The sequence below is a fragment of the Medicago truncatula genome, chromosome 3, assembly GCF_003473485.1.
Source record: "Medicago truncatula cultivar Jemalong A17 chromosome 3, MtrunA17r5.0-ANR, whole genome shotgun sequence".
Lineage (NCBI taxonomy): Eukaryota > Viridiplantae > Streptophyta > Magnoliopsida > Fabales > Fabaceae > Medicago > Medicago truncatula.
Genome location: NC_053044.1, coordinates 3,196,635 through 3,257,582, shown reverse-complemented (window position 1 = coordinate 3,257,582; position 60,948 = coordinate 3,196,635). Strand labels below are relative to the sequence as shown.

General features: G+C 34.0%; 8 protein-coding genes, 1 long non-coding RNA gene and 1 other non-coding gene across 12 annotated transcripts; 6 read left to right on the top strand and 4 right to left on the bottom strand.

Annotated features, from left to right (window-relative positions):
- The first annotated feature begins 6,398 nt into the window (after positions 1-6,398).
- LOC120579796 (small nucleolar RNA R71) lies at positions 6,399-6,505 on the top strand. Its single transcript, XR_005645541.1, has one exon. It is a non-coding gene; the product is annotated as a small nucleolar RNA R71 (small nucleolar RNA).
- A 2,822-nt stretch (positions 6,506-9,327) lies between these two features.
- Positions 9,328-11,218, bottom strand: LOC112419769 (uncharacterized). Its single transcript, XR_005645432.1, has 3 exons — positions 11,027-11,218; positions 10,312-10,371; positions 9,328-9,558 (listed from the first exon to the last, which is right to left on the bottom strand). It is a non-coding gene; the product is annotated as an uncharacterized lncRNA (long non-coding RNA).
- A 1,475-nt stretch (positions 11,219-12,693) lies between these two features.
- Positions 12,694-15,908, top strand: LOC25488579 (disease resistance protein RPM1). Its single transcript, XM_013603469.3, has 2 exons — positions 12,694-15,704; positions 15,882-15,908. The coding sequence occupies exon 1, from the start codon at positions 12,861-12,863 to the stop codon at positions 15,693-15,695; it is 2,835 nt and encodes a 944-aa protein (XP_013458923.1). The 5' UTR covers positions 12,694-12,860; the 3' UTR covers positions 15,696-15,704; positions 15,882-15,908.
- Positions 15,909-18,222: 2,314 nt separating this feature from the next.
- On the bottom strand, positions 18,223-21,512 carry LOC25488578 (probable disease resistance RPP8-like protein 4). Of its 2 annotated transcripts, none has more exons than XM_039832249.1 (3): positions 20,523-21,512; positions 19,100-19,798; positions 18,223-18,509 (listed from the first exon to the last, which is right to left on the bottom strand). In XM_039832249.1, exons 1-2 carry the CDS (start codon positions 20,523-20,525, stop codon positions 19,109-19,111), a joined length of 693 nt encoding a protein of 230 aa, XP_039688183.1. In that variant the 5' UTR covers positions 20,526-21,512; the 3' UTR covers positions 18,223-18,509; positions 19,100-19,108. The 2 variants fall into 2 exon arrangements, with proteins under 2 accessions (XP_039688183.1, XP_039688182.1); XM_039832248.1 differs by having other exon boundaries at positions 19,100-20,135; positions 20,523-21,509.
- A 2,484-nt stretch (positions 21,513-23,996) lies between these two features.
- On the top strand, positions 23,997-26,160 carry LOC25488577 (PRA1 family protein D-like). Its single transcript, XM_039831287.1, has 2 exons — positions 23,997-24,095; positions 25,584-26,160. The coding sequence occupies exons 1-2, from the start codon at positions 23,997-23,999 to the stop codon at positions 26,037-26,039; spliced, it is 555 nt and encodes a 184-aa protein (XP_039687221.1). The 3' UTR covers positions 26,040-26,160.
- Positions 26,161-30,822: 4,662 nt separating this feature from the next.
- LOC25488576 (disease resistance protein RPM1) lies at positions 30,823-34,609 on the bottom strand. The gene is made up of 2 exons (XM_013603465.3): positions 31,588-34,609; positions 30,823-31,164 (listed from the first exon to the last, which is right to left on the bottom strand). Exon 1 carries the CDS (start codon positions 34,420-34,422, stop codon positions 31,597-31,599), a length of 2,826 nt encoding a protein of 941 aa, XP_013458919.1. The 5' UTR covers positions 34,423-34,609; the 3' UTR covers positions 30,823-31,164; positions 31,588-31,596.
- Positions 34,610-35,797: 1,188 nt separating this feature from the next.
- LOC25488575 (disease resistance protein RPM1) lies at positions 35,798-39,234 on the top strand. Its single transcript, XM_013603464.3, has 2 exons — positions 35,798-38,680; positions 39,057-39,234. The coding sequence occupies exon 1, from the start codon at positions 35,882-35,884 to the stop codon at positions 38,669-38,671; it is 2,790 nt and encodes a 929-aa protein (XP_013458918.1). The 5' UTR covers positions 35,798-35,881; the 3' UTR covers positions 38,672-38,680; positions 39,057-39,234.
- A 6,044-nt stretch (positions 39,235-45,278) lies between these two features.
- LOC25488574 (40S ribosomal protein S3a) lies at positions 45,279-46,282 on the bottom strand. The gene has a single exon (XM_013603463.3). The coding sequence runs from the start codon at positions 46,206-46,208 to the stop codon at positions 45,423-45,425; it is 786 nt and encodes a 261-aa protein (XP_013458917.2). The 5' UTR covers positions 46,209-46,282; the 3' UTR covers positions 45,279-45,422.
- A 2,264-nt stretch (positions 46,283-48,546) lies between these two features.
- On the top strand, positions 48,547-53,462 carry LOC25488573 (dr1-associated corepressor homolog). Of its 2 annotated transcripts, XM_013603460.3 has the most exons (7): positions 48,547-48,759; positions 50,325-50,435; positions 51,271-51,343; positions 51,437-51,530; positions 52,026-52,154; positions 52,245-52,302; positions 52,693-53,462. In XM_013603460.3, the coding sequence occupies exons 3-7, from the start codon at positions 51,289-51,291 to the stop codon at positions 53,182-53,184; spliced, it is 828 nt and encodes a 275-aa protein (XP_013458914.1). In that variant the 5' UTR covers positions 48,547-48,759; positions 50,325-50,435; positions 51,271-51,288; the 3' UTR covers positions 53,185-53,462. The 2 variants fall into 2 exon arrangements, with proteins under 2 accessions (XP_013458914.1, XP_013458915.1); XM_013603461.3 differs by lacking the exon at positions 50,325-50,435.
- A 5,451-nt stretch (positions 53,463-58,913) lies between these two features.
- Positions 58,914-60,307, top strand: LOC25488572 (non-classical arabinogalactan protein 30). The gene is made up of 2 exons (XM_013603459.1): positions 58,914-59,799; positions 60,012-60,307. The coding sequence occupies exons 1-2, from the start codon at positions 58,914-58,916 to the stop codon at positions 60,305-60,307; spliced, it is 1,182 nt and encodes a 393-aa protein (XP_013458913.1).
- Positions 60,308-60,948: the final 641 nt, after the last annotated feature.

The window sequence follows — 60,948 nt, the reverse complement described above, 5'->3', positions numbered from 1 at the left end:
TTATCCGGTTGCATTGCAAACATTGCATCCTTGAATTCTTCAATCTGAAAAGGAGCAGTAAGCTGCGCATTATCTTCATCACTTATAACATGTTGCAGCACGTCAATAATAGGGGATCTCATACTAGCCTTCTCTTCGAACAGTTCATCAAAATAACGACGTGCTATGTTCCTCATTCCTGCATCATCAGTCATACAAATTCCCTCATCATTATTAAGAAAGGGAATACCATTTACCTTCTTTCTAGATGAAGCTGCATCATGAAAGAATTTAGTGTTAAGATCGCCTTTGCAGTACCAATGAGTTTTGGCTCTCTGTCGCCAATACAAATCATCTTGTACCAGAAGTTGTGTCATTCGCTTTCTTAGAGATTCAAAATGCAGCTCATTTTCTGTTCCTGCATTACCACGACACCGTAACATCTCTTTCCTGCATTTTTCTATATCGACTCGTAACCGATTGCAATGCGTTTTGCTCCAATGTGTGAGCTCTTCGGCACACGCATTCAGTTTTGAGATAACATTATTATCACTATGATTCAGCCATCTATTCCGCACCACTTCGTTCAAACCTTCCTCTAGACGCCAAGCATTTTCAAATTTGAAAGACCTTCAACCTCTATGTGGATGCTGCACCGGGGCTCTCTCTACCAAGATTGGATAATGATCGGAAGATGGTGCTATTAGATTCTCCAAACGAGCATGAGGGAATATCTGCATCCAAGCTTCATTGGCCAAATCTCTGTCGAGTTTCTCTTCAATAGCACGTGGAGTGCCTAAACTTTTGAACCACGTGAATGGGTACCCCACGATATGCATATCAATAAGACCAGCATCTTCGACGGCTTTCCAAAAACCACGGATAAGCCAATTTGGTCTCTTTGCACGACCTTTCTTTTCTTGTGCATGCAATATGTCATTAAAGTCTCCAAATATGCACTAAGGAAGATTAGTGTTGCCTGCAAAGTGACGAAGAAAGTTCCAAGAATCTCTTCTTCTGCCATTCTCAGGATAGCCATAGAAACCTGTTAATAACCAAGAAACATTGTTTTTTCCCTCTATTTTAGCATTAATATGATTTGATGAATAATTCACAATAGTACAATTAAGTGATTTGCACCAGAATAACGCAATACCACCACCTCTTCCAACTCTATCAGGAGCAAAGCAATAATCATAACCCAAAAGACATCAAAACTCTTATATTTTATTTATTTGGACTAATGTCTCAATAAGAAAAAGAGCATCCGGATTATAATACCGGACTAGGAATTTTAACTTCGGAACTACGCTCAGGTTTCCCAGGCCTCGGTAGTTCCAACTGACAAGACTCATGACTCCCGGAAGGCCTGAGTTTCAGGACCTGCCGATACATTTTCATCCTCATAAACAAGATTATTATTAATAAATACAGTAGTAGACCCTACACTTGCCTTGTCTTTAGCACTTCTTTTCCTTTTCTTCATCTTTCCCCCATCACTGTCAATGTCTTCATGTTCTTTTTGTTCTGACTCAACAACATTAGTCAGCATCAAAACATCTTCAGAAAGCAAGGTGTGAGCTACATCAGAGTTTGAAGAGTTTCCTTGAATAGTCATGTTGACCGCATTAACATTAGGAGACACTGTCATAACACCAGCATTATTGTTCTGCACAGAATTAGCAACCACATTAATGTCCACATTAGTGATGGGATAAAACCGCAAGTGCACGGTCTTACCGAAGTAGTATGAAAAGAGTATCGTTCCGACAGGGAGTTATGAATTCAATTAACTTTAGATAATGATTAGACTAAAGGTTTATAAGGTAGAAAGTTGTATTTTTATATATTTAAAAGAAAATAATAATAAAAGATAAAAGCCTTGGGGTTATTGGTTCATCCTAACGACAAGTCCTTCTCAAACCAAACTATTAAACTTATAACTTTATGTTAGACCTAATTTCTCAAGACAGTTTCTCTTTTGTTCCTCTAGCAACCAAGCCTATTTCGCTGACTTGATTACTATTAGATTTTGGTTCCTCTAACAACCAAGCCTATTTCGCTGACTTGATTGTTATTAGTTCCCTTGAAGATCGAAACTATATCTCTCAAAGATTGCAAAGCCTATTTCGCTGACTTTGCAATCCTTGTCTAAATTCACTTGTTCGAATATCAAAGCTCCACTTTCGTTTTATGAATTGATATTTGAGATGATGGATAAACAATTATCAAACCCTCCACTTTCGTTTCCACAGTTTGATAATGGTTGATCCATGTTAAAGCGGTGAATTTAGATAAGGAATTAGGGTTACATAAGATTAAGGTTTAAAGCTTGGTTTGGTTAGGATTATGTCATTAGACTTATCCAACAATCCCAAGACAAGAGAAGTCTACTCACTAATGTTCATCGTAGACAAGGGGAAGAAGAGAGAAAGCATAAAAGTAAATAACAATAAAGTAAAATGAACTTTTATTAGAAAGACAATTGTCACATATTGTATTCCAAGAAAAGATGAATATTTGTGATGGCTAGCTACTCTATTTATAGTACACATTCGACTTAAAATCTAAGCAAGTATATTCCAAGAATATTCCACGATAGATTGTGCACCAAAATAGAATAGCTCAGAATCCAAGCAAAAGCAGCAAAAGGTGTTCTGGAGGGTGGCACGGCCGTGCCAATCCTAGCACGGGCCGTGCCCAGCTTCTGACTTTGGGGGAGATATATTTTGTCTCCAAATCTTCGTATTTTCGTACCGAATCAACTCCAAATCCCTTTCTTTTGCTCCAAGACTCAATCAATCAAATATTCGTTCCTAAAATATAACAATATGCAATTGTAGTAAAATAGTTCAAGAAAGGAAATAATATTAATATAAAATAAACCTAAATCTAAATAAAACTAAACTAAATAACATATTAAAATAGATAATAAATGACTCATCAAACTCCCCCACACTTAAATCTTTGCTTGTCCTCAAGCGAAAGGCATAAACATGGTAGCACAAACAATTATATCAAATGACAGTTCAATTAAAGCACATGTCTCCTCAAGGGTTTAAATCCCAAATGTACACTAATCACAAACTCAAGCATTTCTTGTAATTTTTATTCAACCCAACGATCAAGTTTCAAGTGAGTGTGTGTGTGAAGTCCAACCCTTTTCTTGCTTCTGTATAAGATAGGCATTATGAGGAAACATGGTCTAATCCTAGCACTAAACCAACCAAGAAAGATTCCTTCTATAATTCATATAAGAGAGATGGGAGTATTTGAGAATCTTTGTTCTTTGCCATTTGCACATTTTAAGTTCTTTATTTAAGGAACAACATCTTCACGTAGGAGGTCGGAGGGCCTACCCCCTTCCCCAATCTAGATTCAATGGTATCCCTTAAAACATCATCTTCACGTAGGAAGTCGGAGGGCCTACCCCCTTCCCCAATCTAGATTCAATGATGCGTTTTAAAGTTTTTCCTCAAGATAACAATCATCTTCACGTAGGAAGTCGGAGGGCCTACCTCCTTCCCCAATCTAGATTCAATGATGAGATCTTGGAATTTATTGGCTTTTTGGCTTTTTATCAACTCCCTTATACTAACTTATACTACTGGCACTTTGAGAATCTTTAAAGGTTAATGCACCACTAAGATTAAAACGCGTTTCCTTAAAATACCTATTCATACATTTACTCAAGGGAAGCAACTTTGTGTTTTTCTCATTGGAGAATTTTATTCACTTTAAAACAAGATGTGGGTATATCAAGAAGACTTAAAACACAAGAGTTTGCTTTCATGTACAAGAATCAACCAAATAAGAGGAGACAATGAAAATTTTGTGTCATGATATTTTCAATAAAAATTAGCTACTTAACCATGCCTTTTACAATAAAACAAAACAAAAGAATAAAGTTCAAGGGAGTTTGGAAACACTACGACTACTGACACTTTATTAGGCTCCCCCCACACTTAGGAGAAGCATTGTCCTCAATGATTTAAAAGAAGAAGAAGAAAAAGAAGAAGAGGATGAAGAAAGAAGAGAAGTAGAGTAAGAGTAGAGGAAGAGGAAAGCTCACAATTTTATTGAAGTCTAGAAGGTGGACCTTGGAGGTGAAGGTGTTGCATCATGTATCGGAACATTGGATTGTGTTATTCATTTATTTGATTGCCCCTTAGGACATCGTTTCTTAGCCCGATCATTTCAACACCTTGTCATTGTTGCTGGGTGAATATTCTTTGAACTTTGGTTTGCATCCATGCCCACCGTTCATCATTATAGTTTCCACCGGCTTTTTGTTCATGGTGCAAGTTTGCACCTACCTCCTCTTCATCACCACCATCATCACCATCATTGTGTACCTGTGGGTTAGTGCCAACATAAACAAAGTTTTCTACCACCTCCGGATTAGTAATGTCCGAATTAGGTAGAATAATCAAGCAATTAGCATTATTGACTCTCCACTCATATAGGTAATTGTGAGAAGGGCCATGGATTCTAAAAAAAAAAACATGGTAGTGAGGGTTTCTAAGTCTAGATAGTAGTTTCCCTCAATCCTATTTATCCCTTTGTTCACATTTACCGCCATTTTTTAACAATGAAAGTGATGATTACACTTACCACTATGTCGTCTTTATATCCGGTTTCTTTTTAGCAATTGAAAAAGGATAATAAATCAAATAATAGCAAATGTTAACATGGTGGTTATAAAGCATAGCCCACAACAAAAATAGCTCAACATTCCTCATCATTCCTACCTCTTTTCTACCCCATATGGTGCAAGCAATAACCGTGTGAAGGTACCTAAGCACAGGGTTGTGAATTTATTCAATAGCCTAATCAAATGCTCATCTATTTCTAGTCTATCCAAAGCATTAACATCTGGGTACCTGCAAGGAGAGATAGTTCTAGAGATTAGAGAATTATACCTATTTCTTTGCTCGGAATCCTTGAATTGGATCCCATAATTGCGGGCTGTTGATTGCTTCTTGCTTGCACCTCTTCCGGAGGCTTCAATATCCTCACCTTTCGTTTTTGATGCCATTGACCTTAGCTTAGTTTGGGTGTGGGTGGATGATTGTTGGTGAAGTTTGAAGAGAATTATAGATGTTATTTGATATGGATATGGGAAAAATAAATAAATAAATTAAAAAAAAAAAAATTATATTTTTTTTTTTTTTTGCTGATGGGTTGGCACGGCCGTGCCAACATTCTGGAAAAAGAGGGAAGATTTTTTTTTTTTTTTTTTTTTGGTCAATGGCTTCAAATTTCTTTCTCTTTTTCACATCATAGTTGGACAAATACCTACAAAACAAAATAAAAGCAATAAAACTCATGGGTTGCCTCCCACGAAGCGCTCTTTTAGAGTCATCAGCTTGACGATTAGAAGGTTTCTCTACCCAATACCCAATCTTTCCCAAAGGGATAGTGGCATCAACCTGAGATTCTCTCCCAAATCACACATAGTTTTTTCAATGGTTTCACTCTCAATCACACAAGGGGTGGAAAAACTCTCAATCACTATGAGGTTAGGCTTAACAAGCCTTTGTGGGACATGGATTTTGAGTTTATAAGGTGGTGAAACGATTGGCTTATCACTCTCTCCTATGACTTTCTCACCTTGTTGCTTTTCACTCTCTATCTCACCCTCAATTGTCTTAGTTTTCATAATGGGGTCCTCTAACTGCTTACCGTCCCTAAGTTGAATAGCATTTATAAGGCCTTTGGGGTTGGCTTCAGTTTGACTTTGAAAGACATCAGGGGTTTGAGAGGAAGTAGCTACTTTTTGGGCTACTTGAGAGATTTGAGTTTCTAGCATTCTAATGTGAGTAGCAATGGAGTCCACTTTAGATGTAAGCTTAACAAAAGAGTCATTCAAAGATCCAGTTTGATTTTTAAGTTCTTGAAATTGCTTGGATTGCTCCATAGCATGTTTTTCTAGTAAAATTTCCAAGCTGGATTTCTGAGGGACTCTTTCGTTACTTGCATAAACGGGTGGTGTTGTTTGTTGTCCAAAGGTATAAAAATTTTGCTCGGGACTTTTAGCAACACTACCTAGTTGGCATTCAACACCAGTATGGTCAAGTATTCCACAAAATTCACAAGGTGGTGAAACAAGAGCAGGTGTGACGACACTTACAGTTAATTTATCAAATTTTTGAAGAAGTGTGTCCACCTTAGCAGATAGATGATCAAGGGTAGAAACCTGGCACATACCTTCCTCTTTTTTAGAGGGTGGAGGAGTACCTTCAGTGATAACTCTCTCACTTGTCCACTGATAGTGGTTGTATGCCATGTCCTCGATCAAATCATATGCTCCTGTGAAAGTTTTATTCATTAAAGCTCCACCTGCAGCTGCATCAACATTCATTTTTGTGGAAAACAAAAGACCATTATAAAAAGTGTGGATAATAAGCCAATTCTCAAAACCATGATGGGGGCAAAGCCTAAGCATTTTTTTGAAACGCTCCCACGCATCGTAAAGAGATTCACCATCTTTTTGAGTGAATTGTGTGATTTGACTTCTCAATTGAGCAGTTTTACTATGGGGAAAGAATTGGAAAAGAAATGCCTTCCTCATTTGGTTCCATGAAGTGATAGAACCAATTTGCAATGAATGAAACCAAGCACTAGCTCTATCCCTCAAAGAGAAAGGAAAGAGGTGCAGCCTTACGGCCTCTTGGTTTGCCTTCAAAGTTCCACTGAGTCTTAAAAAAATTGAAACATGAAAATTCGGATCCTCAGTGGGTGATCCGAAAAATTGATTTTGCTGCACCAGGTAAATAAGTGCAGACTTTATTTCAAATTTAATATCCTCAACCGTTGGGTACACAATAGCATCGTACGGCTCATCTGAAGATGTGATTGCATACTCTTTGAGAGCACGTTTTTCAGCCATATCGTTATTACTGTGTGTTTCTTTGAGCCATCCCTGAAATCAAAACGGTTAAAGATAGAAAATAAAAAAAAATATAAAAAATAAAAATAAAATAAAATAAAATAAGGAGAAATGGAGGGAGAGAGATTTTATATATAAATATATATATATATTTTTATTTTATATATTTTTTTTTTTTTTTTTTATAGAGAGAGAGAGAGAGAGAGATAAATATATAAAATATTTTATAAATATATAAAAATAAAATAAAAAAATAAAAAGATAAGAAAAGGAAATAAAATATATTTTAAATATATATATATATATATATAAATAAAAAAATAAAAAGGTAAGAAAAGGAAATATATATATATTATTATTATATATATATATATATTTTTTAGACTAACCACTATTAAAAAGTTAATCAAATTACAATAACTCCCCGGCAGCGGCGCCAAAAGCTTGATGGGATAAAACCGCAAGTGCACGGTCTTACCGAAGTAGTATGAAAAGAGTATCGTTCCGACAGGGAGTTATGAATTCAATTAACTTTAGATAATGATTAGACTAAAGGTTTATAAGGTAGAAAGTTGTATTTTTATATATTTAAAAGAAAATAATAATAAAAGATAAAAGCCTTGGGGTTATTGGTTCATCCTAACGACAAGTCCTTCTCAAACCAAACTATTAAACTTATAACTTTATGTTAGACCTAATTTCTCAAGACAGTTTCTCTTTTGTTCAACTAGCAACCAAGCCTATTTCGCTGACTTGATTACTATTAGATTTTGGTTCCTCTAACAACCAAGCCTATTTCGCTGACTTGATTGTTATTAGTTCCCTTGAAGATCGAAACTATATGTCTCAAAGATTGCAAAGTCTATTTCGCTGACTTTGCAATCCTTGTCTAAATTCACTTGTTCGAATATCAAAGCTCCACTTTCGTTTTATGAATTGATATTTGAGATGATGGATAAACAATTATCAAACCCTTCACTTTCGTTTCCACAGTTTGATAATGGTTGATCCATGTTAAAGCGGTGAATTTAGATAAGGAATTAGGGTTACATAAGATTAAGGTTTAAAGCTTGGTTTGGTTAGGATTATGTCATTAGACTTATCCAACAATCCCAAGACAAGAGAAGTCTACTCACTAATGTTCATCGTAGACAAGGGGAAGAAGAGAGAAAGCATAAAAGTAAATAACAATAAAGTAAAATGAACTTTTATTAGAAAGACAATTGTCACATATTGTATTCCAAGAAAAGATGAATATTTGTGATGGCTAGCTACTCTATTTATAGTACACATTCGACTTAAAATCTAAACAAGTATATTCCAAGAATATTCCACGATAGATTGTGCACCAAAATAGAATAGCTCAGAATCCAAGCAAAAGCAGCAAAAGGTGTTCTGGAGGGTGGCACGGCCGTGCCAATCCTAGCACGGGCCGTGCCCAGCTTCTGACTTTGGGGGAGATATATTTTGTCTCCAAATCTTCGTATTTTCGTACCGAATCAACTCCAAATCCCTTTCTTTTGCTCCAAGACTCAATCAATCAAATATTCGTTCCTAAAATATAACAATATGCAATTGTAGTAAAATAGTTCAAGAAAGGAAATAATATTAATATAAAATAAACCTAAATCTAAATAAAACTAAACTAAATAACATATTAAAATAGATAATAAATGACTCATCAATTAGCCGTTTTCACATTTGTTGCAGACACATTAATGCCTCCTTGATTGCTGGCCGAATTCTGCCCACCACCGGCACCTGCACCACCACTTTCGGATCAAGGGTCCACTTGTTTTTCGTCACTGAATTGCCTCTTCTCTGATCATCCTTTATGTCATTACTCCAGCCTCGGATACCATCATCTGTTTGCCTCAAATCTTTTCAGACATGTCTTATCTGTATGGCCAATTATACCACACAGATAGCAGAAAACACCGAGTTTTTCGTACTTGAATTGAACGGTAACCCAAGCACCTTCATCAAGCCTGACATTAAGCTCCTTCTTCAATGGCACATCAACATCAAGACCAACCTTAAGTTGCATATACTTGTTGTGAATAGAGTTGCGCTTACAGTACTCCTTGAATTCCCCCAGATATGCACCAAATCCCATACCAGCCTTCAACTGCATGAAAGCTGAAACATCCCAAATTGTGGAATAATTACTACAAAAAAAAAATCTTAGGAGGAAGAAAAATAGTTGTTTTTTTTTTTCTTTTCTTTCGTATGACAAAATAGGTCGTCGAAGTGAATAGAACGGATCACTGGAGTGATTAAACAACCCTATAGTTTATTTCCTTCAAAGTTCCAAACTCCGTTAGTGATCCTCCCAAGTGATACACGTTGGAATACAAAAGCATAAGATCACATTCAATTCAAAAACCACTCTTGATTCAAAAGTAGTTTTGGGATTACTACCACATAAATATTTTAAGTACGACAGTACTTCAACATAAAGGAATAAACAGAAGCATAAAATTTGGCCAACATAACCATCCATGTTTAGGTTCTCAACAAAAGGAAATAAAAAGTCTAAAGCTGATCAACTAATCCCAACACTAGAATCTAACTCCTGGATGCTCCTTAGACCGGTCACTCTCCACTAACATCATCTCCTCATCAGGTAGGTTATATCGTATCCCCGGAAGGAAAACCATCTCGGCGAGGTAGATCGGGGTTGTCATCTGGTTCAAAAGTAAGGGTCATCTCCAACTAACAAACATCGTACAAATATTCATGCAGACATATATTTAAAAACAAATAACCAAAAATGATTAAATAGGCCGTACAAACATTACTCAATTTCTTAGTCACCACTCTTAGCCTTAAGTTACAACTTGACTAAAATGCGTTAGTCCCTAATGGTCAGTCTATATGCAATGCTCATGATCCGGATTTCACCTCTAAACGGAGCCAAATGTCCCACCATTGGACAATATACCCCACCATTGGGTAATAACTCCTAAAAATTTGATGTTTAGTACCCCCACCGATGGGTATTATTCTGAATCATCTAATGCATATGAATCGTCACTACCCCACCGTTGGGTAATAACTCCTAAAACTCGATGGTCAGTGCCCCGCCATTGGGCATTTGTCTGAGTCATCTAATGCATGAGTGTCTCCGTAAATACCCCACCGTTGAGTAATCTCCTAAAATCAAAAGTCTAGTATCCCACCTTTGGATATAGTTTTGAATCACCATTTTAGTTACTTAAGGTTATTCACCCATAAACAAATAATATTTATGTTAAAACAACACCACATAAATAATAACACATAATATTCATGTCAAAACAACAACACCAAGATAATTATCACAACACCAATATATATAGCACATAACATTCATTTCAAACAACAGCAATATGCTAATTATCACAACACAAATATATAATCATATACATGTACGGAAACGCGTGGAGTGATGCCCTTACCTTCGTAATAATCGTCGTTAAACTCCTCAAGCGGTGGTCTTTGCTCTCCTACCTCTATACCTTCACAATTAAATATTTACTAGCTTAGTTTCAATTCCAATTACTACTGTCAAGGCTTGGGTTGCATTACAATATGACTTACTACCTCTTCATTCTTTCTGGTATCTATATACGACCTCTTTTTATTTTACCCCTTTTTTTGTTAGCACGGTACAGTTCAACTTAAGCTACTACTTGCCTAATTCATTTTACTTGAATTCAAATAGAACCTTCTATTTTTATTTAATAACTCAGTACACTTTAGGCTTGGCCCTTCAAAATTGGAATAAGGTTCATGGTTAAGATAACTAAAGCATAGAGTATTAGGATTACCCATCAGAGAACAATTAAGGTAAAACTATGCTACACTAATTATTAATAGGCCATATAATTGAGACTTCAAGTTAATGGTTGATTCAAATTTACCATACTACCTTTGTCATCAGATCTCCTCCTATTTACAACATCTCAATTTACATTTATTCTACATTTCTTCTCCACTAACAGTCCTTTCATCTCTACAAAATAATTCTTTCTCTTAATTACGGTTTCTATCCTAAACAATTACCCAATTCTCTTAATACTGAACCAGAACAGAAGAAGAGAGACATGACATAATTTAATTCTCTATAACCACAATAATAACAAAGGATAGTGAGAGGGAAGATGTTCTTACTTGTCTATGCAAAGTGAATTTATGTTCTCTTTTCTTTCTCCTTCAGACTCTACGTACCCTTTCTCTCTATTTCTCTATGTAACCCTTTTTTTAATTATGTTTCTAAGGAGTGGAATGAGTGGGTGAGTGGAAAGAGTTAACCAGATAATTAGGAAGGGAGGTTGAAATTTAATTCTCAATTGTGGGCACGTGTACAGGAAGTGAAAACGTGTTGTAACGTATCTCACTACTTGCATCTATATAATCAAATAATTATCTATTTTTATTATTGACTTAATTAGATTTTAAAATATTATAAAATATTTTAATTGAACACACTAAAATAAATAGGATAAAATACGGGATCTTACAAAAGCAACAGGAAGACCATGGACTTGCATCCATATATCCAGTTTCTTCACAACCACTGTCTTAGGTATTGCCCCTGGTGATATTTTTTCAATAGCCATGTTTGCATTGTCATACATCCACGGTCCCTTGGTTAGTACGTGCTCAACATCAAGACGATGAGCCAACTGAAAAAGAAATTTCTTTTGATCCACTGGAATAACGTCCAAACCTTTGTCTGGACTCCACATTTCACCCAAACGTGAATGCAGATACTTCATACGAATTTGTTTGTCGGTCAGAATACTTATGATGTATAAATATTATTTTATTTTTTAATTACTTATTTCTTTTTCTTATAGTTACATCATTTATTTGCTAAAAAAAAGTCACATTATTAATTATAAAAATGTATTTTTATACTCATTGTCAAATAATTGATTTTTTGGATGTTGATGAGGTGTCACGGAAGCTATGGACATCTCAATGCTAGAGATCACAGCCATAGTCAGATCGTGCAAATGGTCCAATGTGACATATGCTATTTTTCTCCTACATGATCTCTACTTTTTCACATCACCACTTTTTATCCTTTGTACTCTCTCCATTTTTTAATATAATTTTATATTTCAAGACAATTATATTGTTAGTATTTTTTTATTTTTTGGTATAAAAAAGGGATAATTATTAGTATTAATAAAATATATTTTATATATGATCTTATATTTGAAGGAATTATTTTTTTAAAATAATCTTATAATTAGAGAAAAAGAGGTAATAAATTACTTTATATTTTCCCGGAAAAAGTAGTGCATACTGCACACCCTTACTTACTACTCAAAAGTATTTTTAAAGAATTTGTTTTTTAGGAAGTATCTTTAAAGATGAGAAGTAAGAGTTGGACACGTATTCATGTAAAAGAGAATTTTGAGAACTTTGATGTATAAAAAAATGCTTCCAAAGAAGATGAAGCAAGTATGTGTAATTGTAATTTTGTTTATTTGTGAAAACGTTTTCTATTTTCTACTTTCATAAGGTTTGGGTTAGTTTTTTATTTAAAAAAGAAGAAGAAAATAGACTCTTGAAATTTATAATTATCATGCACTTTTGAAAAAAAAATTGTTAAAAAGACATCGAAAATATAATTAATTATAAACTATAAAGCACAGACACGGACATTAGATACAACATGGACACTGACACGCCGACATCGTTAACGTATATGTTCGAAATCAAAACACACATAATCTGAAAAGTGTCCATTTTTCATAAGACATATATTATAAAGTATATAATTGTCTTAGGCACCAACTTGTTCTGAAAGTAATATGTAACTGCGTGTTGCACACCAAGTTGAAAATAATTGTTTTTGTCTCAACAGTCAACACAAGAATAAAAAATAGTTTCTTGTACACTCAACCCTATGATACAGAAAAAGCAAAGCACAAAAACAAAACTTGATTTGCTTGCAAAAGCTAAATCTGTTTACATGTAACAAATAATTGAAATGGCAGAAACAACAGTGTCATTTGTTTTAGAGAAACTCTGTAATCTTGCAGAAAAAGAAGCAACTTTGCTTATAGGTGTACATGGAGACTTTCAAGAGATCAAACATGAACTTGAGAGCATCAAAGCTTTTCTCAAGGATGCAGATACAAGAGCTGCTGATGAAGGAGAAGGAGGATCTTCTGAAGGAGTTAAAACTTGGGTGAAGCAGCTAAGAGAAGCATCTTTTCACATAGAAGATGTGATTGATTGTTATAGCATGTATTTGGTACAAAGGGAGAACTATTCTGGATGCATAGCTCCAATCAAAAAGGTAGCTCAAGTTATCAAAACCATGAAACAAAGGCATAAGATTGCTTCCGATATGAAAAACATCAAGACTTCGGTTGGTGAAATCAAAGAAAGAAGTGTGAGATATAAGTTTGTGGTTGACAATGGACCAGGAAGCTCTAGAGGGACTACTGGAAATGAAAGTTTTGGTGATCTTCGAATGGCTTCGCATTTCATTGAAGAGAACCAAGTTGTGGGATTTGAGTCGCCAAGAGATGAATTGGTTAGTTGTTTGGTGGAGGGAACAAATGAGCTCATGTTGATTTCTGTGGTTGGTATGGGAGGACTTGGAAAAACAACTCTTTCTAAGCATGTTTTTGATAACAAGCTTGTGAAAAAGCACTTTGATTGTCGATGTTTCATCACAGTTTCTCAATCGTATGATATGAAGGAGTTGTTGATTGATATGGTAAAGAAGTTTTGCAAGGACAGCAATGAGCCTACACCAAAGGGTCTGCAGGAGATGGATGACATTACATTGATTGCTCAAGTGAGAGAATACCTTGAATCAAAAAGGTACTTAGTGTTTTTTGATGATGTTTGGAAAGAAATTTTTTGTGATGAGATTGTAAATGCTATGTCTAATAATAAGAAAGGTAGTAGAATCATTGTGACCACTAGAACAATGCAAGTAGCTGAATATTTTAGGAAATCTTTTCATGTTTATATTCACAAGCTACAACATTTGTCTTCAATGAAAGCTTGGGAACTGTTCTGCAAAAAGGCATTTAGATCTGAGGCTGGAAATCTGTGTCCAAAAGATCTTGAGAAAATGTCCGAGGAAATTGTTCAAAAATGTGGAGGATTACCACTGGCAATTGTGGCCATTGGTGGTCTTTTATCAACAAAATCTAAAACCATTTTTGAGTGGGAAAAGGTGAGAAAATATCTGAGAATAGAGTTAGAGAACAATACACATCTGACTGGTCTAATGAGGATATTATCCCTTAGTTATGATGATTTGCCTTACCATTTGAAATCATGTATGTTATATTTTGGTATATATCCTGAGGACTACGTCATCAAACGGAAAAGAATTACTCGGCAATGGATGGCTGAAGGGTTTGTTAAGAATGAGCACACAAGACCATTGGAGGAAGTTGCGGAAGAGTACATGACAAAGTTGATAAATAGAAGTTTGGTTCAAGTTTCCAAAGATGGTTTTGATGGGAAAGTGAAAAGTTGTCATGTTCATGATTTGATGCGCGAAGTGATCATCAGAAAAGTGAAAGATTCAAGCTTTTGCCATTTGATGCATGAAGGTCATGAACAAACCATGGACGGAACAGTTAGGCGCTTCTCTATAGCAGCTAACCCAAACAATGTGTTGACCAGTACTGGTAACTCAGGAATTCGCGCTGTATTTGTTTTCGACAAAGGAGAACTGGATGAACATTTCATGGATGGATTAGTTTCCAAGTTCAAGCTTTTGAAAGTACTTGATTTTGAGAAATCTCGGTTGAATTATGTTCCTGATAACTTAGGGAACCTTTTCCACCTAACGTACCTGAACCTGAGTCATACGAAAGTTAAGGTTATTCCTAGATCCATTGGTAAGCTACTGAACTTAGAAACCTTGGATTTAAGGCAAACTCAAGTGCGCGAGTTACCAAAAGAGATGAAGAAGCTCACAAAGCTGAGACTTCTTCCGGTTTATTACAGAAAATATGAAGGACATTATTCCATGCTGAACTTTACAGATGGTGTGCAAATGCAAAAAGGTATCGGGTGTTTGATATCTTTACAAAAGCTTTACTTTTTGGAAGCAGATCATGGTGGAATAGACCTTATCGAAGAGCTCAAAAAGTTGAAACAGTTAAGGAAGTTAGGCATAAGGCGTGTGCGGAGTGAATATGGTAATGCATTATGCAATACAATACAACAGATGAACCATCTTGAATCTCTGAATATTACTGCTATAGCGGAGGATGAAATTCTTGACTTGGATTTTATATCAACTCCACCTAATCTTAAAGTGCTCAACTTGAAAGGTAGACTAACAAAGTTGCCTAATTGGATTCCAAAACTCCAATATCTTGTGAAGTTAAGGCTTGGCTTATCTAACTTCGAACATGATCCACTAGACTCTTTGAAGAACTTGCCAAATTTATTGAGGTTGAATCTGTGGGATGATGCATTTTCTGGTGATAATTTGCATTTTGAAGTTGGAGGGTTTCTTAAGCTGAAGGAACTTGATCTCACTAGATTGAATAAACTAAGTTCAATCACTATAGAGAAGGGTGCTTTACTTGGTCTTGATCATTTCAGATTTAACAACAATCCTCAGTTGAAGGTGGTTCCACAAGACCTTAAACACTTGGAAAACCTTCAATTCCTTGGATTTGCTGATATGCCACCTGAATTGGTTGAAAGCATTGATCCACGCAAAGGTGGAGAATTCCATTCAGTAATCAAGCATATTCCTCTAGTACTCATTCGTCAGAAAGTCGGATCAAGATTTCATGACTATGAGTTGTACCCTATTCCTACTCTATCCAATGTCTGAAATATCAAGGTACTCTTTCTTGTGTTTTTCATATCAGTCTTCCCTTAACATGAATGTTTGCATCTTTCTTGATTTCAAGTAAAACTATGTTGTAATGCATGCACATATCCTAAAAAATTTAGTCTTTCTTGTTATGTTGATTATATCATGCATAACTTTGATAGTTCCCTGTGACTATTTGAACAGATACAAATTCTCCATGTAGCTGCTCAGAAAAAAGACACTCTTTGTCTCTTCATTCCTTCTACGGTGTGCTTGAATCGCCCAGTAAATTGTTTCCTTGAATTGAACTCATCTACTAGTACTACATAATCAAGGAATGTGTACTCTTATTTAAAATTTGGTTTTTGCTTCCTTTTTCTGTTTTCTGTTATTTGAAGTGTAGATGTTTTTCTACAAACATTAGAATAGACATTTCTATGGATATTTCAATTTTCTATGATTCATATTCATTAAGTAAAACATTAACTTATATAAACTTAAAATAGTACTGATGTTTTTACATTTACAAAAGGGTGGCTAGTTTCTTCTTATCTAGCAACACCTACCTAAATTTATATTCAGCCTCAATGTTCCTCTCATCAATCAAACAACATGGTAGCTATTCTAAGTCAACTGTCTCCATTTCAATATTCCTTTGATGGATAAACAAATATAATTACCCTTTTTTTTACCTGTATATCCTCAAAGGGAAATGCTTTAATTTGAAGAGACATTTAGCTGGATAAAGTTGGAGTCACCAACCTATGTCTAATACTTGTGTGCATTCAAACCTAGGTATGCTCTGGAGAGCTTATCTCAATTGGTAGGGACTAGAGATACATTGCACTATATATATACCACCATGATTTGAAAGTCTTCCCTCTAGACCAGGTATTCTTTAACTCTCATAACTTCAAAAAGGAGTAAAAAGAAAAGACTACATGTACCAACAATTTTTAAGGCAACAGGCAAAATATTCTCGGCATCCTCCAATGAGTGATTTAAAACAAAAGCGAAAAAAAAAAAGGTTCTTATTCTCTATATCCAGAAAGACGCAAACATCTGGAAATTTTAACAATATTTTTTTGGTTCTTTTAGTCTTTTGAAGGAAAAAAAATGCTCTTACAACGTTAAAATTAAGGGTATTTTGAAATATCATGTGATTGAGTGAGGTACATGTATATAATGGGGGGAGTCTATGAAGTAATAATCTCCTACTTTAGTCGTTACAAGAAACATTAGCCCACAAGGCCATCTTTATTCATTTAGATTGTTTAAGAGAATTTCTTTTTCCACCCTCTAATCCTCTTGCACACCCTCCATTTTTTCTCAATTTTACCCCTATTAGAATTATATAATCCGAAACTTAAAAATACACTTTGGGTTTTATAATCTGAAACTTACCGGTATATAAGGCAACCTCAGACTTCTTCCCTCATTTCTCCATTGTCCCTACATTGTGTCATTCTTGAAGTCAAGTTGCTCAATACATTGCTTTTAAGACATTTTCCACCACGAAACCAAAGGTTAGCTCACATATCTTCAAACATTTAGTCTTTAAATTTGCATCTTTTTTTCTAGGTACTGGTCATTTTCAGATTATATAACCTGAAACGTATTGTGCTGGAATTCGTATTGTGCAGAAATTCATGTTATATAGTAAAAGATATGTGAAACTTATTGACGCAAGTTGGTCCAATCAGAGTTGTATGTCGGTGTGACGGTCATCAACCTTTTTTTCTAGGTCAGAGACAGATTGCGAGCGGGTTGTAGTCATGGTCCGGATGACAGGGTGATACGAATTGAAAGCGTTATTCGGAATAATACTGATTTAACCGATAATAACCCTTGATCTACAACCAGGAGCTACATGATTTGAATGAAGCTCCATGGAAGAGTTCCATGAGATAAAAGAGAATAATAGTAGAAGATAAATTTATTATGTATTCAACGTGTTTATTCCATTCTCACAGATGATTATACTGAGGAAGAATAGACTTTACCAATTGTTGCATAGAACTAGGAAAAATATCAACCGACTGAGATTAATTTACTAAGATAATGAATTGCATAGAGTGTGACAGTGAATAATTGATAACATTCATTGGAACTAGCCTTTTTCTTATTACACAAGTTTTTTGTTTGATTGCATTCAACTAGTTAATATTTCACAATTCATATTGTATCTGTAGAACAGTAGTAGTTAGTTGTAAATACAAGGTTAACAAGCTAATGTTATAACAAATTTTCATTTAATTCTATAATTGCTATCGGCATATATTTCTATGGCACTAACACGATGAGGGAGAGTGAAGAGTTTTTGTGAAAGCTAGAAAGGCAAACAACTTTTGTTTACGTATCATTAGCGAAAAGACAGGCACTCACGTGCCGGTCTTTCCATATGAAGTTCACAATCCTGTTAAGCATGAAACTAAGTATCATTATTGTATGGAAGTCTATATGTTTTGATTTTTCTAAAAAATGATTGTCTATACAATAATTATATGCAATATGTAGACATCATCAGTGCAACACATCCAGTAAATAATAGTAAGGAAATTGAATCTATGTTCCATGCAAATTGAAATATCTATTATACTGTTTGTTGAAAAACATCCACACCACAACGAATAATAAACAACACCACAAATGATAAAAACAGAAAAATAAAGTCAAAACAAATTGTCCAATAATAGAGAGTACACATTCCTTGATACATAGTAAAAAAGTTCAATTCAAGGAAATAATTTATTGGGCCAATCAAGCACACCAAAGAAGGAATGAAGAGACAAAGTGCATCTTCTTGTGAGCAGCAGCATGGAGAATTTGAATCTGTTCACATGAACATAAGAAACTGTCAATATTGAGCATGATACAAATAACATAACTAATTGGTCTTGTGACCTTAATTTTCCAATGCTGATAAAACAATCTTGATACATGATTTATAAAAGAGCTGATTGAAGTTTAGCAAGTATCAGACATCAATACATAATACAAACATCATACATAACAAAATAAAAAATATAAACATCAGACACAATAATTTAGCAAGTTTCAAAAACACAATTATTATTATTTATTTTTTTTGGTCAAGAGAAACACAAAATTATTATACATAACAAAATCAGAAATATAGCTCATCAAAGAAAAAAAAAATCAGAAATATAGAAACTTTCATTCAACTATCATATGCAGAGGGATGTTACATATACAGAATGAACTTAAACTTTTCTTAGGATAGCAGTGCATGCATCAAAGCATAAATTTACTCGAAATGAAGAAAGGTGCAAATATTCAAGTAAAGGGAAGATTGAAGAATGAAATGAACAACAAAATTGAAAAAAATTACTTTGGTTAGAGTGGCAATGTAATTTCAAACATTTACAAGAGAAGCATAACACTGTTAGAGGAAAGAGTACCTTGATATTTCAGACTTTGATTTTAGTAGGAATGCGGTGCAACATATAGTCATGAAATTTTGATCCTACATTCTGACGAATTTGTACAAGGGGAATATGATTGATAATCCAACGGCATGTTCCACCTTTCTCTGGATCAATGCTATCAACTAATTCAACAGGCATTTCAGCAAATCCAAGGAATTGAAGGTTTTTCAAGTTTTGGAGGTCATGGGGTAAAACCTTCAATTGAGGGTTGTTTCTAAATCTGAAGTGTTCGAGATCAACTAAAGCTTCTTCGTCTATAGATATAGAACTTAGTCTATTTAATCTTGTGAGATCCAACTCCTTCAGCTTTGGAAACCCTCCTTTCTTAAAATGCAATCTTTCACCAGAAAAAGCATCATCCCATAAATTCAGCCTCAACAAATTAGGTAAAGTATTCAAAGAGTCTAGTGGATCATCTTTGAAGTTAGATAAACCAAGTCTTAGCTTCACAAGATACTGGAGATTTGGAATCCAATTAGGCAACTTTGTTAGTCTACATTTCAAATTGAGCACTCTAAGACGAGATGGAGCTGATGCAAGATCCAAGTCAAGGATTTCATCCTTAGTTATAGCACCAATATTAAGAGATTCAAGTTGTTTCATCTCTTGTATTGCAGCAGATAATGCATTTCCATATTCTTGCCGCACGGACTTTATGCCTAACTTCCTTAACTGTTTCAACATTTTGAGCTCTTGGATAAGCTTTAATCCACAAATAGAAACTTTATCTTGAAAATATAAGATGTTGCTTTTGATCAAGTAATAAATGATTACATAATTTTTTATAAAAATTTACTTGTTTTTTATCCTTAACCAATACCCTTGGGACACTCTTTAGCATTCTCTTTTTAATAAATAATTGTTGTTTGTCAATAAAAAAAATATACTATTTTAAGTTGTTTTAACACGTGCAATATTGGCACATGTTAGATAAACCCTAGAAAGAAAGAGTACAGGTACCGACAAGTGACAATTTTCAAGGCTGATATAGCAGAAAAATATGGGGCACCTGCATATTCACGACTTACAGAATCAGATCCCAGAATGGAACTTGACAAAGAGAGTATTTTAACTAATATTACCCCATTTGCTTGAGCAATTTGATATTTCGTAAATTTGGATAGTTTACTCAATTTTTAATCACAATGAAATGTTCAAAAACGAAAGGGCAAGGGATGAAAAATGGAAATAATACTACAGAGTACACATACAAATTATACAATATGAATTGTGAAAGACATAGATAACCTTATTGTATACCAATCGATCGAGTAAGACAGAAGTTTAGTTCAAAGTGTTTATGAAAGTCAATTTCAATATCATCATGCTTTTTCCACCGTTTGAAAATTGAAAATAGTTTACACATCTAAAGATCAACGAAATACGAATTTCTTACCATTTCACTGTAGCTGTGATCGAAGGAGTTACATCTGAATCCGTGAATGGTGATATAGGGAGAGGAAGAGGGAGCGGTGTTGTTGGGGTTTGAGCGTATGATTTTGGAGATACACACAGATGAGAAGAAACCATTGCAGAGAAACCCAAAAACCGATGTGTCAATTTCGAAGAGCACTGATGCGGGAACATGTGGAATAATAGGAGAGATAACATTGAAACAAAAAAATAAAATAAAAAATGGCTATTTCTAGTTACACCCTTAAAACATCTAGTTACACCCAAAATTTCTATGAAAATTGTTGTTTTGACATCAATAACTTCCTAAAAATACAAATAAATGACCAATTTACTCCTACCGCTGGCATATCCAGCAACAATTAGCTGCCTTTGACTTTACAAACCTTATATTTTCTACTCCTAATTTTAATATTCACCTCTCTCACAAATTTGCTTTGTGCTTTTTCTTTTCATTCTACCAACATCGATCATCACATACATGCTCACGAAAACATCGACTTTGATTTGTATTGTTTTCTACCATTGCTCTCTTATCTCTAGATCTTCTCCCTTTTGTTATTTTCATTAATGTTTTTTTTTTTCCTCTGTACTTGTTTTCTACCATCACTTCTACTTCCCTCATTCATTCCAATTTATCTCTAGGTAGCTAACTTTATTTTCTACTCATACACATAAGAGGAGGAGGTAAGGTTCCAACTCCGGTCACGACTATTAGTCTGCCCAACTAATTTCTCTTTTAGTTATGGGTGCATACCATTGATCCATATTCAACATCAGGAAATTGGACGGAACATTTCTCAACGGTCTTTACTGAAACTCTCAATGAAGTTAGTAGCTAATTCATCTGCTTGTTTTCTAAAATTCATTAGATTGACTGTTGTAACTTCTAGTTAAGGCCAATAAAACTTGTCGCGGAAACACCTTTCTATGTATGTCAATGTTTGAATTGAATTTGGTGGAAGGAAAGAGTATCATGAGAAGGCTGTTCCTATTAACGATAAAGGGAACAACTCCAACTTATGGAACCTGTGTTGGTTCCCCTCAATGCACTAGGTTGTGAATATACCGATATGATCCATTGTCGATTTATAACCTATTGAGAAAGGAACATTCTATCCATCCATTTTGGATATGACTTGCTATACACAAGCATATCCATGGGTTTCAGTTGTATCCCAAACTATTGATGGGATAAAAAACCGCAAGTGCACGGTCTTACCGAAGTAGTAATAAAAGAGTATCGTTCTGACGGGGAGTTGTTTAATTCAATTAACTTTAATTGATGATTAGAGAGAGTTCAGATTGCAAAGTTGGGGTTTTTAATGGTTGAAAACAATAATAAAAGAGAGTTTTGGGATTATTGGTTCGTCATGGCGACAAATCTTTCACAAACCAAACCATTAAACTTAAAACCTCATGTTAGACCTAATTTCTAACGACAAGTTTCTCTTTAGCCTATCACATCTCCTTTCGGTCTCAGTGAGTGTGTTCCTCTAGCAACCACGCCTATTTTCATGGTTGATTGCTATTAGAATCCTTAAAGTTCGAAACTTTATATGTCCCAAGGTTTGCTAGACTATTTTCATGTTTCGCAATCCTTGTCTAAATTCACTTTTTCGAATATCAAAACTCCACTTTCGTTTTATGAATTGATATTTGAGATGATGGATTAACAATTATCAAACCATCCACTTTCGCTTCTACAGTTTGATAATGGTTAATTCATGTTAAAACGGTGAATTTAGATTAGAAACTAGGGTTACAAAAGATTAGGGTTTAAGGCTTGGTTTGATTAGGAAAAACATAAAAGTAAATAACAAGAAAGTAAAGGAAAAGAAAAGAACTTTTATTCAGAAAGACAATTGTCACTTAGTGAATTCCAAGAATAAAAGATGAATGTTATTGATAGCTAGCTACTCTATTTATAGTCTTATATCGACTTAAAACCTAAGCAACTATTCAATAGAATGTTGGCTTAATTGCACTTTTGGACCCCTATCTTTCCAAAAGTTGCGGTTATGGACCCCTAACTAATTTAAATACAAAACAACCCCCTATGTTTTGATTCTTTGGCAGTTTTGGACCCCCAATCCATTGTTGACTCGGTCAACGCTGACGTGGCACCCTAAGTGAGGTGCCACGTGTCAATTTTTTTTTTTTTTTTGCCTTGGGGGTCCAAAACTACCAAATAATCAAAACATAAGGGGCTGTTTTGTATTTAAATTAGTTAGGGGTTCATAACCGCAACTTTTAGAAAGATAGGGGTCCAAAAGTGCAATTGAATGTTCTACAAGAAACCACGAACTTTTTGGTCAAAACAGGTAGCTTGTTTCCGAAGCAAAAACAACAAAAGAGAACCCTGAAGTTTGGCACGGCCGTGTGGGAGCACGGGCCGTGCTACCTCTCTGACTTGGGGAGTAACATATTATTTTTGTCCCATATTTCGTATTTTTGTCCCGAATCAGCTCCTAATCCTCTTTCTTTTGCTCCAAACTCAATCAATCAAACATTCATTCCTGAAATATAATAATATGCAATTGAAGTAAATAGTTCTAAAAGGAAATAATATTAAAGTAAAATAAACTTAAATCTAATTAAAATGAAACTAAATATTATACTAAAAATAGATAATTAATGACTCATCAACTACCTCTTGATTATATTGGATATGAGTTTAACTCACCATTGTTTCTCCATTGAGTTGCTTGAGATAACTTTGTGTTATATTGATGAAGTGGATTCATGATCCATGGATGTTTACCGGTATAACTCCTTGTTAACTAAGGTATCGTCAAATTCATCCTCATCCGGGATGGTGCAAATACATCAGGTTGTGGCATGTATGTTATATGATCAAGCTGATGATGATAGTTGGTTTATATTGTTGAGAGTCTTTCCAAAGCTCATGTGCATACATCAAACCTAATCATAACGTAGAAAAATGAATTTTTTTCAGTGGTAAAGGTTGTATTTTCCCACTGGACGTGCCATTTTTGGTTGATGGAGAGCCTTTCTTTTTCTGTTTTTGTCATTTGTGGTGTATTGGTTGTAGTGGATGCTTTTCTACAAACAGTATAATAAGGATATTTCAATTTGCTATCAAAACATTAACTTATATAAAACTAAAATAGTATTGATATTTAGCTTCATACCTAATGGGATTTTGCACTTCAGAATGAAATATTTCGTTAATGATCTCAACACCTACCTAAATTGATTTTCAGACACAATATTCCTCTCATCAATCAAACAACATGGTAGCTAGTCTAGTCAAAGTTGAAGTCATCAAGCTAATAAGCTTGTTACTTGTGCATAAACAAACCTAAGCATATGTTGTTGCTAATAACATACATGGCTTACAATATGAGTTACAACATACCTGATATAGATGGAGGACTTTCAAATCATGATGGTACATGATTGTCATCTGCACTTGTACTAAATTGATGCATATATGTCTAGTAGAGTACTAAGCTGTGATCGAATCGAAGGAGTTGCATCTGAATCCGTGAATGATGATATAAGGAGAGGAAGGGAGAGCGGTGTTGTTGAGGTTTGGGCGGGTGATGTTGGAGATACATACAGATGAGAAGGAGCCATTGCAGAGGAACCCAAAAATTGATGTGACAATTTCGAAGAGCTCTAACGCGGGAACATGTGGAATAATACGAGAGATAACATTGAAAGTTTGTAAAAAAAATATAAAATAAAAAATACCATTTTTTCATAAAAGAAATGATTTTTGTACAACCATTTTGGTACAACTTTTGTGTAATTTTTCCTCTCATACTTACATTATGTTTTTATTCTCTCTATTTATTTTTTTCTCTCTCTCAAAGGTTGTACCAAAATGGTAGTTAAAATATCACTACTCTTTTTTTAAAGATTAAATTTGTTTTTCATCCATGAAAAATTGTCAACTATCGCCCACAAAAAAATTGATATTTTTTAGTTCCCATAAAAAAAAATTGTAGGTAGTATATATATTAGATCGGCTAAAACTAATTTTTTAGATATATGGAATGATAATCTCCCCTACAACAAAAATAGTCATTGGAAACTAATACATATAAGAGGAGGAGGTGAGGTTCAAACTCCGATCAAGATGATCGGTCTACCCAACTAATTTCTCTTTTAGTTGTGGGTGCATACCATTGATGCATATTCAACATCGGAAAATTAGTCGAAACATTTCACACCAATCTTATTAAACCTCTCAACGAAGTTAGCAGCCAATTCATCTGCTTGTTTTCTGAAATTCATCATATCGATTGTCATTACGTTTGGTAGAGGCCAATAAAACTTGTAACAGTAACACATTTCTATGTTTTTCCATGTTTAAATTGAATTTTGTGAAACGAAATAGTACCATGAGAAGGTTGTTTCTAGGCTTATTTGATTCAATGGTCCCTTAAATAATTTTAAATTTTCATTTTGGTCCCACAATTAATAAAACAAATAAATCCCAACTATTAACTTTTAACTTCAAATGTATATGGTGGACCAACCTTAAAAATAGTCCATCGTAAACCTTATTAATTTTGTTAATTTTAACCATTTGATCTATTTATCATAAAATGAACCGTTAGATCTTCACCTTCTTCTTCTTGTTCATAATCTTCATAAAAAATAATTGATTACCAAACTACCCTTATCATATCTTCATCTTCTTGTTCATAATCTTCACTAAGAAAACCCAGCAAATCATTAAAAAAAACAGCACTTCCCATTTTCCATTTCTGCCCCATATCACTTCCCATTAAAAAAAACTGCTCAGTTACTCACATCACATACCTACCAACTTCCAAGTGCAAATATTCACAAATTGGAGTTAGAGATTTGGGATTTTTCATAACAATGAAATCAATCTCTGCAAATAGAACCGTTCAAAAAAAAATCTCTACAAATAGGAATAGAAATAGTTTTTGAATTGTGAATTGTGATGCTATTCCAACTTCCGCATCAACTACACCATTAATCTTATCCCAACTTACAACTCTCTCCCTTCAACCTCAACTTCCTCGCCGTCATCGCTGCCTAGTTCTTGCTCTTCTTCTTCCATGACCGCCCCCTCGTCCTCTTCCGTTTCACCATCGACGACCGCTTACTCCTCCTCCTACTCACCACTCTCACCGTCGTAGCTCTTGTCTTCACCGGCGTTTGGCTTAACGTCCTCGTGAGTCGTGTTGGTGCTGCGGTGGTTGTTTTGAATGAGGCGTTTCAGAGTATTGATGATTTGTATTTAGATGAAGAAGAGATCTTTGATGGTGATTTGCTTTCAGTTGTTGGTGGTAGCTTCGATACCAAACGTTGTTCAGCGACGGTGAAGGAGAGTCACAATCTGGGTCAGCGCTTATTGTTTCAAAACTGTGTCTTGGTGCGAGGATATGAGGTTCTATGTGAGAGGATGAGAAGTCACGATCTGGGTCAGCGCTTGTTCTTCTTGAGGTTGTTGTTGAGGATGAGAAGTCTGTTAAGGTTGTGGTTGTTGATGTGAGTGATGTTGTTCATGTTCTTATTGGGTTTTTTTTTATCTCATTTTTTAGGAAAAAAAATTCTGAGTTTTATTAATGTTGGTGAAGATGATGATTGATGAAGAAGTTTGAATTTTTCTGGATTTGTTTGAATGAATGTATGAATGTGATTGATGAAGATGAAGAAAAGGAAAAAAAAATTAGGTGTTGATGGTACATCGTAAGATAAATTAGACTTGCCTATCCAATGGTTCTATTTTTAAAAATAAAATCAAACGGTTTAAATTATAATAATTAATAGGATTTATGGTGGACCACTCTTAAGGTTGGTCCACCATAATATCATTTGGGGTTAAACTTAACGGTAAGGATTTATTTGACAAACGGAGGAAAAAATAAGGGATCAAAACGTACGTTTTATTAATTATGGGACCAAAATGAAAAATGGAAATTAATTAGAGGACCAATGGATTAAATAAGCCTTGTTTCTATTAGTGATAAGGAGAACAAGTCCAACTTATGGAACTCGTTTTGGTTCCCCCCAATGCACTAGGTTGTGAATATACTAATATGATCCAGTATCGATTTATAACTCATGTGGAGAGGCACCATTCTATCCATCCATTTTGGATATGACTTGCTATATATATGCATATCCATGGGTTATCCTAAACTACCTCTTGATTGTATTGGACATGAGTTTGACTCACCATTGTTTCTCCGTTAAGTCAATTGAGCTAACTTGGTGTTATATTGATGAAGTGGATTCATGATCCATGGATGTTTAGCAATATAACAACTTGTTAACTAAGGTATCATCAAATTCATCGGGAGATGGTGTAGATACATCAGGTTGTGGCATGTATGTTATATCATCAGGTTGATGATGATAGTTGCTTTATATTGTTGAGACTCATTCCATAGCTCATGTGCATACATCAAACCTAATCATGACCTAGGAAAATGAACTTTTCAATGGTAAAGGTTGTATTGTCCCACTGAGCGTGCCAATCTTATTGATAGAAGCTAAATTTAGTCGAGATTGGTCGAAATTCCTAGATTGTTATTCCCTTGCTTTATGCGATTAACACTGATAGATGACTTTTGTCCCCATATATGGGCTTTCTAACTACTATAATCACGTGTTAGGAATCGTTGTTTTTGGGTTTTTTGATCTTCACTACCTAACACTTGACTAGAAAAAAAAAAGTTGAGGTTAAGCGATTAACTGTTTGGGATGAATTTTGTCTCCTAGAATGTGAGCTTCATAAACACATGTCATCCTTGCAGCCCGACACGCCTAAACTTTTTCAATAAAAAAGAGAGACTAAATTGTCCTTTTTAAGTGATATCATCCTAAACTAGTGTTTTACCCCCTGTAATATAGGCCACTTTTGGTTTTGGCCCTGTAAATTTTTTTTTTAGATTCTGCCCTTGTAAAATAAAGATTCTTCAGAAATAGTCACTGATTCATTCAACTCATCAGATTCGCTGATGTGGCGTTGATATGGCACGTTGACAAAGCATTTTTTGATTATGTGGTTGTAATTAATTTTTTTTTTTATTAAATTGGATTAAATTAATTGATTAAAAAGTCGTTTAATTTTTTTTTATAAGATCTTCATCATCACAAACAACATGTTCATCATTTTCATCCTCACCAACAACATCTTCATCCCTTTAATATTCATTTTCTTCATTATTATTAAACTAACAAACTCAATATCTCCTTCAACATCAACAACACTTCCTCTTCTCTTAACACAAGAACAACAACAAGAACACAGAAACAACAACACATCAACAACATAAATCTTCATCAACACATTTTCTGGATCTATACATAGAATTTATTTGATTTATTAGTTTTGTATCACACCTTCCTAGTGAACAAATTTTTTAGTAATAATTGAATCAGAGATAAACACAACAACAATTACAAGTTCTAAAAAAAACCACTTTTATCGATTATGGAGGAGGGAAAAATTGAGAGAGAGAAATTGTTCTATAATTAGAGAGAGCATAAATCCATTAACCCTTTTTTTCTTCACTCAAACACAACAACAATTACCAGTTTTCTTTACTCTCCAAATCCCTAACCCTTTTTAATTTCAACCGAAAAGAAAATCCCAAATTCATACACAACAACAATTTATTATATTCTCTTCTCCCTCTATTCCCAATTGTGAACCAAATCAAAACCAAATCCAACACACAACACAACAACATGATGCAAGAAATTCATCTTCCCTCAAATTTTTCATCATCTTCAACCTCACAAAAAATTGAATTTTATGGGTTTCACAAAAAACTTTGTCGCATTTTCGCACTTGTTTTTGGCCATAGCAGTAAAAGGAGAACAAATAATTATAAGTTGAAGGTTTTTCTTGAAGAAATAATAGAAGGGGGATGAATAGAAGAGATGGAGCCAAGAGATAAGAGATAAATTGGGGTGTATTGGATCATGATTCTAAGGGATTTTAAAAGACTTTTTTATCATGAAAAAGTCTTGTGGTATTCAATCAAGACTCTTTTCAATTTAAAAAAAGTCTTGTGGTATTCAATCAAGATTCTTTAAAAAGTCTTGTGGTATTCAATCAAGACTCTTAATCACTTAAAAAAAGTCTAGTGGTATTCAAAATCATTCAAATTTCGAAGGATTGTTTAATAAATCAGATTTTGATGGATTTTGTGGGATTTTCTAGTGAAATTTTAGCAAGAAAAAGTCTTTCATGAAAACATGAGATTTCTTATGATTGTTTTTTTCTTTTAAGATTTTACTATCTCTCCCTCTCTCTCCTCCCTTCTCTCTTACTCTCTCTTTTCCTCTCCTCTCCTCTCCTCTCTCTCTCTCTCTCTCCCCTTCCTTCTCTCTCTCTCTCTCTAGTTCTCTCGTAAAAAACCTCTCTCTAGCTCTCCCGTAAAAAACCTCTCTCCCCCTCTGTCTCTCTCTTATTCCTTCACTCTCTCTAGCTCTCCCGTAAAAAATAAAATAAAATAAATAAAAGAGTCTTTATTGAGATTTTGTAGCTCTAGTTCTCCCGTAAAAAATAAAATAAAATAAATAAAAGAGTCTTTATTGAGATTTTGTGAAAGAGAGTGTGTTATGATATTTTTTCAATTATTTCTTAAAATTCATAAAATCTCTTGAAATCCATAAAATCATTTCAAATCCTTTAAAATCTTATGAATTAAATCCATTGAAATCCTTAATAGTCTTTTAAAATCATCAAAATCATTGATTAGTAGGGACACATTGCATTATATATATATAGGGGCCGGATTTGAATCCTGAACTCATCACTTATTCATCTATAATAGGTGAATTTCTAGCAACTAGGCTACATGACCAAAAATAAATAAATACAAACCTAGGCACTATTCTAGATGTTAATAATAGCATGGCTTACATTACATTTATGCATCAAAGTTTTACATTGGTCATAACTTCAAAAGGGGAGGTGGAATACACACCACAAAAAGATGTTAATTGGCCATTACTTTACAACAAGTGCAGATGACAATCATGTACCATCATGATTTGAAAGTCCTCCATCTATATCAGGTATGCTTTAACTCATAACTTTAAAAAAGAGTAAAAAGAAAAGAGTACATGTGCCAACAATTTTTAAGGCAATAGGTAAAATATTCTTGGCACCCTCCAATGAGTGATTTAATTCAAAAGTGAAAAAATAGGTTCTTATTCTCTATCCAGAAAGACACGAACATCTGGAAATTTTAACAAATTTTTTTTTTTTTGGTTCTTTTAGTCTTTTGAAGAAAAAAAAAATATGCTCTTACTACATTAAATTTAAGGGTATTTTGAAATATCATGTGATTGGGGTGAGGTGTAGGTATATTCTGGGGTTGTGTGTGTAATGTGTTTATGAAGTAAAAATCTCATACTTTAGTTGTTACAAGAAACATTGGCCCACAAGGCCATGTTTATTCATTTCTTGAATGTTTGAGAGAATCTCTTTTCCACCCTCCAAATCTCTTGCACACCGTCCTCTGTTTGTTTTCTCCAAATTTACCTCTAGATAAACTTAAATTTAAAAATACAGTTTGGATTATATAATCTAAAACATACCAATATATAAGGCAACCTCATACTCCTTCCCTCATTTCTCAATTTTCGCTACATTGTATCGATCTTGAAGTCAAGTTGCTCAATGCGTCGCATTTAAGACATTTTCCACCACGAAACCATTGGTCACACTTATAGAGTGTAATGAATTTGAGAACGATACACTTTTTTTAAAAGGCAAGAGAATGATACACATTGTATTAATTTGGGGTAGAATTAGAATAAAAATAATTACTAATATATTAAAAACATGAAACGACACTTATTTTGTGATATTTTTCATTTGCAGACGGAGGAATGAGATTGAGGGAGCATGTACTGTAAGCCATGTTATTAGCAACAACGTATAATATAGAGAGCTTAGGTTTCTTTATACACAAGTAACATGTTAGGTTGATGACTCCAACTTTATAGAACAAAGATGATGAAACTTTCTTCAGGTAAATATATCTTCAAATTATACTAGTTCTTTCACAATATTGGTAAAGAAAAAACAGGTTCGTATATTTGATATACTGAAGAAGAATACTGAAAAGGTGACAGTTCACAAAGATTAGCTATCATGTTGTTTGATGACGCTTATCAGTTTGAGTAGAACACTGTCTAGTGTAATTTTAGTCCATTGTCCATTTCATCGATGGTCTAGAATCTCAATATTCAGAAATAGCAATTAAGTCCGAGTTGGATTCAGTGGACAGCCAATTCAGAAATAACAATTATTTACAAATGATAGATTTCATCGATGTAACATATCCAATAAATAATAGAAACGTAATTGCATCTATCTTTCATAGCAATCTGAAATATCCACAGAAATATGCATTCTACTGTTTGTAGAAAAGTATTCACAGCACAACTATAATAAACAACAAAGCAAATGACAAAAACAGAAAAAGAAAACCAGAACCTTTTGTCAATTAATATACACATTCCTTGATTGATTATATAGCAGATGATTCAATTCAAGGAAATAATTTATTGAGCGATTCAAGCACACCATAGAAGGAATGAAGAGAGACAAGGTGCATCTTCTTGTGAGCTGCGACATGGAGAATTTGAATCTGTTCAATTGGATACAAGAAACTATCAAAATTGAGCATGATACAAATGACATAACAAACTAAATGGTCTCGTGAACTTAAATTTTCAATGCTGAATAAACAATACTGTTACATGATTTTATGAAAGGGCGAATTGAAGTTAGCAAGTATCACACATCAATAAACATGCATGATGAAAATAAAATAAATTTGCCACTTTCATTCAACCATTATATGCAAAGGGGGTGTTACACCTTTACCAACTTCCTTTAGGATAGTTGAGCATGCATTATAACATAGTTTTACTTGAAATCAAGAAAGATGCAAACATTTATGTAAAGAGAAGTTTGAAGCATTACTTAAAAAACAAAATTGTACAATTGGTAAGAGTGGCAATACTATTTCAAACATTCACAAGAGAAACATTTGAAGAGGAAAGAGTACCTTGATATTTCAGACTTTAAATTGAGTAGGAATGGAGTACAGCTTATAGTCATGAAATTTTGATCCTACTGTTTGGCGAATTCGCACAAGGGGAATATGATTGATAATCCAATGGCATGGTCCACCTTTCTCTGGATTAATGCTATCAACTAATGTAGCTGGCATATCAGCAAATCCAAGGAACTGAAGGTTTTTCAGGTTTTGGAGGTCTTTGGGCAACACCTTCAATTGAGGGTTGTTGTTAAATCTGAAGTGTTCAAGATCAACTAAAGCATCTTTGTCTATAGATACAAAACTTAGTCTATTTAATCTTGTGAGATCCAACTCCTTCAGCTTAGGAAACCCTCCAACTGAAAAATGTAAACTATCACCAGAAAATGCATCGTCCCACAAATTCAACCTCAACAAATTTGGCAAATTCTTCAAAGTGTCTAGTGGATCATGTTCAAAGTTAGATAAGCTAAGCCTTAGCTTCACAAGATATTGGAGTTTTGGAATCCAATTAGGCAACTTTGTTAGTCTACCTTCCAAGTTGAGTACTTTAAGATTAGGTGGAGCTGATACAAAATCCAAGTCAAGAATTACTTCCTCATCTATAGCAGTAATATATAGAGATTCAAGATGGTTCATCTTTTGTATTGTAGCACATAATTCATTTCCATATTCTTGCCGCACACGTCTTATGCCTAACTTCCTTAACTTTCTCAACATTTTGAGCTCTTGAATAAGGTCTATTCCACCATGATCTGCATCTAAAAAGTAAAGCTGTTGCAAAGATTTCAAACATCCAATACCTTCTTGTATTTGCACCCCAGTCGTAAAGTTCAACATAGAATAATGCTCATCATATTTTCTATAATAAACTGGAAGAAGCCTTAACTTTGTGAGTTTGTTTATCTCCCTTGGCAACTCGTCAACTGTGGTATGCCTTAGATCCAAGCTTTCTAAGTTGACTAGATTACCAATTGATCTAGGAAGAACTGTGACTTTTGTGCGGCTCAAGTTCAAGTACTTCAGATGGAAAAGATTCCCCAAGTTATCAGGAACAAAATTCAACAGGGAGTTCTCGAAATCAAGCACTTTCAAAAGCTTGAACTTTGCAGACAATCCATCCATGAAATCTTTAGATAATTCATCTTTGTCGAAAACAAAAATAGCACGAATTCCTGAGTTGCTTGTGCTTCTCAACACATTTTTGGAAATAGATGCTATAGAAAAACGCCTAGTTATTCCAACTGTGACTTGTTCATCACCTTCATGCATTAAATGGCAAAAGCTTAAATCTTGCATTTTTCTAAGGATCACTTCACGCAACAAATTATGGACTTGACAACTCTTGATTTTCCCATCAAAACCAACTTTGGAAACATGAATCAAACTTCTTTGTATCAACTCTGTCAAGTACTCTTCAGCAACGTTCTCCGGATTCCTTCTTTCCTCACACCTAACAAACCCTTCAGCCATCCATTGCCGAGTAAGTCTCTTCGTAGTGATGGTGTAGTCCTCGGGATATATACCAAAATACAGCATGCATGATTTCAAATGGCTAGGCAAATCATCGTAACTTAGAGATAAAATCTTTATTAGACTTGTCAAATGCACATTGCGCTCTAACTCCATTCTCAGATTTTTACTCGCCTTTTTCCATTCAAACACGGTTTTAGCTTTTGTTGACAAAAGACCTGCAGTGGCCACAATTGCCATTGGCAACCCTCCACATTTTTGAACAACATCATTGGAAATATCCTCAAGCTCTGCTGGACACTGCCCTCTAAATGCCTTGTTGCAAAACAGTTCCCACGCTTTGTTTGGAGGCAAAGGTTGTAGGTGGTGAATATGAACAAGAAAAGATTTCTTAAAATATTCAGCTACATGCATCATTCTACTGGTCACAATGATTCTACTTCCTTTGTCATTACTAATTAAGGCATCTTCAATCTCATCAGAAAAACTTTCTTTCCAAACATCATCAAACAAAAGCAAGTACCTCTTTGATTGAAGATGTTGCCTTACATGAGTAATCAATGTGTTGTTATCCATCTTCCATAGAAACTTGGGAATAGGCTCATTGTTGTCCATGAAAAACTTCTTTACCATATCAATCAACATCTCCCTCAGAGTGTAGGATTGAGAAACTGTGACGAAATAGCGACAATCAAAGTAGTTTTTCACAACCTGGTTTTGAAAAACATGGCTAGCAAGAGTAGTTTTCCCGATTCCTCCCATGCCAACAACAGAAACCAACATGAGCTCACTGGTTCCCCCCACCAAGCATCTAACCAATTCATCTTTTGGGGACTCAAACCCCACAACTTGAGTCTCTTGAATGAAATAAGGAGCCATTCGAGTATCATCAATTCTTGGAGCTTTAACCCCTCTATAACTTTCTAATCCACTTTCAGACTTAACTGCATACCATTGACTTCTTTCTTTGATTTCACCAAGTGATAACTTGATGTCTTGTATCTCAGAAGCAATCTGGTGCCGCGAATTCATGGTCTTGATAATGTTAGGAATCATTTGGAGTGAGGCTATAAATCCAGAATGATTGTTGTTTTCTGCCATATACTTGCTATACTCATACTCATCAATCACATCTTCTATGCGAAAAGATGCTTCTCTTAGCTGCTTCACCCAAGTTTTGATTCCTTCGTTGGCTCCTCCTCCTCCTTCATCAGCAGCCTTTGTGTCTGCATCCTTGAGTGAAACTTGAATGCTCTCAAGTTCATATTTGATGTCTTTGAATTCTCTCTCAATCCCTGTCAGTGAATTTCCTTCTTCTTTTACAAATTTAGAGAGTTCCTCCAAAACAAATGACACTACAGCATCTGTCATTTCATTTCAATGTTTTCATCAATTAGGTTAACTCTTGCAAGTAATTTTTGGCAATCCAAACAAGTTCAAGTACCTTGTTTAGCCTACAAGAAATTATTTTTCTATTGTGTGAGGATAAATACAACTATTTTCAATTTTGTATGTTATATGTTTACATCAGAGTTCCTGCAAAACAAATGACACAGAAATTTTTAAAAAAAAAAAAAAAAAGATTATTAAATCTTGCAAGCAATTTTTGGCAACTTCGAGGTGCCTTCCTTTACCCTACTACTTTGAAAGACTTTGACAAAGACTCTAAACAGGAAAATCTTTGTTTATTTTGTTTGGTGGACAACTATATTACTACATTCAATATTGTCTGTGTCTTATTATTACATTCTCCATTATTTAATTCATTCATTCATGTAAATACAGCTTTGAATGATAAACAATAATCATTTTTCTTGGTCTTTGGCTCTTTGCAATATTCACTTCTTTCATTGATTTTACTATTTTGTATTCGTTTCTACTAGCTCCGTTTCGAATTATAAGTCATTTTGGTCATTTCACGCGTATTAAGAAATGAAATTAAGTTTGGTCCTTAATAAATGGTTGATATTGTCAACTTTGCGCTCTAAAGTGAGTTGTTCACTTTAGAAGAGTAACACATGTTCTAAGAACACGTGTTAAGGATTCCACAAATAAAAACTATCTAATGAAAAAAAATTAAGTTTTAATCTTTTGAAAAATATATTGACACAATTTCCGATACATAATTCCTATTTTTTTATATATTGTTAGCATTCCATATATCTTTTATTAATATTAGGGTTTAACTACTATATCAAACCCAATTATATAAATGATAAAAATTGTTTAAATAAATATTTAATGTATACAAAATATATTTGCATTTTAAATATACATATATTTGGCATCCCACGTCTGAGGTTGAGCCAGGTTACGGGCTGGTATAAAGAAGGGGCCAAGGTCAAGCTATGATCGTCACGTTCACAAACCACTACAACTAAGACCTCTGGCTTGGTACATCGTTGGCAGGGTCGAGACTATTGTACTCACAGCAAGTACACAAACATCACAGAGTTTACATATAATAAATATAATTTCTAAAATATTCGATATTGTTAGAATAAACTGATAATATGTAAATGATACAACTTTTTCTGAATTTGTCAAAAAAATAGACAGGTTTTTACCCCTTGCTTCACACGGGTGTCCATATTAGTTTTTTGAATAAACTGATGATAGATAAACAAGTTAATTGTGTCTTGATCAAACTAATGATAGTATATTAACAAAAAATTGTTTCTGGTATGAAATTTTCCACCAAACAAAATACAAAAATAAAAAAATATATGTTTCTTGTAGACTCAACTAATCATTAGTCAATGAATCAAAATATGGCACTTGAAGTTTCTGGTATGACTGAAACTTTCAAGATCAACTCTGATAAAATGAAATGGCAGAAACTGCAGTGTCATTTGTTTTGCAGCAATCCTTCCCATTTGTAGTAGAAGAAGGAAGATTGTTGACAGGGTTTCGGAGAGACTTAAAAGAGATAAAAAATGAACTTGAGAGCATCCAAACCTTGCTCAAGGATGCAGACAAAAAGGCTGCTGAAGAAGGAGAACGAGCCAATAAAGAAGTAAAAGCTTGGACCAAACAGCTGAGAGAAGAATCTTTTCGCATAGAAGATGTGATTGATTACTATAACATGAATGTGGCACAAAGGGTCAACCATTCTGGACTCATAGCTTTACTCCAAAATATTTTTCACATGATCCCAACCCTAAAGTCACTTTATCATGTTGGTTCCGAGATTCGTGACATCAAATTATCAGTTGCGGGAATCAAAAGAAGAAGTACAGATTTTGATTTTCAATCTGAAAGAGGGACCAAAGCAGCCAGATTTGGTGACCCTGAAATTGCTTCTTATTTCAATGAAGATGTCGTGGGGTTTGAGTCCCCAAGAGATGAATTGGTTAGATTCTTGGTGGAGGGAACCAGTGAGCGCATGTTGGTTTCTGTTGTTGGCATGGGAGGACTCGGTAAAACGACTCTTGCTAAGTATGTTTTTGATAAACATGAGGTGAAAAACCACTTTGATTGTCGGTTTTACATCTTAGCTTCTCAATCCAACACTACGAAGGAGTTGTTGATTGATATGATAACGAAGTTTTATGAGCATAGTAATGAGCCTATTCCAAAGGGTCTGAAGGAGATGCATGATATTACATTGACTACTCATGTGAGGGCATACCTTGAATCAAAGAGGTACTTGATGTGGTTTGATGATGTTCGGAAAGAAGAATTTGCTGAAGGGATCGAATATGCCTTGGTAAGTAATAACAACGGAAGTAGAATCATTGTGACCACTAGAATGATGCATGCAGCAGAATATTTTCGGGAATCTTTTCCTGGTCATGTTTACAAGCTACAGCCTTTGACTCCAAACAAAGCATGGGAACTGTTTTGCAACAAGGCATTTAGAGGGGAGTGTCCAGAACATCTTGAGAAAATGTCCAAGGACATGGTGCAAAAATGTGGAGGGCTACCGCTTGCAATTGTGATCATTGGTCGTCTTTTGTCAACAAAAGCTAAACTCAAGTCTGAGTGGAAAAAGGTGAGTCAAAATCTAAAGGAATTAGATGGCAATGTGCATTTCACTCGTCTAACAATGATTTTATCTCGGAGTTATGAGGATCTTCCTTGTCATTTAAAACTATGCATGTTGTATTTTGGTATCTATCCGGAGAACCACACCATCAATTGTAAGAGACTTACTAGGCAATGGATAGCCGAAGGATTTGTTATGTGTGTTGAGGGAAAAACTTTGGAGGAAGTTGCTGAAGAGTACTTGAAAGAGCTGATATATACAAGTTTGGTTCAAGTTTCTAGTGTTGGCTTTGATGGAAAAGTCAAAAGTTGTCGAGTCCATGATTTGTTGCATCATATAATCCTTAGAAAAATGAAAGATGAAAGTTTTTGCCATATAATGTATGAGGATCAAGAACAAGTCACAGTTGGAATTACCAGACGCTTTTCTATAGCAACTTTCTCAAATAATGTGTTAAGAAACAATAGTAACTCAGGAATTCGTGCTATCTTTGTTTTTGACAGTAGAGAAATGTCTAAATATTTCATTGATAGTTTATCTGTCAAGTTCAAGTTTGTAAAAGTTCTTGACTTTGGGCATTCTTTGTTGAATTATGTTCCTGAGAACTTGGGAAATCTACTCAATCTAAAGTACTTGAACCTAAGTCATACAAAAGTTATGGTTCTTCCTAGATCTATCGGTAACCTACCGAACTTAGAAACATTGGATCTAAGGCAAACTCAAGTGGTTGAGTTACCAATGGAGATAAACAAGCTCACAAAGCTAAGGCTTCTTTCAGTTTATAATAAAAAGTATGAAGAGCATTGTTCTATGTTGAACTTTACAACTGGGGCACAAATGCAAAAGGGTATTGGGTGCTTGAAATCTTTGCAAAATCTTTATTTTTTGGAAGCAGGTTGCGGTGGAGTAGATCTTATACAAGAGCTCAAAAAGTTAAGTAAACTAAGGAAGTTAGGCATAAGAGGCGTGCGGAGAACATATGGAAATGCAGTATGTACTGCAGTACAAGAGATGATCAACCTTGAATCTCTAAATATTACTGCTATAACTGAGGAAGAAATCCTTGACTTGGATTTTGTATCAGCTCCACCCTATCTTAAAGTGCTCAATTTGAAAGCTAGACTAACAAAGTTTCCCGATTGGATTCCAAAACTTGAATATATTGTGAAGCTAGTGCTTGGCTTTTGTAAATTTGACCATGATCCACTAGACTCTTTGAAGAATTTGCCAAATTTGATGAGGCTTATTTTGTGGGATGATGCATTTGCTGGTGAAAGTTTGCATTTTCAAGAAGGAGGGTTTCCGATGCTAAAGGAGTTGGACCTCACCAGATTAAATAGACTAAGTTCTGTATCTATAGATAGAGATGCTTTACTTGGTCTTGAACACTTTAGATGTATCAACATTCCTGAATTGAAGGTGTTACCCCAAGAACTTCAAAACTTGAAAAACCTTCAATTCCTTGGATTTGCTGATATGCCAGTTGAATTAGTTGATAGCATTGATCGAGAGAAAGACGGAGCATGCCATTGGATTATCAATCATATTCCCCTTGTACTAATTCGTGAGAAAGTAGGATCAAGTTTTCATGAATATGAGTGGCGCCACATTCCAACTCAACTCAATGTCTGAAATATAAAGGTACTCTTTCCTCTAACAATGTTATGGTTCTCATGCGAATGTTTGAAAAACCATTGTCACTCAAACTAAAGTAAAAACCATTGCCCTTTACATTAATGTGTGCATCTTTCTTGATTTCAAGTAAAACTATACTGTAACACAAGCAGAACTATCCGACAAAAAGTAATAGTACATTTTTATACATAATTATAATAGTTAAGTTGATTGTGTGTATTTAACATCCCTACTCTCAAAAAAATTATATAAAATCCCTCTGCATATTTTGTCATTTTTTTAATTCAGCATTGAAAAATTAAGGTCACAAGACTGATTTTCTTGTTAAGTTATTTGTATATATCATGTTTAATTTTGATAGTTCCTTGTGTCTATTGAACAGATACAAATTATGTAGCAGCTCAGAAAAAAGACTCTCTTTGTTTCTTCATTCCTTCTATGGTGTGCTTGAATCGCCCAATAAATTGTTTCCTTGAATTGAACTCATCTACAACATAATCAAGGAATTTGTACTCTTATTAATTTAAAATTTGGTTTAGGCTTTCTTTTTCTGTTTGTCATTTGCGGTGTTGTTTAGTACTATTGGTTGTAGTGGATGCTTTTCTACAAACAGTATAATAAGGATATTTCAATTTGCTATCAAAGATCAAGTAAAGCATTAACTTTTATAAAATTAAAATATTATTGATATTTTTTTTTTGGCGTTAACCCTCCAGTTTCCAGGGGAAAGAGGCCCTGGTAATCCGGAGTTCAGTTATAAGGTAAGGATAGTCTCGTCAAGAATTGTTCCACCTAGGAAATGAACTCAGTTTCTCCCGAGCGATTCATCCTTGGTGAAGCTCATTAACCACTTAAGTTCAATTGGTTGGTTAAATAGTATTGATATTTAACTTCATACCTAATGAGATTCTGCACTTCATATGGTAATATTTACTTAATGATCTCAAGACATACCTAAATTGATATTCAGACACAATATTCCTCTCATCAATCAAACAACATGGTAGCTAGTCTAGTCAAAGTTGAAGTCATCAAGCTAATAAGCTTGTTACTTGTGCATAAACAAACCTAAGCATATGTTGTTGCTAATAACATACATGGCTTACAATATGAGTTACAACATACCTGATATAGATGGAGGACTTTCAAATCATGATGGTACATGATTGTCATCTGCACTTGTACTAAAGTCATGGCCAATTAAACATCTTCTTGTGGTGTGTTTTCCATTCTAACCCACAAACCTGCATTACATAGATAAATTGAGATAATTTGGATCATATATCATAATTGATGCATATATGTCTAGTAGAGTACTAAGTTGTAAGCAGTTAAGAAAATAGTGATTAACAATTTTTGGTGAATGAGAATTACAAATTCTGAACAAACCAACTGATCAATATATATACTATGTGCATCTGAGAATTTGTGACAACAAAAACAAATGCTCGTTTTAAACTGCATACTCTACTCTGTTTGTTTTACCCTGGATATCAGTGTTCCTCTTGTTCTAGCAGGTTTCAAGTATATACTTTCATCATTCAATTAATACTACGTGCATCATTCTCAAATTCGTTATACTCCACATGCTCCAAGTTAATACTCGAAGATTAATATATAAATTATTAAACTTTTTCAATCAAAAGTGACCCTCAACACACTAAGAGTGATTAGAACCAACTAAAGTCCACATGTACAATATCTCGAGTAAGACATAGGCTAGTTCGAAGTTTTTATGAATCTCAATGTATATATCATGCTGCATTTCCACCTATCAGAAAATAGTTTACAGCAGTGAATCCAAGTGTATAACAAAATATAATTTAAACTATTTTCATATAATCTATAGCTGTTTTCTTAAAGCTATCGAGGTGAAGTTATGAAAATAAGCTAAAAACAGCTTATGATCAATGTCATAAGTTGTTTTCACATATTCTACCAACCAGTCTCATAAAATTTTTGTTTGTAGTAAAGCTCAAATAAGTCAATTCAAACCGGCTTAACTTAACAACATATTATTTTCTCAATTTTCTTGGATAAACACAACACACTACATCCTTGGGAGGGCACTAAATTCAAAATTTGAATGAAATCAAACATAAATAACCCTATCTTATTTGAAACTCTAGTCTAATAAGACTAAGGCTAGTTCGAAGTATTTATGAATGTCTATTTTTTCAATATCATGCTACTTTTACCATGGTTTGAAAATGGAAAAAAGTTTACACATGTGAAGATCAACGAAATACGAAATTGTTACCAATTCATTGTAGCTGTGATCGAATCGAAGGAGTTGCATCTGAATCCATGAATGGTGGTGATATAAGGAGAGGAAGAGAGAGCGGTGTTGTTGGGGTTTGAGCGGGTGATGTTGCAGATACACACATATGAGAAGAAGCCAATTGCAGAGGAACCCAAAAATCTGTGTCAATTTCGAAGAGCACTAACGCGGGAACATGTGGGAGAGTAAGAGAAGAGATAAAAAAATAAATAAATAAATAAGAGAAAATAGACTTAAATGTGTGATTGTCCACTTTCACCTGATTTTGGCATTGAATCCTGCACTTTTTTGTTTTACATTGATCGCTCCACTTTGTAAAAAATTTAGTTTTGGTTCTTCCGTAAAAACCAACGGTGTGCCACGTGGATTTCACACAAAGCGACACACTAAAAAACAAAATTTTTGATTAAAAGTTTTGGTATTAGTACCTGCACTTCATCACTTTTTGATATTGATCGCTGCACTTTGGTATTGGTCCTTGAACCCTTTATTTTTATTTATTTTCATTTTTTAATATCTTCCAATGATATTATTATGTTTACTCTTTTTATTTTCATTATTTTTATTGAGAATAATTTAAAAAAAAACTCCCCTAGCAAAATTATAAAAAATAATTTTAAGTTTAAATCACAAGTATGGATTCTTCAATAATGGAGAATCACCTTTAAAGTTTAAATCACCATTATTTGTGCAATATGCGATGGTCAATCGTATGGTTAGTAGGCAAATACAATGGTATGAAAAGGGGAAGAGAGAAAAAATGTAGTGAGAGAGGTTAACCATTAAACATGTAAATTTAATAGGCTTAATAGCAGTTTTCACCCCCTAACTTTCAAGAAGTTGCGATTTTGACCCCCTAAGAAAAAAACTTCAAAACCGACCCCTAAGTTTTGCAACTGTAACAGTTTTGGCCCCCCAAGGTCAATTTTTGGTAAAAAATATAATAATAATAACATGTGGCACCTCACTTAGGGTGCCATGTTAGTGTAGACCGAGTCAAAATTGACCTTGAGGGGCCTAAACTACTACAGTTGAAAAACTTAGGGGTCGGTTTTGTAGTTTTTTCCTTAGGGGATGAAAAGCGCAACTTTGAAAAAGTTAGGGGCTAAAACTTCTATTAAGCCAATTTAATATGATGGTCATGCTGTATTTTTTAGCTATTATTAAATATTTAAGAATTTCTTTATTAATAGAAATCATTTATTTATTAATTTTAAGATTTTAGAATATAACATATAATTTTAATTAGCTTATTTTATCAATTTCAATAATTTGTCTAATATTCCCCATGAACATAGCTTGCAGCAAAGACATCACAGTTTTAAGAAAAAGACGATGCAATAAAATTAAAACTTAATCTTTCATTAAAAAGGATTTTTTATTTTTATTTTTTAGAATTATTCTTAATAAAAATAATGAACAAAATAAAAATAAAACATAACAATATCATTGAAATATTTAAAAAAAGAAAAAGAAAAAAAGGTTTAGGGACTAATACAAAGTGTAGGGATCAATAACAAAAAGTGTTGAAAGGGCAAGGACTAATAATAAATTAAATACTTGAAATATTTTAATTTTGAAAATTGTCTTTTAGTGTGCCGCGTGGCGTGGAGTGATTTGTCCACGTGGCAAACCGTCAGTTTTGGTTTTTTTTAACTTGAACTTAACATAAGGACCAAAGTCAAATTTTTTACAAAGTGCAAGGACCAATGTAAAAAAAAATGCAGGGGTGAATGCCAAAATTTGGTGAAAGTGCAAGGACCAATGACACATTTAAGCCTAGAAAATAAAACACTTTTTTTAAGATTAAATATGTTTTTCGTCCTTCCACAAAAAAAAACTATATATATGTTTTTCGTCCATATAAAATTGTCTGGATTTCATCCATATAAAATTGATATTTTGTTGTTCTTATAAAAAAAATTGTATTTAATATTAGATCGGCTAAAACTACTTTTTTTAGATATAAAGAATGACGGTAGTCATAGAAAATTTGTACACGAAGAAAAGGAGATGGGGTTCGAACCTCGATCACAGCGATTTGGCCGAAACATAATTTCTCTACAGTCTTATTGAACCTCTCAATGAAGTTAGCAGCCGATTCATCTACTTTTTTGACATCGGAGAGAATCAAACATGAGATCTTGAGGATAAGCACAATTCTCAGGTTCCAAGCTGATTCATCTACTTGTTTTTTAAAATTCATCGGATCGACCGTCGTTACTACTGATTGAGGCCAGTAAAACCTATAACGAAAACACCTTTATATGTTTGTCCATGTTTGAATTGAATTTCGTGGAAGGTAAGAGTGCCATGAGAAAGTTGTTTCTATTAATGATAAAGGAACAACTCTAACTTATGGAACTCGTTTTGGTTCCCTCAATGCACTTGGTTGTGAATATACTGATATGATCCATTGTAGATTTATAACCTATGTGGAGAGGCACCATTCCATCCATCCATTTTGGATATGACTTGCTATACACAGGCATATCCATGAGTTTCAGTTGTATCCCACACTACCTCTTGGTTATATTGGATATTAGTTTGACTCACCATTGTTTCTCCATTGAGTCGCTTGAGCTAACTTCGTGTTATATTGATGAAGTTGATTGATGATCCATGGATGTTTAGCAATATAACTCCTTGTTAACTAAGGTATCATCAAATTCATCGGGAGATGGTGTAGATACATCAGGTTGTGGCATGTATGTTATATCATCAGGTTGAAGATGATAGTTGCTTTATATTGTTGAGACTCATTCCATAGCTCATGTGCATACATCAAACCTAATCATGATCTAGGAAAATAAATTTTTCAATGGTAAAGGTTGTATTGTCCCACTGAACGTGCCAATTTTATTAATATTAGCTAAATTTAGTCGAGGTTTGTCGAAATTCCTAAATTGTTATTCCCTTGCTTTATGCGATTAACACTAATAGATGACTTTTGTCCCCATATATGGGCTTTCTAACTACTGCAATCAAGTGTTAGGAATCATTGTTTTTGGGTTTTTTGATCTTCACTACCTAACACTTGACTAAAAAAAAAAAGTTGAGGTTTAAGCGATTAACAATTTGGGATGAATTTTGTCTCCCAGAATGTGAGCTTCATAAACAAATGTCATCCTTGCTGCCTGACACGCCTAAACTTTTTCAATAAAAAAGAGAGACCAAATTGTCCTTTTTAAGTGATATCATCCTAAACAATCAAGGATTAATACTGTTTTACCCCCTGTAATATAGGCCACTTTTGGTTTTGGACCTGTAATTTTTTTTTTTAGATTCCGCCCTTGTAAAATAAAGATTCTTCAGAAATAGTCACTGATCCATTCAACTCATCAGATTCGCTGATGTGGTGTTGATATGGCACGTTGACTAAGCATTTTTTGATTATGTGGTTGTAATTAATTTTATTTTTTTATTAAATTGGATTAAATTAATTGATTAAAAAGTCATTTAATTTTTTTTTATAAGATCTTCATCATCACCAACATGTTCATCATCTTCATCCTCACCAACAACATCTTCATCCCTTTAATATTCATTTTCTTCATTATTATTAAACTAACAAACTCAATATCTCCTTCAACATCAACAACACTTCCTCTTCTCTTAACACAAGAACAGCAACAACAACACAGAAACAACAACACATCAACAACACAAATCTTCATCAACACATTTTCTGGATCTAGACATAGAATTTATTTGATTTATTAGTTTTGTATCGCACCTTCCTAGTGAACAAATTTTTTAGTAATAATTGAATCAGAGATAAACACAACAACAATTACAAGTTCTAAAAAACACCACTTTTATCGATTATGGAGGAGGAAAAAATTGAGAGAGAGAAATTGTTCTATAATTAGAGAGAGCATAAATCCATTAACCCTTTTTTTCTTCACTCAAACACAACAACAATTACCAGTTTTCTTCACTCTCCAAATCCCTAACCCTTTTTAATTTCAACCGAAAAGAAAATCCCCAAATCCATACACAACAACAATTTATTATATTATCTTCTCCCTCTATTCCCAATTGTGAACCAAATCAAAACCAAATCCAACACACAACACAACAACACGATGCAAGAAATTCATCTTCCCTCAAATTTTTCATCATCTTCAACCTCACAAAAAATTGGATTTTATGGGTTTCACCAAAAACTTTGTCGCATTTTCGCATTTGTTTTTGACCATAGCAGTAAAAGGAGAACAAATAATTATAAGTTGAAGGTTTTTCTTGAAGAAATAATAGAAGGGGGATGAACAGAAGAGAGGGAGCCAAGAGATAAGAGATAATTTATTTATTTTTATTTCGAGTCAAAAAAAATGTTCTCTCAATGTCAAAACAAAAAAGCTGCGCTCGGCTTACATAGAACTCGGGATTCAAATTTAAACTTAATGTGACTAATAAACATAAGTAATAGGAAACCTAAATCAAACTAAGAACATCGTCGCCAAATCAAGCTCCAACAATTTCAGTAGGTTCCTCTGTCACCATTTCATCAGCAGGGCTCTCTACCTTTGTGCCAACATCCTCAGAGTAATCTCCATGAACCTCCATCAATTTTTCAAGATGAAACTTGGGAGCTTTAAGGATCTTCACTTTTCGGATGAACACATTCTGCAAAGGGTAAATACTAGAAGTGGCATTCTCAATCTCTTTCCCAATCATCTCGGGAATGAATTTGTGGACCAATCCCTTCAAATCACAGGATGATGCTTGGTTGATCATGATCTCAACCATCTTCCTACGGATCTGTCTAATCTGACTAGATTGTGCATAACAGGTCCTCTTCACCTGGTTAGCTCTCCTCTTGGTAAATCCAATGCAAAACATCCTCAATGTGTAATTATCAGTAGTATTGACATCCACATGGGCTTCAATAAGAGTTTGCCACTTACGCACCAATGACCTCAGTTTGTCAGTTGTGAAATTCATCCCCCAAAAATTTGTCAAAAGATTTTTCCCTTGAACATCTTCAGCTCTCAACCTAATCTTCCTGAATGCATGTTCTTCGTCTCCTTGAAGATCAACCAATGAAACCTCAAACACTCTATGCTTGAGTCCATCTAAAGCAATCTTAGTACCCTGAGTACGGGACACGAGGGTCTTGCCGACATTCTTCACCTGGAAGACTGAAGGAGCTTTGATATCATACCAATCCTTCTTGGCAAATGGATCAGCAGCTTTCTTCTTGCCACCTTTCTTCCCCTTAGAGATCCGCTTGTTCTTACCAACGACCATGGTTTCACTGTTGGCAGTGATAAGAGTGAGAGTTCTAGTGACGGCTCAGAGTACAACAACAATGGTCAGATAAGAGATAAATTGAAACTTTGAAGAAGGAACAAATAGAGAGAGAACCAAGAGGGAGGAAGAAATCAGATTTTTTCTATTTCATGAATTATGAGTTTTTTTCTTTCTTTTCTTATTAATTAATCAGACTTTTTAATTAATTAATTTAATCCAATTTAATAAAAAATTAAAAAATAAAATTAATTATATAGTCACAAGTCACAGTCTCACGTAATCAAAAATGTTGAGTCAACGTGTAATATCAACGCCAAATCAGCAAATCTGATGAGTTGGATGGGTCAGGGGCTATTTCTGAAGAATCTTTATTTTATAAGGACGGAATATAAAAAAAAAAAATTACAGGAGCCAAAACCAAAAGTGACTATATTGCAGGGGTAAAATACTATTAACCCACCGATCAATATTTACACAATGATTTAGATAGAGACTAAATTGTTCAGATTCTTTTTTCATATGAGGTAAAAATTGTTTTTTAAGAGACCCAGACGAGTCTTCGTTCTATCAATTTTAAAAGTACAAACTTGCATTGTTTTAGTGGCACTTGAGCAACTATTGATGGAATAGAACTACCTCGACAATACGCATGATTTGTCTAACATGTGAATTACACACAATTAACAAAACTACCTTTTTATTTTGTTTTTATAAACAAAGGAGAACTACCTTGACAATACTCTGGGTTTCTTGTTGAGTAATTGATTCTTGGGAGGAGGCTAATGCACTTGAAATTTGAAAAATTTAATAATAATGCACGTAAAAGTCAAAGTGTATGGGGTTGTCATACTAACCTTAAGGTTCGATTCGCTCCGCCAATAACTATATATTGGATGCAATAGGAATGACTGGCGAATCCCCTTAAGGATACATGAGTTTCTTGATGTGTATTGCACAATTACACAAAGTGTATCTCTTAACAATATTTTACAGATTTATGGTTCGAGCAATTCACTCATGCATTAAAGAATTGATAGATGATTTAGAGTAAGAGAATGAGGGAGAATTATGTTGTTAATGTCACAAAATTCGTGTTCAAACTGATGTCCAAATGTCAAATATTTATAGAGATATGACCCTTCACATGAAACAAAACACCCATTTGCCAAAGTTGATGATCATATCATCAGTTTTTTATCTTGAATCAATGTTATAGTTCGTTAAAAACTCCTTTGACAAATTTTACGATCATATACATCAGATTTTTGACTTGAATCAATGTTATAGTTCATTATCTATCAGTAAATAATATTGTTCCAATGCATATGAATGATTCTCATAAAAAATTACAACTTTTGATTTTAAAGTGATTCAATTGTTTTAAAAATCACAAACATTTCTTTCTCCGAGGAATCCCACTATCCCTAATGAAACCCAGAGTGAAAAAAACTTAATTTTTTTTACTAAAAATTACATTATACTATTTAATTTTAGGGATGATCGAAATGATTGTCAGTTGTGAAGTGGTGACGTTAAAATAAAAATAAGAATTAATTAATTTATATACTTAAAATTTATCATAAAACTTTTTTTTATTACAAAAAAAACTTTTTAAACCAACGACCAAGCCTTATCCTACTAAGTGGAGTCGGCTACATGAATTAAATTACCATATTTGGATCTAACTCATTGACCTTTAAATTCTTTCTAATGATTTTTCTTATAGTTTTCTTAGGTATTTCTCCACCTCTTTTGACCTGACTTTTCTCAATCTGATCTATTTTTCTTACAATGACATCTACAAATCTTCTCTCTACATGCCCAAATCATCTAGCCTATTTTCTACCAACTTTCCCACTATAGGTGCTACCACCACTCTTTCCATAATGGTGTCATTCCTAATCTTATCCCGCCAAGTCTTACCGCTCATCCAACATAAGATTCTCATCTACGCTACATTTACTTGATTCTCGTGTTGACTCTTAATCGCCCAACACTATATATCATACAACATCGTTGGTGGGACTGTTGTCCGATATAACTTTCCTTTCAACTTAAGTGATACTTTCTTATCACCTAAAACACATGAAAATATTCTTCATTTCAACCACCCAACTTGAATACGATGTTTTACATCTGCTTGTTAAAAGACTTTTTCATTTTTAAAAAAAATATAGTATAACACTTTTTTTATTACATTTTTTTTTTTTTAAGGAAACACGTATTTTATTATAGAAATATTATTATTAAAAATTAATTTAAAACAAATTTTAAAATCAACTAAAAATGCATTTTTTCCATATATATTGAATTTCAATAACTTTTTTTTTTTTTAATTAAAATTAATTCCTTCGTCTAACTCGTACGAACGCATATTCCGGCAAATCGACACTTCGCAGGTTTCTGTCCCACACTACCTTCGGATCTTACATCACACCATTCACCCCTTCCTTTGCTTTCAAATTTCCCTTCAAAATTGTTACCTTCTTCCTGTTCAATTTCCCAATTTGATGCCATGAAGAAGAAGCTTGATACTCGTTTCCCTGCTGTAAGTTTTTTCTGCTTTTTAGATTTAAAGTTTGTAATTTTTTTATAGTGCCGTTGTGTTTTTGCATCTGGGTATTTGTTGTTTTTGTTTATTTGTATGTAATCGAGTTTTTTTATTTTAATTTGGTTTTGATGATAAATTGATAATTTAGGGTTTCTGGGTTGTGGGGGTGTGAATTGGGTGGAATGGCATGATGGGTGTGACTGGAATTTTAGTATGATTCATAGGATATATTTTTATGCTAATAGGTCACATAGACACCGACATCGGTCACAACACTGACACTGATAATAATTTGCGAAGATACATAATTAAATGCAATTACATGTGTCAGTGTCGTGTTGGATATTGGCATGTATCAATTGAGCTTTGTTTATTTATTTGGGTTTGATGATAATTTAGGGTTTCTAGGTTCTGGGGGTGTGAATTGGGAAGAGTGGCATGATGAGTATGACTGGAATTTTGGTCTGATTCATAGGATTTTGTTGTCTGCTAATAGCTCACATAGACACTGACACCGGTCATGAGAGTAATACATCGACACTCATAATAATTTGAGAAAATATAATCACACGTGTCAATGTGGTGTTGGTGTCGAAAAGTGACATGTGCCAACTGAGCTATGGTTACTTAGGTTTGATGCTAATTGAGGGATACCGGGTTGTGGTGGTGCGAATTGGGTAGAAGAGCGTGATGGGTGTTACTGGAGTTTAGTATGATTCATAGGATTTATTTGTCTGCTAAAAACTCACACGGAGACCAATACCAGTCACAACATCACACATTGACATCGATAATAATTTCAGAAGATACATAATTGAATGTAATTACATGTGTCAGTGTCGTGTCGGGTACCGGCACGTGTCAATTGAGCTTTGCTTCTTTGGGCTTGATGATAATTGTGGGTTTCTGGGTTGTGGGGGTGTGAATTGGGTAGAGTGGTATGATGCGTTTGACTGGATTTTAGTAAAGTTCATAGGATTTATGTGCTTGCGTTTGATTATAATTTGAAGTGTATAGGTTAATAGTTATGTGTCTCATGTGAGTTTTAGCCAGTGCTATGAAGAACCCAATATTTCGCTACATATGCTAGCAGAAACTGGAAAAGTGGCAGCTATTGCCCTAATAGAAAAATTAGGACAGCATCACGGTTTTTATAGCGGAGTCATCAAAATCCTCTATGATATAGCGTTATAGTGCCGCTATCGCCGCTATTTGATAATACTTGTTTAAGCCTTTTGGTGCTTGGTTGGTTTGGGGTCTATGATTGCTGTTAGTATCAAAATAAGTGAGGTATGCATTGGGGCTGCTGTTGAGCTTTACGATGAGTATGTTTTATTGGGTTAACATACCTCTTTGGCCTTCCATTTGAATTATCCTAATGCTCTGGAAATTTGAAGGGCACAAATTTTCCGTTTGTGAATTAGACGATCCTTTTGTGATGGTTACGGTTAGAGAGATATAGGCTTATGTTTGCATTACCCCTTTAGTTTTGTGAAATCTAAATGCAAAAGATGAAATTTGTCTTTTGTGTTTTTTGCCTCAAATTCTGATGCAAACTGCAGTGCAAAAATGCAGATAATTGTTCATTTGTCGCTTTTGCTGCAAAGAAGATGCTTTATCAAGTATGCTTGTACAGATGTGCCAGAATGTTATTTTTTATCACAAGGTTATAGGTAATAAATGATAGTCCTTGCACGTTTTCCATATTATCCCAATTACTTGAAGTGAAGCTTGCAACACATATGCACATCGTGCGAACTGTGATGTTAAATAATGTAATTAGAGAGATGGATTGGTTAAACCGAATGAAGATGGTTGTAGAAGAATGTCATTGTCAAGACTGAAGTCTTTCATAAGTGTAGGTTATGTCAACTTTTTTCCAGCTGCTGCTGTCATATATATAGATAAATTTCTCATTCTCTAGCATCGTATGTGTAACTTATAAAATTGGATAGATCTCCTCCTACAGTTATCCATATATGAAAAGTTTGCTTTGACCAAACCTATTGGAATACACTTATGATTACACCCGGAATTCGGGTTTTGGTTAACACTGCAACTGTTTGCGTCCTTCATTCTTTCCACTTTGCAGAAGTGTTCTATGCTTAGATTTAATGCTGTAGCAAAATGGATGACCATGTTTAGTAGAATAGTTTTTGCATCTTGCTCCTTTTGATATATTGAGTAGCTTAACCTTGTTGAATCAAACTGTTCTGCTTAGCCAATAGGAGTGGAAGTGTTGTCAAACAGCGGCTATTACAGCTCTATAGCACTATAGTGTAGCGGAATTGGAAAAAATCACAATTGTTCCGCGATCTAGTATAAAGTGTTGTCAAACAGCAGCTTTAGCATAACAGAATTTATACATTCCGTTATTTCCTACAATCCGCGATTGACAACACTCAGTGGGGAATTTGAGAATATAATTTAGAACCTTTTCAATTAATCTATTTAAGCAAAGCAATCTATTAAGAGAATGCTTTATCTCATGAAAACATTAATTTGCAGGCTCGGATAAAGAAGATAATGCAAGCAGATGAGGATGTTGGAAAGATAGCACTGGCAGTTCCTGTTTTAGTTTGTGAGTTGCTTTTAGTTATTTCTTAGTTAAATTTTGGGCATTTGATGCGTCTTTTCTCTCATGTTGTTGACCTCAGTCTTGATTTTTTTACAGCAAAAGCTCTGGAATTATTTTTGCAAGATCTTTGTGACCGAACTTATGAAATAACTCTACAGAGAGGAGCAAAGACCATGAATGCATTGCATTTGTAAGTTGTGGAATACTTTATTTTCTATATTTTTCTTGAGGAAACCTTCAGGTGTGAATTGTTTGTGTCCATGCATAGACCGATTTTACTTGTGCTGGTGTTTGATTTAATGATTAAGAATTGAGGTGACTAAAATTTCCGATTCTCATCTCTCGGTCAAAGACTGTTAGATCCATGCTAAGTATGAACTAATCACCCTAAATGTAAAGCATTTAGGTTTTTTAGTTTTATATCTCCCAATAGAGTTTTGGGAAAATTTACTGTCGGGCCTGTTTGTTACGAATTATAAAATAAGTGATTTTGGCATTCAATGATTTAGAGAAGCTATTTTGTGTTTGTTTATGTAATAAGAATCACCTAAAAAAAAATATCATCGATACAAAATAATGTTTATGAGAAGCTCCTCAAAACAGCTCTCCATTCGAAGCAGATTTTAGATATATATCTTTAATGTATTGTGAGCCTAGTCTAACCAGTGGTGAACACAAATTTCAGGAAACATTGTGTACAAAGCTACAACGTCTTTGACTTTTTGAGAGACATTGTCAGCAGGGTTCCTGACTATAGCCATGGACATGGCCATTCTGAGGCTGGGGCTGATGATCGCGCCGTTCCAAAGAGAAGGTTCGAAGTCCAGTAGCTTTATCTTTTTATTTATCTTGTCTAATTTATCTATTTATATAAGCAATTAAAACCGTTAAGAATGTTTACCAGGAAAGCTGCTGGTGATGATTGTAATGACAGCGATGAAGAGGCTAAGCGGAGTAAAATGGTAATTTCCCTTTTAACGAAAACCTATACAAGACTAAGTGCTTATCATTTAAGTGTTTATGTATAAGTTACTTCTATAGAAAAAGATAAAATAAAGTCAAATTGTTTTCATACAAGTTATAGGCTGTTTTCGTAAGCCACCCTAATGAGCATATGGAAATAAGCTAAAAGCAGTGTATTTCATAAGGTCTGACACGTGCTTATGCCAGTAGATAAGTTCAAATAAGTCACTTCGTAGAGCCTCTTTATTCATAAGAATCTATAACCTTATAATTGGGAATCAAATGTTTATCTCAGTTAAAAATTTCTAAGAAAGTAGAAGGTAATATAAACTAAGACCTGCTGCAGTTTTTAGTCATGATCAATGATGGTTAATTTTGTTTGATTACAGCTTGAGTTGGGCCACACTGGCAGTACTGGTAGGGGAAGAGGAAGGGGTAGAGGAAGAGGCCGCGGTCGAGGGGCTCGAACTGCAGAAAGAGAAACCTTACATCAGCAGGTTGAATCTGAACCTTGCACTTCTATTCAGCAAACTAGCAAAGACGTCCCCAATACAAGTATGGCAATAGATAATGGTTCAGAACCAAAGGAGTTATCGAAGGAAAATATTGCAGCTCATGAAGAAAGTACCCAATCTCTCCGAAACATTGATCTGAATGCCAACTTACATGAAAACGAGGAAAAAAATAATACAAGCACGGATATACCTACTCAGGCCCCATTGCCTGAACCTGCTGCAACAACAGATATGCAACATGAAGAAATTCCAGGTTGGTCTCTTTCTGATGTTGACAAGATGGCGATTGACACACTGCAGCTTGCAGCGAATCTTGGTAATAGGCTAGATGAGGATGAGGAAGATTATGATGAGGAGGAAGAGTAGCTAACACCTTAAGGTGGAAATCATGTCTCCGATGCTAAATGAATGATCCCCTTTTTTTCTTTGCCTGGTATACCAATGACCTTGTGTAGATACTAACAAATGTAGTTTTTTTTCTTCTTCTTATCAGTAATGTTAGTTTCATGCACTTTTTAGGGTTACAATGGATGTTGCAGGTTACATCAACTTTGCTAGTACATGATTTACTTCTTGGTAAAGTTGGATTACCAGTTGGTTTAATTGTTGTTTTGTTTAAGATATTGTCTGTCAATGGTTTTCTACTTCTGAGTTGTACCTCAATCAGAAAACGTAAGTATCCTTCTTAACTATAAATAAGGTAAAAGAAAAAAAAGAAAAATAATAACTAGGTGATGGAAGAAGTAAGATTAAATGAAAATAGATTATAATCATATTATTTATTAATATTTTTAAGTTCTTTCAAAATGTTTATATTTTTTAAATACATATTTCCAAAACACCTCCAGGTCCGTTTCATGTATTTTATGAAATCTAATTAATATTTTGTTTTTTCAAATAATAGCAAAGAAATTGCATCTATTAAAAAGGTCTTCATCATAAGGATGTTATTGTAGAAAAGAACAACAACCAATAGTAAACAACAACACAAATGACAATAAAAGATAATAATTTAAAGACAACAGTTGTTGATACAGCAGGGACTGAACCTGTGCATTCTTTAGCAGGAAAGTCAGCTAACAAAGTGGCTAAGGTTGTTTCAAGTGATATAATACCAACCATTTCGCAGCTTCTCTGACTTTTGATGACAGAATAATAACCTATGAAGCACGGACACAAACACGGACACCGGACAGGACACTGACACGTCTACAATGATAAAATTTTAAGAAAATGACATAGGTTATGATTCCGGGACACACGTTCAATCAGAAGTGTCAGTGCAATAGAGATCATGACAAATGATGCTCACAATTATACAGGAAAACATACCTCTGAGGAGACCTATCCCCTGAGGAGCAAGATATGGCAGATGAATGAAATAACTATCAAGTGAAGTTGTGATAGAGATTTCACCTTTTATTTCTCCAATAGGCTAAAAAAGGTCAAGTTGAATCACAAGCATAATAGATTGCAGTAACCCAGTGGACATATAGTGATTATATACAAACTCATTCCAAAAAGGGTGTTAATAAAGAGAATGCCATATGAGTTTTGTTCCTGTTCTCAGTTTTAGCAAGATTGGACAGGAAATGGCATCAATTTCTCCCCTGTTAGTCAAGGAAGTTTCTTAGTATGGAGGAGATTCTTTGGCAGGTGGCTGTCTTGTGCATTGGTTGCTTTCTCTAGCTTAGTGTTCCTTGAAGGCTTGCTGGTAGCTTTGGTTTCCATAACTAGTTTAGGTTGTAACTTAGTGTTGATCCTTGAAACTTTTATGGTTGTTTGTTTGTTTGTTTCAGTGGGTTTTAGCTTAGTCCCACAATTTCTTCCTTTTTTTTTTTTTTTTTTATTTTTTATTTTTTATTTTACTTTGGCTTAAATCCCTTTTTGGTAAACATTTTTTCATTTTTCTAAAGTTTTAGTACCTCCTATTTCAAATTTTTATAACTTTTGATGATGTGTACAAGTCATTAATAACATGACAAAACACATATGAATAAATCATTAAATTTAATATGTCCACATGTGTCTTGTCATGTCATTAGTGACTTAGACACATCGTCAAAGTTGACCTTAAAATGGGAAGAGAGATCAAAAGTTAAAAAAATTGAAATAGGAGGGCCAAAAATATGAATTCTAAAATAGAAGTACCAAATCTTTAAAAAATGTGAATGGTTAAATAAGTTTTTGGTCTCTATAAATATATTCAATTTCGTTTTTAGTCCTCACAAAAAAAGGGACATTTTTAATCCTTATAAAAAAAAATTACCATGTAAATTGATTTTTTTTTTTACATACTTATTTAAAATATTATAATAAATTCCTCCACAAAATATGAGCTCCACATGTCTAATGAACAAAGTGCACCGTTTTTTTTTTGAAGACATTCAAGCTACAAACTATAGCTTTTTAGTCTTATTAAAAAAAAAAAAAATTAGTCTAAAAAAACATTTTATTAGAAGTTATAGTTTGTAGCTTCTCTATTTCTAGAGTAAAATAGGTACAAACTTGCGGTGGCGACAAGTCAACGTATACTCAAACACAAATTTAATTAACAACCATGTGAAAAACACACCAAAAAAAATCACATAAATAAGTTTTGTTCATCACTAAACCCTTTCACAATTTTCCCTTTCTGACATGCACCACAAAGTGCATCTGAATGATAATCAATGTTAGGCAATCCTTTGACCAGTTGTAACTTGCTAATTTTAGAAATTAATCTCCAATTAGCATGTCCCTCTAGAAACTAAGTAGTTAACAAAAAAAAATAAAATCAATAACATCAAATGGATTAATAAATTTAAATTCAAAATTTGTATATCTAAAATATTAATAAGTTTTATATCTAGTATAAAATCATTATACAACTCTTAAACAAATATAAACATTGTCCCCGTGAGCTTAACTCAGTTGATAATGCATAAAATATGCAAGATCCGTGGTTCAAACATCAACCACCACAAAAAAGTACAGGATGCAAACATTGTCCATGAAAGTTAGAAGAGCAAAATATTACGACTTAATTTAAATAATTAAAAATACTTTAATATTTAAATAATTTAATTGAAAAATAATGACATGAATTATTTTTTATCCAAGCCAGTTTTACCATGTCACGGTCATGTCATTAACGAGGATGACACCTCACCATTGGCGGTTTTATGGCCCGACGACTTTGAACATTCGTCTGGGCTCCGGCCCAAATTTTTTTCAATTTCTTGTGTAAATCCCTATGAATTTCTTATATAAATCTCTATAAATTGGGCAATTTCTTTAGTTTTTTTTTTATTTGCTTGCAATTTCGTATGTAAACTCCTATAAATATGTTGCAATTTTTTTTGTCCAGACTTTACAATAATCCTGGCTCCTCAACTGCACCTCACCAAAACTAATTGCGGATTAAGAAAACTCAAGAAATGTATAATAAGGAGACCAAAAAGCTAATTTAGAAATGGAATGACTGAAATTTCAATGAAGGTAAAATAGAGTCTACAAAAGTGGATATTATAATTACGAAATATTAACAAAGAGAGTGATAGAGAAATGAATTTTTGTCCTCATAAGTTTACAATATACTAAATGGTGGGAACCTTTTTCGAACCCTGCATATGCGGGAACTTCAGTGAAGAAACTCAAGAAAACTCAATTGCGGATTAAGAAAACTCAATGGAACCCTTTTTCGAACCCTGCATATGCGGGAACTAATTGCGGATTAAGAAAACTCAAGAAATGTATAATAAGGAGACCAAAAAGCTAATTTAGAAATGGAATGACTGAAATTTCAATGAAGGTAAAATAGAGTCTACAAAAGTGGATATTATAATTACGAAATATTAACAAAGAGAGTGATAGAGAAATGAATTTTTGTCCTCATAAGTTTACAATATACTAAATGGTGGGAACCTTTTTCGAACCCTGCATATGCGGGAACTTCAATGAAGAAACTCAAGAAAACTCAATTGCGGATTAAGAAAACTCAATGGAACCCTTTTTCGAACCCTGCATATGCGGGAACTAATTGCGGATTAAGAAAACTCAAGAAATGTATAATAAGGAGACCAAAAAGCTAATTTAGAAATGGAATGACTGAAATTTCAATGAAGGTAAAATAGAGTCTACAAAAGTGGATATTATAATTACGAAATATTAACAAAGAGAGTGATAGAGAAATGAATTTTTGTCCTCATAAGTTTACAATATACTAAATGGTGGGACCCTTTTTCGAACCATGCATATGCGGGAACTTCAGTACACCGGGTAAATTTAACTCATTTCGTAAGAATATTGTATTATACATGTAAGAGCCGAAGTTCGAACATCATATTCTCCATTTATTCAGCTGAAGAGGTGAATTTCAAGTCAATGGGCATCCAAAAAAAAAGTAAAAAATATCCATAAGCACGACTGTGATGGTAGCCGTAAGGATATTTGATATGCACGGATGCAAAGTTGAATTTAAGATTCTCCACTTCTCGACACTTAATGTGAGTTTCGACATTAAATTTGTAAGAAGGAAAAATATTGTATCGGGTCATCTTTTAATTATAATTAATTGCATATTTTATTTGCAATAATCTTGAACATTTTCAAGCCATGCCACAAATTCAATTTGTGAAATAATAATAATCATTATAACATGTGCTTAAAATGAGTTAAGATCCTTTGTTGTTTTTTTTCTTCTTCATTTGTTCCCTTACAAATGTTCAATTAATGTCTCAAATATAAATGAGTGCATTTATATCATTTATTTACTTTAAAACGATAGTAATGGACATTTCGATTTTATTTAGGAAATGGAGATAATCTCAATTGTCATGTAAAAAAAAAATATTATGCTTAATATGACATTCTAAACTAAAGTGTAATTACCACCATCGGATTGATTTAAGTGGTAAATATTTTGACACCTTAAATAAGTGATCATGACTCGTGAATTGAATCTTCTGCTATTACGTACAAGGAAAAAATAATCAAGTTGAGAGGAGAGAACTCATCTTAAATGCCCACTAATTTCTCAACTAAGATTAATCGTCAATATTTTTATACAATTTTCAAAACATGCACTAACATTTCTAAAAATTTGATAAGTATCAAACTTTATTTTAATTATGTTTAAAAATAGATTATTTATTTCTAATTTGTCTTTCATATTTTCCCTATTACAATTGTTTACAACACAAGTCTTCAATTTCCGTTTGTCAAAAAAAAAAAAAAAGTCTTCAATGTCCATGTTAGGAATTTAAAATAAACAACTATTTTAAAACTAAATACTTTTAAAAAAGCAAACAAATTCTTACTTTTTTGTTCTCGTAAGCTTAACTCAGTTGGTAGGAACAATGCATAATATATGCAAGGTCTGGGTTTAAACCACGGCCACCACAAAAAAAAAATCGTTACTGAACCTGTGTGTTATGCACTCGTCAAAAAGAAGAAACATTTTCCCTAAAAAAAAAAAAAAAGAAGAAACATTTGATATGTAAACCATTAACATAGTGCAATATTAATCTGATTGCAAACTTTTTAATATTATAATTCAAGTGTCATAATCTTCGGAATTAATTTTATTTAATGGAGGCATCACAGGGACAAAATACAGACAGAGCAAGAATTTTTTTTGACAATTGCAAAGATGTTGTTCTTCAGAAACAAGCACCTTTATCAAACAGATCAATATATAAACAGAATTTTGATTGTCATTATTTTTATTTTTGACAAAAAAACATCGATTTTATTTTATTTTTATAAAAACGGTATCGATTTTATTAGTGTGTAAATATATTACCATACCATATGTATATTCTCCCTTCCTTTAAAAACCAAGTTTCCTACACTTCAGTATTTCTCCTGATGTCTTGCACTAACAAGCATGAATAAAGAGACAATTTAATTTGTCCCTTAAATTCAAATAAAGCTCATTGAATTTGTATTAACTAAAAAAACATAAATAAAGAAACAATGTTTACCACACATAAAGAAATACGCAATGATACTGGACATTAGCTCTTATAAATAGATCAACTCTCACACTCTCTCAACACACCAACATCACTCAACTCCCTCTCTTTCAAGGTTACATTCTCTTAAACCAAAAAATGGCCAAAACTTTAGTATTGGTTTTTCTCTTTCTCCAAATAACCTCTTTCATAGCTTTAGCTGAAGAGCTAGAAACTTTTCATCACAAACCATCAAGTCCACTTCATCCCCCAACTAAGTCACCGATTCATAAACCATTAGCTAGCCCACCTCACCACAACCACTCACCATCACATGCACCTTCTCATGTTCACACTCCTTTACATCCTCCCCACCCTGCTAAACCCCCGACCCATCACCGCCACCAACATCACTCACCATCCCTTGCTCCTTCTCATGTTCACACTCCTTTACATCCTCGTCATCCTGCAAAACCTCCAACCCATCATCATCATCATCATCACTCTCCTGCTCATGCCCCTATTAAAACTCCGGTTCACACTCCTTTACATCCTCCTCACCCTGCCAAACCTCCAACTCATCACCACCACCAACATCACTCACCATCCCCCGCCCCTTCCCATGTTCACACTCCTTTACATCATCGTCACCCTGCAAAACCCCCAACCCATCATCATCATCATCACTCTCCTGCTCATGCCCCTATTAAGCCTTCGTTTCACACTCCTTTACATCCTCCTCACCCTGCCAAACCTCCAACACATCACCACCACCAACATCACTCACCTTCCCCTGCCCCTTCCCATGTTCACACTCCTTTACATCCTCGTCACCCTAAAAAACCACCCACCCATTATCATCACCACTCTCCTGCTCATGCCCCCATTAAGCCCCCAACTCACCACCATCACCTCCCTCCGGCTCATGCCCCTACTCACACACCTCTTGTTTCAAGAAGCTTGATAGCTGTTGAAGGTGTTGTTTATGTCAAATCATGCAACCATACCGGTGTTGACACCTTAAAGGGAGCTACACCTCTTTTTGGTTTGTTTCTCAACTTTATACGCTTAAACTCCAATTTATTTTATTTGTCCTTTTATTTTACAAAGTATTTTTTTTATTTTTTTTTCTACTATCTTTTCTCACACCAACCATTGCCTACAATCTTGCATGAAGAATCAAAATATATAAGTAATATATTATGTCAAAATATATTATGTCAAATTGACATTGTTATTTTGTTTTGAAAATTGAAGGTGCCGTTGTGAAGCTCCAATGCGACAACGCCAAACACAAGTTGGTCCTTAAAGCCAAGACTGATAAGAAAGGTTACTTCTATATTGGAGGCCCAAAGAACATTGCAGGTTATTCAACTCGTCATTGCAACGTTGTTTTAGATACTGCACCAAAAGTACTAAAACCCTCAAATCTTCATGGTGGTCTTAGTGGGGCGCCTCTTCTTAAGCCGGTGAAACGACCAGTGTCTAAGGGTGTCTCTTTAAAACTCTACACTGTTGGACCGTTTGCATTTGAGCCCAAATGTCATCATTAAGGAAAATATCAGTGATTTAAATTGATATAAGTTTCTTTTAGGGTTTAGGCCTTTGTTTTAACTGTGTTAAAATATGGTGTTTGGATTTTGAATTATCAATAATAAGAAAACGGTGTATTGCACTTGTTTACTGTAGTCACTGTTATCCACCGCCTCCCTTCTCTTTTTGTATATTTAAATAGATTTAAATTGCTGCATTTTAAAAGTAGAATTTATTTGTGCGAAATTAGCAATGTATTTGGTTATGATAATTCTAATTCATATATATATATATATATATATATATATATATATATATATATATATATATATATATATATATCAATCAAATTCAAATATGGAAGCATATTAAGGCAATTTAATATGGTGTTAATTTCACCATAAAGGCAAACACAAAGGGTTATAAATTAAAAGGGTGTGTATATAACTTTATTTTAAAAAATAATTTTATTTGGAAACACAGGGTTATAAAAGGGTATTTATATTACTTGAAAAAAACTTCAGGTAGCAGAGGGTTAACTTTAAAATAAATTCAAACATAATGTTTTTGTTTACAAGAATTCAAATGTTAAAAAGGGCATATACATAACTACATTCTTTTTCTTTCAAAATAAAAAAACTACATTCTTTTTAAAAGGTAT

Coding starts and splice junctions, on each gene's coding strand:
- LOC25488579 (XM_013603469.3), top strand. CDS start 12,861: ATGGCAGAAACAACAGTGTCATTTGTTTTAGAGAAACTCTGTAATCTT.
- LOC25488578 (XM_039832248.1), bottom strand. CDS start 19,810: ATGTTGAAACAGTTAAGGAAGTTAGGCATAAAGTCCGTGCGGCAAGAA.
- LOC25488577 (XM_039831287.1), top strand. CDS start 23,997: ATGTCTAGTAGAGTACTAAGCTGTGATCGAATCGAAGGAGTTGCATCT. Junction 24,096..25,583: donor GGGAGAGCGGTGTTGTTGAG/GTTTGGGCGGGT, acceptor ATCGCTGCCTAG/TTCTTGCTCTTCTTCTTCCA.
- LOC25488576 (XM_013603465.3), bottom strand. CDS start 34,422: ATGACAGATGCTGTAGTGTCATTTGTTTTGGAGGAACTCTCTAAATTT.
- LOC25488575 (XM_013603464.3), top strand. CDS start 35,882: ATGGCAGAAACTGCAGTGTCATTTGTTTTGCAGCAATCCTTCCCATTT.
- LOC25488574 (XM_013603463.3), bottom strand. CDS start 46,208: ATGGTCGTTGGTAAGAACAAGCGGATCTCTAAGGGGAAGAAAGGTGGC.
- LOC25488573 (XM_013603461.3), top strand. CDS start 48,727: ATGAAGAAGAAGCTTGATACTCGTTTCCCTGCT. Junction 51,531..52,025: donor ACCATGAATGCATTGCATTT/GTAAGTTGTGGA, acceptor CACAAATTTCAG/GAAACATTGTGTACAAAGCT. Junction 52,155..52,244: donor CGCGCCGTTCCAAAGAGAAG/GTTCGAAGTCCA, acceptor AATGTTTACCAG/GAAAGCTGCTGGTGATGATT.
- LOC25488572 (XM_013603459.1), top strand. CDS start 58,914: ATGGCCAAAACTTTAGTATTGGTTTTTCTCTTTCTCCAAATAACCTCT. Junction 59,800..60,011: donor GGGAGCTACACCTCTTTTTG/GTTTGTTTCTCA, acceptor TGAAAATTGAAG/GTGCCGTTGTGAAGCTCCAA.